The sequence below is a fragment of the Balaenoptera borealis genome (assembly GCF_965194805.1).
Source record: "Balaenoptera borealis genome assembly, chromosome: 1".
In the NCBI taxonomy this organism is placed as follows: domain Eukaryota; kingdom Metazoa; phylum Chordata; class Mammalia; order Artiodactyla; family Balaenopteridae; genus Balaenoptera; species Balaenoptera borealis.
This window is the reverse complement of record NC_138860.1, coordinates 174,988,524-175,042,023: the sequence shown is the minus strand read 5'-3', so window position 1 is coordinate 175,042,023 and position 53,500 is coordinate 174,988,524. Positions and strand designations below refer to the sequence as shown.

Below are 53,500 nucleotides of genomic sequence, written 5' to 3'. Positions count from 1 at the left end.
CAATTTTTGTGGATCAAAGCTTCAAACACTTCCCTTTCCCAGGAAGATGACATCACAAGTCAGAAGTTTATGGCAGAACCAAGATGGCGGAGTAGAAGGACGTGCTCTCACTCCCTCTTGCGAGAGCACCAGAATCACAACTGGCTGCTGGACAATCATTGACAGGAAGACCCTGGACTTCACCAAGGAGGATACCCCACGTCCAAGGACAGAGGAGAAGCCACAGTGAGACGGTAGGAGGGGCGCAATCAGAGTAAAATCAAATCCCATAACTGCTAGGTGGGTGGCTCACAGACTGGCGAACACCTATACCACAGAAGTCCACCCACTGGAGTGAAGGTTCTGAGCCCCACATCAGGCTTCCCAACCTGGGGGTCCGGCTACGGGAGGAGGAATTCCTAGAGAATCAGACTTTGAAGCCTAGTGGGAATTGATTGCAGGACTTTGACAGGACTGGGGGAAACAGAGACCCCACTCTTGGAGGGCACACACAAAGTAATGTGTGCATTGGGACCCAGGGGAAGGAGCAGTGACCCTGGGGGAGACTGAACCAGACCTACCTGCTGGTGTTGGGGGGTCCCCTGCAGAGGCGAGTGGTGGCTCTGTTTCACCGTGGGGATAAGGACACTGGCAGCAGAGGTTCTGGGAAGTTCTCCTGGGCGTGAGCCCTCCCAGAGTCTGCCATTAACCCCACCAAAGAGCACGGGTAGGCTCCAGTGTTGGGTTGCCTCAGGCAAAACAACCAACAGGGAGGGAACCCAGCCCCACCCATCAACAGTCAAGTGGATTAAGGTTTTACTGAGCTCTGACCGCCACAGCAACAGGGAGGGAACCCAGCCCCACCCATCAACAGTCAAGTGGATTAAGGTTTTACTGAGCTCTGACCTCCACAGCAACAGTCAGCTCTACCCACCACCAGAACCTCCCATCAAGCCTCTTAGATAGCCTCAACCACCAGAGGGCAGACAACAGAAGCAAGAAAAACTACAATCCTGCAGCCTGTGGACCAAAAACCACAGTTACAGAAAGATAGAGAAGATGAAAAGGCAGAGGGCTATGTACCAGATGAAGGAACAAGAAAAAATCCCAGAAAAACAACTAAATGAAGTGGAGATAGGCAACCTTCCAGAAAAAGAATTCAGAATAATGATAGTGAAGATGATCCAGGACCTCGGAATAAGAATGGAGGCAAAGATTGAGAAGATGCAAGAAATGATTAACAAAGACCTAGAAGAATTAAAGAACAAACAAACAGAGATGACCAATACAATAACTGAAATGAAAACCACACTAGAAGGAATCAATAGCAGAATAACTGAGGCAGAAGAACGGATAAGTGACCTGGAAGACAAAATGGTGGAATTCACTGCTGCGGAACAGACTAAAGAAAAAAGAATGAAAAGAAATGAAGACAGCCTAAGAGACCTCTGGGACAACATTAAACGCAACAACATTCGCATTATAGGGGTCCCAGAAGGAGAAGAGAGAGAGAAAGGACCAGAGAAAATATTGGAAGAGATTATAGTTGAAAACTTCCCTAACATGGGAAAGGAAATAGCCACCCAAGTCCAGGAAGCGCAGAGAGTCCCATACAGAATAAACCCAAGGAGAAACACGCCGAGACACATAGTAATCAAAGTGGCAAAAATTAAAGACAAAGAAAAATTATTGAAAGCAGCAAGGGAAAAATGACAAATAACATACAAGGGAACTCCCATAAGGTTAACAGCTGATTTCTCAGCAGAAACTCTGCAAGCCAGAAGGGAGTGGCATGATATACTTAAAGTGATGAAAGGGAAGAACCTACAACCAAGATTACTCTACCCGGCAAGGATCTCATTTAGATTTGATGGAGAAATCAAAAGCTTTACAGACAAGCAAAAGCTAAGAGAATTCAGCACCACCAAACCAGCTCTACAACAAATGCTAAAGGAACTTCTCTAAGTGGGAAACACAAGAGAAGAAAAGGACCTACAAAAACAAACCCAAAACAATTAAGAAAATGGTCATAGGAACATACATATCGATAATTACCTTAAACGTGAATGGATTAAATGCCCCAACCAAAAGACATAGACTGGCTGAATGGATACAACAACAAGACCCATATATATGCTGTCTACAAGAGACCCACTTTAGACCTAGGGACACATACAGACTGAAAGTGAGAGGATGGAAAAAGATATTCCATGCAAATGGAAATCAAAAGAAAGCTGGAGTAGCTATACTCATATCAGATAAAATAGACTTTAAAATAAAGAATGTTACAAGAGACAAGGAAGGACACTACATAATGATCCAGGGATCAATCCAAGAAGAAGATATAACAATTATAAATATATATGCACCCAACATAGGAGCACCTCAATACATAAGGCAACTGCTAACAGCTATAAAAGAGGAAATCGACAGTAACACAATAATAGTGGGGGACTTTAACACTTCACTTACACCAATGGACAGATCATCCAAAATGAAAATAAATAAGGGAACAGAAGCTTTAAATGACACAATAGACCAGATAGATTTAATTGATATATATAGGACATTCCATCCAAAAACAGCAGATTACACGTTCTTCTCAAGTGCGCATGGAACATTCTCCAGGATAGATCACATCTTGGGTCACAAATCAAGCCTCAGTAAATTTAAGAAAATTGAAATCATATCAAGCATCTTTTCTGACCACAACGCTATGAGATTAGAAATGAATTACAGGGAAAAAAACATAAAAAAGACAAACACATGGAGGCTAAACAATACGTTACTAAATAACCAAGAGATCACTGAAGAAATCAAACAGGAAATAAAAAAATACCTAGAGACAAATGACAATGAAAACACGACGACCCAAAACCTATGGGATGCAGCAAAAGCGGTTCTAAAAGGGAAGTTTATAGCTATACAAGCCTACCTAAAGAAACAAGAAAAAGCTCAAGTAAACAATCTAACCTTACACCTAAAGAAACTAGAGAAAGAAGAACAAACAAAACCCAAAGTTAGCAGAAGGAAAGAAATCATAAAGATGAGAGCAGAAATAAATGAAATAGAAACAAAGAAAACAATAGCAAAGATCAATAAAACTAAAAGTTGGTTCTTTGAGATGATAAACAAAATTGATAAGCCATTAGCCAGACTCATCAAGAAAAAGAGGGAGAGGACTCAAATCAATAAAATTAGAAATGAAAAAGGAGAAGTTACAACAGACACTGCAGAAATACAAAGCATCCTAAGAGACTACTACAAGCAACTTTATGCCAATAAAATGGACAACCTGGAAGAAATGGACAAATTCTTAGAAAGGTATAACCTTCCAAGACTGAACCAGGAAGAAACAGAAAATATGAACAGACCAATCACAAGTAATGAAATTGAAACTGTGATTAAAAATCTTCCAACAAACAAAAGTCCAGGACCAGATGGCTTCACAGGTGAATTCTATCAAACATTTAGAGAAGAGCTAACACCCATCCTTCTCAAACTCTTCCAAAAAATTGCAGAGGAAGGAACACTCCCAAACTCATTCTATGAGGCCACCATCACCCTGATACCAAAACCAGACAAAGACACTACAAAAAAAGAAAATTACAGACCAATATCACTGATGAATATAGATGCAAAAATCCTCAACAAAATACTAGCAAACAGAATCCAACAACACATTAAAAGGATCATACACCACCATCAAGTGGGATTTATCCCAGGGATGCAAGGATTCTTCAATATACGCAAATCAATCAATGTGATATACCATATTAACAAATTGAAGAATAAAAACCATATGATCATCTCAATAGATGCAGAAAAAGCTTTTGACAAAATTCAACACCCATTTCTGATAAAAACTCTCCAGAAAGTGGGCATAGAGGGAACCTACCTCAACATAATAAAGGCCATATATGACAAACCCACAGCAAACATCATTCTCAATGGTGAAAAACTGAAAGCATTTCCTCTAAGATCAGGAACGAGACAAGGATGCCCACTCTCACCACTATTATTCAACATAGTTCTGGAAGTCCTAGCCACGGCAATCAGAGAAGAAAAAGAAATAAAAGGAATACAAATTGGAAAAGAAGAAGTAAAACTGTCACTGTTTGCAGATGACATGATACTATACATAGAGAATCCTAAAACTGCCACCAGAAAACTGCTAGAGCTAATTAATGAATATGGTAAAGTTGCAGGATACAAAATTAATGCACAGAAATCTCTTGCATTCCTATACACTAAGGATGAAAAATCTGAAAGAGAAATTTTGGAAACACTCCCATTTACCATTGCAACAAAAAGAATAAAATACCTAGGAATAAACCTACCTAGGGAGACAAAAGACCTGTATGCAGAAAACTATAAGACACTGATGAAAGAAATTAAAGATGATACCAACAGATGGAGAGATATACCATGTTCTTGGATTGGAAGAATCAACATTGTGAAAATGAGTATACTACCCAAAGCAATCTACAGATTCAATGCAATCCCTATCAAATTACCAATGGCATTTTTTACGGAGCTAGAACAAATCATCTTAAAATTTGTATGGAGACACAAAAGACCCCGAATAGCCAAAGCAGTCTTGAGGCAAAAAAATGGAGCTGGAGGAATCAGACTCCCTGACTTCAGACTATACTACAAAGCTACAGTAATCAAGACAATATGGTACTGGCACAAAAACAGAAGCATAGATCAATGGAACAAGATAGAAAGCCCAGAGATTAACCCACGCACCTATGGTCAACTAATCTATGACAAAGGAGGCAAAGATATACGATGGAGAAAAGACAGTCTCTTCAATAAGTGGTGCTGGGAAAACTGGACAGCTACATGTAAAAGAATGAAATTAGAATACTCCCTAACACCATACACAAAAATAAACTCAAAATGGATTAGAGACCTAAATATAAGACTGGACACTATAAAACTCTTAGAGGAAAACATAGGAAGAACACTCTTTGACATAAATCACAGCAAGATCTTTTTTGATCCACCTCCTAAAGTAATGGAAATAAAAACAAAAATAAACAAGTGGGACCTAATGAAACTTCAAAGCTTTTGCACAGCAAAGGAAACCATAAACAAGACGAAAAGACAACCCTCAGAATGGGAGAAAATATTTGCAAATGAATCAACGGACAAAGGATTAATCTCCAAAATATATAAACAGCTCATTCAGCTCAATATCAAAGAAACAAACACCCCAATCCAAAAATGGGCAGAAGACCTAAATAGACATTTCTCCAAAGAAGACATACAGACGGCCACGAAGCACATGAAAAGATGCTCAACATCACTAATTATTAGAGAAATGCAAATCAAAACTACAATGAGGTATCACCTCACTCCTGTTAGAATGGGCATCATCAGAAAATCTACAAACAACAAATGCTGGAGAGGGTGTGGAGAAAAGGGAACCCTCTTGCACTGTTGGTGGGAATGTAAACTGATACAGCCACTATGGAGAACAATATGGAGGTTCCTTAAAAAACTAAAAATAGAATTACCATATGACCCAGCAATCCCACTACTGGGCATATACCCAGAGAAAACTGTAATTCAAAAAGACACATGCACCCGAATGTTCATTGCAGCACTATTTACAATAGCCAGGTCATGGAAGCAACCTAAATGCCCATCAACAGACGAATGGATAAAGAAGTTGTGGTACATATATACAATGGAATATTACTCAGCCATAAAAAGGAACGAAATTGAGTCATTTGTTGAGACGTGGATGGATCTAGAGACTATCATACAGAGTGAAGTAAGTCAGAAAGAGAGAAACAAATATCGTATATTAATGCATGTATGTGGAACCTAAAAAAATGGTACAGATGAGCCAGTTTGCAGGGCAGAAGTTGAGACACAGATGTAGAGAATGGACATATGGACACCAAGGGGGGAAAACTGCGGTGAGGTGGGGATGGTGGTGTGCTGAATTGGGCGATTGGGATTGACATGTATACACTGATGTGTATAAAATTGATGCCTAATAAGAACCTGCAGTATAAAAAAACAAACAAAACAACTAATACTAAACTTTCATTGGGTTATTTGTATGGAAATATGTTAATATAAATGTTTCAGACATTACATGAAATTTCTAAAAATCTTATATTTGTATTTGTATGGAAATATGTTAATATAAATGTTTCAGACATTACATGAAATTTCTAAAAATCTTATATTTGTATTTGTATGGAAATATGTATGGAAATATGTTAATATAAATGTTTCAGACATTACATGAAATTTCTAAAAATCTTTTATGTTCTGCTATAATGTTATAAGTACTAATCCTAGTTATTACTTTAAAATGTATATCTCAGAAATAACGAATTTTCTTGTCAACTGCATTATTATGAACTTTCATCAAATCTTTAAAAAAAAAAAAAAAAGAAGTTTATGGCAGACACAATACACATGTTTGGATGTGTATGGGGGGGTGGGGGTGGGGGGAAAAAGTGATCTGCCTTCAGTTCACACCAGAGTGAGCACAGAGGACCATCTACCAATGTGGTAGAATATTTCTAGAGGTTCAGATATCCTGGAGAAATAACCTTGGACTTCAAGGCAACCTTTGTAAGCAGATTAAGTTAGGGGGTCCCTGGAGAAAGAGAACCAGGAATGGCTTTCTCAACATAAGAGAACCCATTTTGGCCTAAGCCATTTTGTGATCTAAGCCTGGCTGCAATGCTTGCCCTTGAACAGGTCTCAGTAATTAATGATTTTGAGGGAGGGAATGCAGAAACAAGGGAGGAGCAGTCAAGAAACAATAGTACTGCCTTGGGGCAGGGTCCTGGTTCCTCAAGAGATATATATAATAATATATCTTTGAGTTCTGCAGGAAGTAAGGTCCTCACCCACATGGAGGATGGATGATGTTGATCCTCCTGACTTTAATCAACTAAAGCTTGGACTCTGTCAACCTTTGCCCCAATTCTATGCTGAGTTCTCCTCTGCTCAAGCCCCCTCATGAATATAAATATACCCTTAGCTTAAAACTTCCTCAGTTTTGATGGTAAAGGTTCTAACTTCATAAGGTTGGTGTAAGGATTAAATAAGTTCATGTAAAATACTTAGAACAGCTCTGACATATGCTAAAAACTCAATAAATGTGAGTTGTTACCACCATCATCGTTATTCTTGGTATTATTATCATTGTTACAAACTTGTCCTAGACGATCTTAAAAGATGTGCATAAGGGCTTGTGGAAAGAGTAGCTTTCACCCTAACTTGGGTTTATGTTCTGTCCGTAGTGTTAAAGAATTTCAGATGAACCCTGTAGACATTTGTTATATGGCATCTATACTATACAACTGATAACATTTTTTTACTATATGGATATTTTCTTTATGTGATTAAACATGCAAATATCTGGTTCACCTATTAAAAAACAAACAAACAAACAAAAAACTTCCCCAGTTTTGCTGTTTCGGGAGCCACTGCTTCGGGAACGATCCCCGGTGTTCTCCTTACTTGCTGCAAGTAATAATAAATCCCTCCTTCTCCCAATCTTTGGCTTGGTTGTGTCTATTGGCTTGACACCCACCAAGAGGCAAACCCAGTTTGGGGGTAATATTCCCAGAAACAAGACTGTCAAATGGAGCTCAGACTTGAGACACCAGTTCTTAGAGAGCTGATAGTGATGCCCAAAACTTTAGAAGACCAGACCCTGATAAACGAGGTCCTGAAGAATAGCAGGTAACCCCTCCTTATCAGGAAAATCCAGAGGCAGCTTGGGCTTGTGGCAGGTCAAATTGGGGACCACTTTATTCCTACTGTTCCTCATCTCTTGCATTTCCCACAGCTAGCAATGGTCCTTGTCAGGGACCAACAGCAGATTGCCCCAAAGTTTGAGGGGCTGTGGTTATGTAAGCAGATAGGGTAGGGGGCCCCTGGAGAAAGAGAATGAAGCATGGTTTTCCTGACATAAGAGAAGCCATTTTTGGCCTAAGCCATTTGTGATCTAATCCTGGCTGCAATGCTTGCCCTTGAACAGGTCTCGATAATTAATGATCTTAAGGGAACAAAAGAATGCAGAAACATTACCTGCTATCAGGCAAGAGAAGTAACATTAGCAAAGATAACATATCAGTTGTGAAGACTCCCAGTTATCTTTCAGTGGTAAAGGTTAGCCCGAAGCACTCAACCACCAGATCAACCGGAACCTAAGGGACGATGATGTTGACCTTTTCTGATCCTGGTGACCTCAATCAACTAAAGTTTGGACTCTGTCAACTGTCCAAACCCCTTCATATATATGCATGGACCCTCAGCTTAAAACTTCCCCAATTTTACTGTTCTGGGAGATGCTGCTTTAGGAAAGATCCCCAGTGTGTTCTCCTTAGTTGCTGCAAGTAATAAATCATTTCTTCCCCTGATCTTTGGCTTGGTTGTGTCTTTTGGCTCTATACTCACCAAGAGGTGGACACAGTTTTCCGGTCACAACTGAAGGGGGTATTTGGCAGTGGTCTGCAACTGTGAGGGGTCCATTATCTGGGTCAGAGGCCCCCAGTCTTCTCTGAGGTTTGAGACAGGGGGCTTTGATGGCTCCGCAGTCCCTCCAGAGCCACCCTGGAGAAATTATGTTTACTCCACAGGAAGAGAAAGCTGTGGGAGGGTGAGGTTTGGACTACATGTAGAAGGAGCCTCTGGAGGACATAATAAGCATTGGCCTTTCCTTGTGGAGCTCTGCAAAGATTTACCAGGGGAAAACTGGTAATGGGACATAAACTACCCTGAGAGTCTAAAGCAGAGGATTCTGGCTTTAAGAATCAGCTCTCAGGGTCTTCTTAGTGAAAAATCAAAACGGTGTTTCCCAAAGTAAGATTCCCTATCAGAATTTCCTGGGGATGTTTATTCAAAATGCAGATTCCTGCCTTCCACACAGATCGAAACTCTGGGGGTGAGGCCCAAGAATCTACATTTTTTAATCAGGCTGCCCAGATTCACCATCTTGAGGAGCTTGGGGTGAAGCAGGAAGAACAGTACAGGTGTGTCTCTTAAATGTTCAGGGGAAATGAAAATTAAGCCTCTAGGAAAGAAAAACTCTAGGGTGTCAAACCACAGAGTGTCTGTGCAGTGAATTGTTTTGTATTCACTCAGTTGGCTTTAATATAAGAAATAGAAACAAACCAGAGGTAGCCTTTTAAAAATTTTATATTTTTTATTATAGGATTATTTAATACAACAAAAGACTTTCCAATATAAAATGTCTAATCTACCTATTCTAGCCTAACATTTCTATTAATTCACTTTACATTTACACATACTTCTTTGGCGTGAGGTTGAAGACCATAGCATCTCAACCTATATTGGGTGCCTGTGATGGTCCATGAGTTGCCTTGCAGGTATGGAAGCTCCTCACCCTTTTTCCAGCTGCCGCCTGGACCTTAGGAGAGTGGAGGAATGCCAGCCACTCCTACTGTGGGAGTAGGTGTCTAGATATGATTAGTGCACATGCTGGCCCTACTACCCCCACTCATCTGGCTGTAGGTTCGTTTAAGTTAGACAATTCTGATTTGTTGATAAGACATGGTGACCCTCCTTGGGATGTAAGCAACGGGTCAAGTCATAATTCATACACTCTACACCTGGCCTAAATGTCTTTATCCATTGCCCATGGGTCACTGGACCACAACCCCTCAGGCATTCCCCAAGGCCGAAAGGGAAGGTGTGTGATCCAAATTTATATTTGCTGACTGGCTTCCCTGTGTCTGGTTTCTAGCTAGCTCTACATTTACAAGACAATGTGATAAGGACCTTGCCCAGCTAGGGAATTTGGGTGCGGGGGGATATGTACCCTCAGCTTAAAACTTCCCCAATTTTAAAGAGAAAAAAGAAAGACCTCTTAGAATGACAGGAGTTGTGGCTCATTTTAAATGAAGTCAAGAATGATTTGCATCACTGACCACTTACGGCCACCACTGCCAGAAGAGTTCTGAGTCCAAAGGTGAAGAAAGTTGAGCCAGGCCTCTCTGGCTTTCCCTTCCTCTCACCTGGGTGAGACTGGGAGGCATTCACTGACCAGATTGAGGAGGCTTGTTTGCTTACTGACTGACCAGTAGGATAAGGTCTGTCTACATTCCCTCCCTCAGTGTCAAGTCGTTTGTAATGTTGTGGTCTCAGCCCTCAGCAGATAAACCAAACCCTGAACTTGAGTTCTGTTATATGCTGGCTGTGTGATTTTTGGCAGCTAACTTCTCCTTCCTCGGTCCCACTTTACTCATCTCTAGAATGGGGATAATACCTCTGCATTAGCTTGTGAGGGCTGCTCCAAGAAAGTAACACAGACTGGTTGATTTAAACAACAGAAATTTATTTTCTTGAATTCTGGAGACTAGAAGTCTGAGATCAAGGTGTTGGCAGGGTTGGTTTCTTCTGAAACCTCTCTCCTTGGCTTGTAGATGCCCACAGGTTCTTCTTTCTATATGTGTCTGTGTCCTAATTTCCTCTTATAAGGGCACCAATGGTATTGGATTAAGGCCCACCTAATGACCTCATTTTAACTTAATTATCTCTTTAAAGACCCTATCTCCAAATACAATCACATTATGAGGTACCCGGGGTTAGGACTCTAACATTGAGTTTTGGGAGGACAAAATTCAGCCCATAACAACCTACTAGGTATTATTGTGAGGACTGAATCATCTAAGGTGTTTAAAGCATTAACATAAAGCCTGACATAGTATGCCCCACAAAATGGTAAATGCTATTATTTTGAGGCCCTACATAAAAGAAAGATACTGTCATCGAAACACAAGAAAACATAGATGGGAAAGAGAATTCTCCTAATTATGGCTCCTATTTCCCATCTGATGGACACTTCTGTTGTTCTTCAAGCCCTTCTTTTAAAAATGTGCCGACACAATGTCTGAACATAGCATCTGTGGGGGACCTTCTAAGGGCTAGAAAGCAAAGCAGACAGTTACAGTTTTCTTCTTTGCCTGTTGCTGTTATCTTTCTGGCTATAAGCTCTCGGAGGACTGTCTTAAACTTCCTTTGTATCTCTTACTATATCTAAGAATACCATGCTGAGCACAGAGTAACGCTCAGTAAAAAAACAACAAATCAAACCATATGTCTTTGTGATAGTTTACTTATTTCTAGAAATAAGTCCTGGCCAAAGAGGTATGTTATCCTGAAAGGGTAGATCGCCATCTAGTGAGCCTTGCTATTAGACTAGGAAAGTGTGAGGTTCAGAAAACCCCAGGTTGCTACTTCTATGTCTTATACGTTAGATATTTATATATGCAAACACAAACAGAAATCTTCTTATAGTTTGACAGCTTGATCTATTATTGATAAATCAACTAAGCTTTTATTTTCCTTTATTCCCAAAAGATTTCTTCATCAATCTCAAAATGAAACAAATTTACCAAACAAGCTATAGACTAAAATAATCTCATAACTGAGATAAAAATGACTGATAGATGAAATCTGATACATTTTACTCTGGAAAGTGTCTTTGAGCACAGCGGTGAATGTATTTTCAGTAGGAGTGAGTCTAGAGGACAGAGACAATAGGCAACAAATGAAACCCCTATACCATTAACAGCAATCAACAAGCAATGAGGAAAAGCAGTAGAGGAAATGGAGCCTATACCTAGAGGATCAGCACCAAGGTTGGATGCCTATTAGCTTTTTGAAGTTCAGTGTATTTGAGGAATTAAAGACCAGGCATAGCAAAGAGCCACCCTGGGGATGGCTTCTTGGCTTGAAGGCCCATTTTGATCTGCACAGCATCAGAGTTTACAGGAGACGGTGTCTGCAAATACTTTCACTGCCAAGTATTGTAGTTCTCCACTGCACCTCTAGGGAGGAGCCTTCTCTGCCTCAACAGATTTTTCCACGTGGACTTTTCCTTATAGAATCAATGGTTATATTTCAAAGACCAGACTCACTCATTGGTAGAAATGCTTTTGGTGACTGAGCCTTAGACTCTCACTCGTACATTCATTCAACAAATATTTATGGACTTCCAAGAATGTGCTAGATACTGTTCAGACACTAAGGCTTTAATGGTGAACAAGAGGACAAGATTTTTGCCCTCATAGAGCTTTCTTTTTTTTTTTTAAGAGGGCAAAGACAGTAAGCATGTAAACAAAATAGATAACAATGTCAGGTACTATGAAGAAAAAATAAAGCAAGGTAGGATGGGGTGGTGGTAAGGGTTCTATTTTCTGGAAGGCTGCTCAGGAAAGGCTCACCTGAGCAGGTGACATTTGAGTCACTTCTTAGTCTCTTTTGGCTTACTTACCAACGTACAGACAAAAAACTGACTTTTGAAACCTAACCTGTTCATCATTAGACTAGTGTCTGTAGTTCAGTGTGGCTGCAGTTTAGAAGTGTGACACGCTGGGGGGGTGGGGATGGTGGTGTGATGAATTGGGTGATTGGGATTGACATGTATATACTGATGTGTATAAAACTGATGACTAATAAGAACCTGCTGTATAAAAAAAAAAAGAAACTGACATCTATGTTGATAAAAGAAAACAAATGGCAAAAAAAAGAAGGGCAACCTGACTTTTCCATAAACCTATTACAAACTGTACCATGTGAGATGTACAAAACAAATTGCTCCTGATACCATGTTTCTTCTCCTTTTGGCTTCTTAGCGTTGTGACAATACCAGGGAGATAGAGACTAGTTTGACTTTCAGAATCCTATGCAATTTTATTGGCCTCATGTTATTTATATAGATGTTGCTATCACAGAAATAGGTGATATTTAATTAAACCTTAAAGCAAAAAAAAAAAGAAGTGAGACACGGGGAGAGGGAGCAGATTAACTCAGGAGATGAGTCTGGAGAAGGGAGCAGTAAACAAATCATAAAGGATTTTGTACGTCACAGTAACTAGTTTGGGCTTTATCTGGAGGATGACTGAGAAGCCACTGATGAGTTTTTTTTTGTTTTTTAAAAAATTTATTTATTTATTTATTTATGGCTGTGTTGGGTCTTCGTTTCTGTGCGAGAGCTTTCTCTAGTTGTGGCAAGCGGGGGCCACTCTTCATCGCGGTGCGCGCGCCACACCTCTCACTATCGCGGCCTCTCTTGTTGCGGAGCACAGGCCCAGACACGCAGGCTCAGTAATTGTGGCTCACGGGCCCAGTTGCTCCAAGGCACGTGGGATCTTCCCAGACCAGGGCTCGAACCCGTGTCCCCTGCATTGGCAGGCAGATTCTCAACCACTGCGCCACCAGGGAAGCCCAGCCACTGATGAGTTTTAAACAAGGGAGTGAAAGAATCAAGATATCATCTTGGAAAATCCCTCTGGATATAGGATGTAGACAACAACCCTGAAGGCAGGGAAAATGCTTAATAGGTCAGTGCAATGATCCAGACAATAATCCAAATTGCCTGAATTCAAGAGGCAATGGGGCCAGAAGGAAGTTGACTGAGGTGAAAAGGCAAGATGTGATGGTTATAGAGTGTGAAGAGAAGAACGATGACAAGGAGAAATGTGTGCTCACTCATTGAGAATGGGAAAAGAGAGGGTGAGACAGGTGACAGAAGATGAATTCAGTTTGAGGTGCCTACAGACATCCAAGCGAATGTCAGCAGGAAGTTGAAAATATAGGTCTGGGGCAGACCTGTGCCTGGTATATAGAGATTTGAGAGACAAAAAGGTAATTGAAACCAAGAGAGGACAGATAGGTCACCTTTTCTGAGGGAAATGACAAAAGTGTCAATGACAGAACCAGACAGAAAACCAGCATTTACAAGATTGGCAGCAAAAGAGCAGAAACAGTGAAGGAAGGATAAAACAGAATGACTAATCAGAATCATCGAGAATACTAATAAGATGTGCATTGTGATTTCATAGTTCCATCTGGTTAACTGGCTTGTTATGTGGAAACCAGTTACTTCCCCATCTTTGACCCTCTGACAAAGCTTTTGTTCATTCCGCAAAATTTATTTGAGCCTGTACTATGTGCCAGACACTGTTCTAGGTGCTAGGGTCATATCAGTGTACAAAAAAGACAGACGCCCTGACTTTATGGAGCTTACATTCTAGTGTGGGGAACAGATAATAAACACATTAAAAATAGGTAAATACTAGAAGGTGATAAATGCTATGGGGAAAACCAGAGTAGATTAAGCGACATCAGTGGGGGACTTCCTTGGTGGTCCAATGGTTTAGAATCCGCATTCCAATGCAGGGGACGCGGGTTCAATCCCTGGTCGGGGAACTAAGATCCCACGTGCCATGGGGCAACTAAGCCCGTGTGCGGCAACTACAGAGCACACGCGCTCTGGAGCCCGCTCAACGCAACGAGAGAGAAGCCCGCGCACCGCAAGGAAGAGCCCCCGAGCCGCAACAAAAAGATGGTGTGTGCCACAACTAAGACCCAACGCAGCCAAAAAAAAAAAAAAAAAAAAAAAAAAAAAGAGAGAGACATCAGGGATGTAGAGAGAGTATGTGAGCAATTTCCAATGGGGCAGTCAGGGTAGCCTCATTGAGTAGGTGATACTTGAGTAAAATCTTGAAATTTGCAAGTAGCTATCTGAGGGGAAGAGCAGAAGTTACCACTACGAAGGTCTTGAGGCAGGAGCTAGCTTAAGAAGTTCAAGCAGTGACCAGTGTTAGGGTACTAGATGAGATCAAAGAAGAAATAGGGGAGCATCAGGTCGGATTCCACTTTTGCTCTGAGAAAAATAAGGGACTATTAATAGGGAGGTTTTGAGCTTAAGAATGATACGCCTAAGGTTTTCTAACGGGATCACTCTGCTGCATTTAGAATAGATGCTGAGTGGCAAGGGCAGAAGCAGGGAGACCAGTTAGGAGACCAGGGCAGAAGTTCAGGCCAAAGATGACAGTGCTTTGAAGCAGGATGATAGCAGAGCGGGTTCTTGACAGTTTGGAAGCGCGATATAAGAGGAAGAGGAGTCAAGAACGAAACCAAGGCTTGTGTCTTAAAGAAAAGGAAAGATACTGCCATCAACCGAGGCAGGGAAGACTTTGGGAGGAGCGGGTCGGTTTTTCGGCGGGGTGGAGGGTGCTCGGGAGACAGGAGGAGGAACCAGGAGCCGTCTAGCCAAGTGGAAACGTCCCGGAGAACGCTGCCAATACACGTTTGAAGCTCGAGAGAGAGATCTGAGCTGGAAATCTATGACGTTGTTAGGAGGCAGTTGGTATTTAAAGCCACGAGAGTAAACACACAGTTTCAAGATGAGTGCTGTGAACAAAAAGCAGGAAAGGGAGGCTAGAGTGTTTGCGTGTGCGCGCGCGCGCGCGCGTGTGTGTGTGGTGGGGGGTATTTTACAAAAGATGGTCAGAGAATGGTCACATGCTTCCTCTCAGAGAAAAAGAGAGCGCTTAGGGCAAGTCCGGCAGAAGGCATCCGACGCCGGAGCCCTCGCAGCCGGAGCAGGGCGCTGGGGAGGCAGAGCTGGGCCGCCGAGGCGGAGGCCGAGGACTCCGAGGGCCCCGAGGCCTGGAGGCAGGCCGCTTCGCTTCTCCGTCAGGCCCTCTCCGGGGGCCACGTTTCTCCTCAGCTTCCTGCCCGCTAGCGTGGGGACGCGGCAGCCGAAACCGAAATTCATCTAAACCACAGTTCCAGCTTCTCCCCAAAGCTAAGGAGTTGTGCGGAGACGAGAGGGAAAGCCGAGGGAGCGGGGCCAGAATGCAGATTTCACTCATACTGCATAGCTCGACTACTTCAGGGCCGATCTCAGTAACTGGTAAACTCGTAAAAACAACACAGTCACAACTTTCATAACGACACGGGCGGCCCCACTAGCGTCACTCTGAGGTAACAGCTTTTCTCTTCAATCGCTCCATGGGCCCCCCAGGGCGGGAGGCCTCCGCCACTACGGGTGGAAGGATGGGTCAATTCACGCTCCGGGAACAAGGCCGGTTGAGCTCCACAAAAGGATTCGCAGGGCGGGGCGACCCGACGACACACTCTCTCTCTCTCTCTCTCTCTCTCTGTCTCTCCCCCACCCAATTTGCTGCGATCGCGAGGCTTTCCTCCCTGACTGGCCACTGGGGAGGCTCTGAGCCTGGTAGCAGCCCGCCTCCCTGAACGCGCGTGCGCACGCGTACCGGGCGCTCGCCACACTGAGCAGGCGCGGCCTCGTGTCGGCTGGTGGGGCGGGTGGAGCGGCCCGCTCTGCGTCCGGGCGCTCGGCTTTCCCTGCCGGTCCCGCCCTCCGTCGCGGCGGCGCGGTGCACCTTGGGACAGGGAGCGATCTCCGAGCGAGGCAGCAAGATGGACGCGGGATTCTTCCGCGTAAGTGGGAACGCGGGGATCTGGGGTGAGGTGAGGGGCTTATCGGTAAAGCCCGGCAGGAGGCCTGAGCTCGGGACGGGGTAGCCAGCGAGCGGAAGCTTCGAAGATCCTAAGGGTCCTCGGTGCCAGCGGACGCTCCCCTCTGCCCTGCGGCGGGGACCGGTGCGCCCCTGCGCAGTCTCCTCCTCCGGAATCGTCCCCCCCTACGCGGCGGCGACGGTCGCCGGAAAATGGCGGCGGGAATGGCCCGAAGCGGTACCTCGTCGCCCGCCCGCCTGCTTGGCGGGGGCCTGCGGGCCGAGCCGCGCGCGTCGCCGGGTCCTGGGGCCTAGCGGACCCGTGAGGAGGAAGTCCCTGGGGGGAGGCCGGAGGGAAACCCTGTGGTGACCGGCGGCTGCAGGGTCCTGGGGAGGACGGGTTTGGGGGTACCGCCCCAGGAGAGCGTGGACCGGAAGCAGCGTTAAGCCGCTTTTCTTGAGAAAGCGGGCGCCGACCCCCCCCCCCCTTCCTGGTCTAAGCCTTCGCGAAGGCTCGGGGTCAGAGTTCGCGGGAGCTCCCGCCCAATTTGATATCCCTTCAGGGAGGGGAACGCCGATAATTTGTGGTTAGAACGTTTGAATCTGAGACTCTCGGGGCAGAGGGTGCAACAAAAAGTATGCGCGTGTGTGGAGGCGGGGGAATGGGGTGGATCAACTCTTCTTCCCGCTCACCGTTCCTCACCCCTCACCCTCCCCGTTTGTTTTACTCTTTTGAAAGTCCGCTGGAGGAAAGTTGCCTCACTTGCAGACGGGGACGTTTTCTCGTCGTAGTTGGCCCTGAGGGCCCATGCTTTATCGGGCGCGTGCTGGAGCCTGTTCGTCCCCTTTTTCACTCCTGTAGGGAATGAGCACCCAGTCGAGATCTAGATGGGTGGGCAAGTGACACTAATAGGACTAGAGTCTGCAAGTTCTTTTTAATGCAGAACGGACCGTATGGAGACCAGTTGGTCTAAGTCAGAATTTATATGTCATGTAAGTTGGCTCTTTCTACTCTCTGGAGCATATAATATGCAGTTTGTATGTGTGTTTTTAAAGGAAAAGTTAAAAGAGGGGAAGACTGGGACTTTAGTAAAGATAGCTCTAGACACTCCAAAACCAGCGTTGAAATTCCTTTTCAGTTGACTTTAAATGTGCTAACTAGGTTTTCATTAAAGGTTTAAGTGTTATTACAGGCATTTGACTTAATGCAGCCAGTTATTTGACTATTCTTGGGTTATGCAAACAGTACTATGGTTATTTATGTAATGGTAGTTTCAATTGAGTTTATCAAATTTTCACACTGCAGGTGAACTCTCCATTTTGTAATTTCTATCAAAGTATTTTGTAGTAAATACTCAATATTTCTTGTAGTCTGAATGGAATATTTTGAAACACAGCCTGTTCTTTTCATTTTTTATTTCCTATGGAAAGGAATTCCAAAAGAAAAAGAGCAAGATGGCTGACAAATTTAAAAACGAGGTTTGCTTTTAGTGTTGGTAAAAATCTGGAAGAAAAGGGTGCAGTGCTTATATACTGCCTACAGTTCCTTAGAGAAGTTGATTGGATAGGATTTAAGCTCTGAGTTAAAAGGTATTAGGGCAGTTATCCTTTTAGTACACTGTCATTCAGGTAGTAAACTGAATCTTTCAGTTAAGGTAGAAATAGTAGCTTTCATTTGCTGGACTTCTGCCACATGCCAGTTACCGTATGTGTATCATTTCTGATGTACACAGCCCTGCAAGGTGGATTTTAGCAAGTAAGGAAACATTCTCGGACAGGTTAAGTAACTTTGAGGTCATATGGCTTAAGTAGTGACAGAGCTGGGATTCTAATACAGGTTCTTTACCTTCCTAAAAGAATTTTCTTGATCACTTTCCAAGGGACAGTGGCCAACTCTGTGAACCAATCAGTAGATTTCATATCACACCCAGCTATTTCCGTATTTAATTGGGCCAGTGGGAATGACAAAACTCAGACTAGTGATTACTTGATGTCCTAATGTAGTATTTGTAAGCTCTCATTTTTCCAGTTTCTTTACAGAAATTGAGTTTATTAAGGTAAACCTATATTTCTCATGCATTCCAAGTTCTGAAAGTTGTGAAAACTAACACAACATAGTCTCAGGCTGTTGTTTTTCCTTTTCCCCCTGTTTATATGCATTGCCACAATAATTTTGCAAGCATGCTACTGGCTTCCAGAAGAGGATGAAACTTAATGGTCTTGTTTAAAAGTATATGTTAGTATTTTCTGTATTTTATTGAAAACCCTTAAATGTCTATTAGCATAGAAAGAGGTGAAAAAGATACACATCAAACTTAACTTGGTTGTGGAGGAGGTGTTAGGTTTATGCTGTAGTCTGCATGTTGTTTGACTTGTTACAGTGAGCATATGTTTTGTAAATTTTAAATAGTCAAGTTTTCAAAATGTTAGCTCTGTTGGGAAAAGAGTACACATTTTGTACCTATGAATATTAGCTATGGTGTTTCTGTTTACTTGATTACTCTGTTTCACCTGTAAAGGTCATAGCCATCATTAGCTGATAAAAAGCAGGAATTTTAACTTTGAGCTCTTAATTGAAATGTGTTTCTCTTCCTGCAGGGAACAAGTGCAGAACAGGATAATCGGTTCAGCAACAAACAGAAGAAGCTACTGAAGCAGCTGAAATTCGCAGAATGCCTAGAAAAAAAGGTATTCTTTTGGATAAACTGTTCTACACCTTTATAGCACAGTTGATTCAAGCATTTTGGTGGTTTTGGAGATGGACTGTAACATGAATACTAAGGAAAACATTTATAATTAAACATTTTCCATCTTTTAGCCACAACAACACACACACAGAGACTAGCGCAAACAAATAAGGATGAGCTAAATTGTACCATGCTAAACAAAAGAATTTCATAAACCAAAAGGAACTTCATTAGACAAAATTCTTATGTGAGCTTTCCTTTAGGATTGTGAAGTTGTACTCAGTAATAACTGCCTGCATGTTTTATCAGGTGGACATGAGCAAAGTAAATTTGGAGGTTATAAAGCCTTGGATAACAAAACGAGTAACGGAAATCCTTGGGTTTGAAGATGATGTTGTGATTGAGTTTATATTCAACCAGCTGGAAGTGAAGGTAATAATATACAAGTGGCTCTTATTTCTGAATATGTGACATAATTTTGTGAATCTATGGAAACTGAATTTTTCTATGGAGTACAAATATAGGAGGGTTATTTTACAATGTTTGTTGTGAAAAGAATTCACTTTGTAAACAACTATTAAGGCTGGAAGTTTAGTGAAGGTACATAGTTTTGAAAGCTACACAGGTGAAAAATCAAACTTATTGTTTGTAATTTTGCTGTTACATGTTAAGTTACTTTGACAGCAATTTTCTAATGATAATGTGATTTATGATTTAAAAGGCCTGAACCAAAATGGAAGTTATTCCTTGCGTCTGAAGTATAGCACCATCACCTTATTAGGTCACAGCAGAGTGAGTGTCCCAATGTCGCTCTGACCCAACTCCCTTGATGATGCAGTGTGTGTTTGGAGGTGAGTTGTGTAAAGTGGCCAAACATCAACAACAACAACAACAAAAAATACAAACAGGAAAGAGCAATGGGTAAATCTATACACTGCTCTTCAAAAATACTATTATGAGATGGACTTTTATGTGAAGCATGAGGGGCAATTCTGATTTGATTGGATATTGTTTTTAAAATAATCAAGGAACTAAAGTTTTTAGTTGTAGCTGCATGTCAGCTAGTCATCAGTTACATCTTAGGCACAGAATTTTTTGTTTACATTGTAGTTAAACTTCAGACTGAAATAAATTGACAGTATTATTAGAGCCAGTTAATGTAATTGTTCCTTTCTTCATACGTGAGATAATATGAGGTGACGATAGAATTGATGTTTAAAAACAGTTTTATTATAAAATAGTTTGCTATTTTGCCACGACAACCCAAAGGACAGTAAGATGCACCGTATAACCTTTTGGCAAATATACCAATGTGAATTTACTTTTACATTAATCCTTTTCCCAAAGAGTTCGCCCTTGTGTTTTGACAGAACAGTTGGCATTTCAACTGATAAGGTATTTCTATTTTTAAGATACAATTTGGTAATTACGTTTTGTTTTGAATACTTTCAAATACTATTTAATTTTAAGAAAGTGCTTCCTTTTAAATGTATACATTTTATTTAGAAAACCAGGAATATGGGAAAAAGTTTTTTAAATGATGATTAAAGATAGATTTTATTAGAGAAATGCTTTACTGATTTGTATTTTAGTGCATTTTTAAAACCTAAGTATCTGGTAGTATTCCCCTTGTAGTGAGCATGAGATTAAAGTTTAGAACTTTTTTAAACAATCTTTTCTTTTTTTGTGGTTGTGTACTCATTATTGCTTGTTCGTCTTTTGCAATTTAGATAAATGATATAACATTAAACTCAAGGTGGTTGAGTTGCAGTAGGGAGTCGGAAGCAAGCCAAGGGAACATCTTTCTCTACAGGGGACTTGGCGATTCCAAACCCCCAAGGTTCCAAGAAGAAACTGAAGACACCTGGAATCTGTACTTGCTTTGTGCTATTGAGCTGTGCTTGTTATATGGACCTTGTTGCTTGACCAACAGATTTAGCATTTAAAAATCCAGTTATTTTTGAGAAATCTTGACCTCTTAGCTCTTTGTGGACAGTTGAGAATTCAAGGCATTGTTAAAATAGATTTTCCTTATGTAGAAGTCAGGCTTTCAGCTTAGTCTTCAAAAGTTAGAGTGCATGCATAACTTGATAGTTTTCATAACTGGACAGTAGATATTTTATAGAAAGCTATCTACAGTGTTAGAGAGAAGTGAACAGTTTATGTACTTTTCCCTTTCTCATTGAGCGAAAATTTCCAAGCAAGCAAACACTTTCCATATTAGTAAATGCAAGAATTTGTGGATGTTCCATGATGGTTTTTAAAGTTAATAAATGTAAGGCCCACTAACAGCCATAGTCTAAAAATACTTACGAAATCCACAAAGGATTAACAGGCTCTCTGATGGCTTTTGGTAGAGTGAGAGAGAATTTGGTAATCTGTGCTAGAGATTATATTGCTGAAAAACTACTAGGGAAAGCTATTTTTAAAATAGTAAAGAATATATATGTATCTAAGCCCCTATGATAGACTTAAAAAATACTAATTTAAATGAGTTTTAGGTTGGTCGGTTGGTTTGTTTTGAAGTAACCTGTTCCTCTTCCTGTCATGTCTTTTTGCAGAATCCAGACTCCAAAATGATGCAAATCAACCTGACTGGGTTTTTGAATGGAAAAAATGCTAGAGAATTTATGGGAGAGCTGTGGCCCCTGCTCTTAAGCGCACAAGAAAACATCGCTGGAATCCCTTCTGCTTTCCTAGAGCTGAAGAAAGAAGAAATAAAACAGAGACAGGTAATGGCCTTTTCTTTTTCGTGATGTTTGATTTGAGAGAGTAGTATCCAGACTGCTGAGAGACTGTAAATTTTACATGTCCCAGCTAGGATCAGTATGTTTTCCTTTGCTGTGATATATTTGAACGTTCAGTTTTGGTTCTCAACTTCTCCCACTCCCACCCCCCTACCCAAACAGAGAGTTTAGAATGTCATTGTCCCAGAGTCCAATGATTTGGTATATTTAATTAAAAAAAAAAAAGTATATATATATATATATATATATGTATGTATGTATAGTACATCTAGATTAAAAGAAAATTGAACTTTAATAACAGTGTAAAAGGTAAGCACAAGCTCTTCATATAGGCAATACATGTTAAATCACAAAAGATAAGATAAATGTGATTTTTTTTTTTTTTTTTTTTTTTTTTAGTAAGCTTGAAAACAGCCATTTTTTTTAGTTCATCTGTTGGGGATTAATTTTCAACAAGTATTCAGCACCAGTCTTAAAGTGTGTAGTATGGATGAAGAAAGAACAGTCTTGTTGAAAACCAGGGGCTGATGAAATGACAGTTATATTTAACATTGGTGTTTATCAGGTGTAGTCTTCAGTTTGCTTGTTGATCTCAAATGTTCAACTGTTTACTTTGAAAACCTGATCTTTACAGATTGAACAAGAAAAGTTGGCATCTATGAAAAAGCAAGATGAAGACAAGGATAAGAGGGATAAGGAAGAAAAAGAAAGCAGCAGAGAAAAAAGGGAGCGGTCTCGAAGCCCAAGAAGGTACAGTACAATCTGCATACCTAGTGTTTTATAAGTACGTTAGGTATTAAAGTATTTTGTGTCCAGAAAGTTACACAGTTAAAAAAGGAAGCTAACAGCACTATTCAGAGAATTTCTTCCATCATACAGTTTTCATGGTGAGCTATGGCTTGCCTCTGGACTAAAATATTTCATCTTCTTTTTGAGAGAGATCATCTTTTGACTATAATAATTATCTCTAAAATCTTGGTGAATTAGTCAACCCCCTAATTCCTAAATCAAAATCTAGACTTGTCTTTCATATTGCTTTAGTTTAAATTATTTTGAGTTATTATTTTAGTGTACTCCAATTTTTTTTTCTTTAGTTTTTTAATTAGAAATCTGTACCCACTAGCCCTTCCTATTGTACTTACCTAATTCCCTGTTCTACGTTTCTTAGATGGTTGTGCTGAACCCAAAACATATATTTGCTTTCTTTTTCCTTCCACTGAGACTATGGTTAGGTTCCCATTTTCAAATCCACAGTTCAGCTTTATATTTGTGGTGAGTGGTGAGAATTCCATTAGGCTTTTCATTTTTAGGGTTCTGCTAATTTCTTCATAAATGAGCTGGAATTAGTAAAGAGAGGAGGTAATATCTTTGTCCCCTTTATTTATATACTTGATATTAAAAGCTGCTTATCAGGGAAGCAGTATTTCTAGAGTTATGCACAAATCATAATGATAACTATTTGTTGATGAACCAGGTCTACTGTTTTACTTCAAGTTAGGGAAACTATTATTGAAATGGAAAGGGAGCTTCTTCTCTTCCAAAAAAGCTGTCTTATGCAAGTTTGATTTATTTATCCTCTTCTGAAGAACATTTTGCTTTAATTGCACTAGTCATTTTTTCTGGAATACCTAGACTACCTGATGAACTCTGGTGGGATCTGTCTGCATCTAAACTCTGTTTTTGTAAGGTTTGACTTATTATTATATATTTCCTTCCTTTTATGCATCTGCTTCCTCTGAAAAGTTGTTCTTTGGTCTTCTCATCTCTGGGAATGATTGAGAACCTAAATCTAGAGTCCTACGTCAATGTATTCCTCTGTTATAACTGGCATACTGGAGAATGTTGTTATCCTTCATTTGCTTGTTTTTCTGGTTTTCTGTTGGCCCTTTTCCTATTAAGTAAGTGTGATCGGATATCTTATTTCCATAAGGAACTTCTCAGATATAAACAATAATGGTGTAATTAAATAGATTAATCTCACTTCTCCTTTTGACCCTCTTCCCCAGTCCACGTTATTCAAAAAACCTGAAAAAAAATTGCTTTCATCCTAGACGCAAATCCAGATCTCCTTCCCCTAGAAGACGATCTTCCCCTGTCAGGAGAGAGAGAAAGCGCAGTCATTCTCGATCTCCCCGTCACAGAACCAAGAGCCGGAGTCCTTCCCCTGCTCCAGAGAAGAAGGAAAAAACTCCAGAGCTCCCAGAGCCGTCAGTGAAAGTAAAAGAACCTTCAGTACAAGAGGCCACTTCTACTAGGCAAGTACATAAAAATTCATTTATAAATATCACAGTTTTAGGCTGTTAATTAAGTGACCGTAAATATGATACCTGTGAGTTAAAAACATAAACTTACTTGTTTTACTTGTAGATTTTTTAAATTATAAAGTTAGCTTGTTGAAAAGAAATTCAAATTGTATAGGGGAGTATAAGATGACCCAAAGGTGACCACTGCTATCTGTTGGTTGTGTTGCTTCAGATATTTTATATACTATAACTTGCCTTTTTTCCCCCACTATTTTTTTTTTTTTATAAATTTATTTATTTATTTATTGGAGGCGTTGGGTTTTCGTTGAGGTGCACGGGCTTCTCATTGCAGTGGCCTCTCTTGTTGCGGAGCGTGGGCTCTAGGTGTGCAGGCCTTAGTAGTTGTGGCACACAGGCTCAGCAGTTGTGGCTCATGGGCTCTAGAGTGCAGGCTCAGCAGTTGTGGCGCATGGGCCCAGTTGCTCTGCGGTATGTGGGATCTTCCCAGACCAGGGCTGAAACCCGAGTCCCCTGCACTGGCAGGCGGACTCCCAACCACTGTGCCACAGGGAAGTCCCTCCCCCACTATTATGGACGGATTTGCACTTTAAAAAAAAATGTATGTGATTAGAATTGTTAGTTCACTGGATTTCACTGATGTGTATATATCTTTCTAGATGTCTTCATGGATTTTGAAAACTTTTTAAAGAAACAGCTTTTTTATATTACTGTGTTAAGACTTAGGACTCTGAGTAGAAAAGGCACAAAATAAGCATTTTTTTCCCCCCACACAGTGACATCCTGAAAGTTCCCAAGCCTGAACCAGTACCAGAGCCTAAAGAACCTTCTCCGGAGAAAAACTCCAAAAAGGAAAAGGAAAAGGAGAAGACCCGACCAAGATCTCGGTCGCGTTCCAAGTCAAGATCCCGGACACGTTCTCGCTCTCCTTCTCATACTCGACCGAGAAGACGCCATAGATCCCGATCAAGGTGAGTAGTGGCTTTAAGATCTGCGTAGATCTTAGGTTTTATGTGCTACTCTCCTAGGTAGAATTAGGTAAATTATATCAAAGCTGTGGAAAACATTTAGCACAAGTGTTACGCTTTGGATTTCCAGCGACAATATAGGGACACTTTCTAGGTTCCATTAAAAATCTCTATACAAATAGAAAATTGTGTCCCTTGAAATCCATTTTTTAAAATGTAGCTGTTGAGAAAACTATGTTAAGGAATTCATTCCTTGCTCATGATTTACTCAGATTCTAATTCTGTTATGGCAGATCATACTCACCTAGAAGGCGGCCAAGCCCAAGAAGACGGCCATCTCCTCGAAGAAGAACTCCACCGAGACGAATGCCTCCTCCACCAAGGCATAGAAGGAGTAGATCTCCAGTGAGACGGTGAGAGTTTTGGGGTTTTTTGGTTTTTGTTTTCTTTCAGTTTGGAATTGTGAGGTGTATGAAAGCACACCATGTTTGTTTTAGGCTAATCTTTGAATTAGTGCTCCCCTGGAAAAAACTCATGAGTAATAATAGGTAATGTCTTATAAAGAGATACCTCATTTGAGATGTAATGCTGCTATTTGTGCAGTGATAACACTAGTCTAGTGTTGGAAAATAAAAAACAAATTATTGGTGAATTTGTGTTAATCTTACCAGTTATTTGTGTTAATCTTTACCATTTCAGACCCTACCAAGAAATCCTATCAAGTAAGGGAATTAGCCACCTTCTCCCTTTGGCTTTTAATTACCACTAGTTTCTGAATATAGATGACTACAGAGCCGATAAACTGCTTTACCAGTATTAAAATAACCCATTTGCGTTATACCTTTCTTAATGTGTCTTTTTCATATTAAAGAAGAGTACTTATTGTAAACAATTCAAATAGAAATAAGATGAATTGAAAATTACCCACAATCCCATTCCATAGATTTAACCATTATTAGCAGTTTGGTATCTATTTTTGAAGAGACTGAGCATAAAAGTCACTCTCTCAATACCAGTTTTCTTTTTTAAAAATCATTTTTAAATTAGAATAAGGTAAAATGTTAGGATCTGTAACTTTTAACAAACAGACTGTTGCTACACCTGCCCGAAGTGGAGGCATGGTGCACTGGTAGCAGAGTTTTGTGCGTTCTTTATGATGCATTTCACTTGTTTTTGGAAGGAACTGATGATTGTGCTTCAGATTATACTTAGGACAGAATTTTTTGTGTTTTGAGTCTATAAGGTTTTTTTCAAGGAACCAAATCAACTTGGAAATAAAAGAGGGGAAGCGGTAAGGTCCGTAATTTTGTTTCTGCAGTCTGAGATTTTTCAGAGTCCCATATTCTTTAAAAAGATACTTTTCAGGAATTCCCTGGTGGTCTAGTGGTTAGGATTTGGCGCTTTCACTGCTGTGGCCCGGGTTCTGTCCCTGGTCGGTGAACTGAGATCCCACAAGCCACGTGGTGTGGCCAAAATAAAGCAAAAACAAACAAGATATTTTTCTTTGGGGAGGGCTTGTCAAGGTATATTGAACCATTTTTTATAACTACTACTAAAAATTACGGAATTGATGTTACTACTGATAAATGAGACTGAAGATGTAAATGGTCAGTCAATTTAGGCATCACACTTTTCTAAAATTGATTGTTTCTCCTTTGGAGAAAAAGTAATACTGGTGCTTTCTAGCATAAGATTAGTGGAAACAGCTACTTCTTATATTGGAGTTCTGCAAGCAGCCTGTTTTAATTGCTTACTGAGCCATTTAACAGTCAAGATAATTTGCAGATTGTGTAAGATTCCCTTTCAGCCAGTTTTTATCTCACACTTAAGGTAGGGTTTCTTTTTTTCAGGTTCTCAGGAATTCTTCCGCCAAAGGTGAATTCTGCAGGTACACATAATTGCAACAGAACTTACCACAGATTTTGCCGCAGAATTCGAGAGTCCCCTGCTTCTAAGTTTATGTAGCTAAATGAATTCCTAATCTTGCACGTTTTTTTTAAAAAGGCAACGTAAAGGTTGCATGACATTGTGTTATTAAATGAAAAAAATACTTTGCCACCCAAATTTTGTATGCAAACTCCAAAACACTCATATTATTCCTAAGGAGGGAAGAGACTGGTTAGTTATTCTCTTATAGCACTTGACATATTTTATAACTACTGGAAAGAACTCAGAAGCATTTATCAGAATAAGTTATTTAGTTAGTCTCAGAACTAGCTGTTTCCTGTCCTAGGTTATGGTTTTGTTTCACATTAAAAAAAAACTCATTTATGTGCTTAGCTACATAAACTCAAAAGTTGGATAAAAATAGCTGTATTGTTGTGTAAACTGTACATGCCTGTAAGGTCATTTTCTGTAAGTATGCAGTTAATGAACATGAGTACTTTATTCCACAGAAGAAGGCGTTCATCGGCATCCTTGTCTGGGAGTAGCTCGTCCTCTTCTTCATCTCGTTCCCGGTCACCGCCAAAGAAGCCTCCAAAGAGGACATCCAGCCCCCCTCGAAAAACTCGTAGGTTATCTCCTTCAGCAAGTCCTCCGAGGCGAAGGCACAGGCCATCACCTCCAGCAACTCCACCACCAAAAACTCGTCATTCCCCGACACCCCAGCAGTCAAACCGTACGAGGAAAAGTCGTGTTTCTGTCTCTCCAGGGAGAACTTCAGGTAAAGGTAAAAATCAAGCACATAAAAACAATATGTTCTTTCTTTTCTTCATTTGGCCACAAAATACCTAGTCAGTTGTTGCTATCCCCTACTCCCTTCAAAGTATGAAGTTGCTGGGTAATATTTGTATGTCATGTTTTTTGTAAATTTGCTTAGAAGCTCACCTTTTCTTTCCTGCTTTAAGTTCTTGTTGTTTGTTGAAATGGAGTTTACATGTAAAAGTGTTTTGTTTTTAGCAGTGCCCTCTGGCATTGAGTAGGTGGAGAAGTGTACTGTTACCAGCCGTGGGCTGTTTGAGTTGGGGTAGCTTACCGAAGTTTGTGTTGTCATGGTAAGGCATCTTTTTATTACTATGAGACCAGTTAACTTTTTTTTTTTACCCTGCAGATTTTTTGTTTGATATCTTATTTGAGGACTTCATATTCTGCTTTATTTCTTTCTTGGCCACATTGTACTTCCTAGGGAGGGACATGGTGTCCTCCTAAAAGCTGATTTGTTTTTTTAATTTAGACCCTAGGCAGGGTTCTTCTGAGTATTGTCCTTGCTTTATTCTGCATATTGATTTCTGAGGAATTTATGATCTGTGATCCTGCCAGGCAAGTAGAATGCCATGTTAGTCCGAGTGAGGGTTGTGGTCTGTTGGGGTTTGTTTCTTTAGCATTAAATATACATGGAGAAAAACTATGGTATCCATTTGAATTGGGCCTTTGGTGCTTAGGACTGGAATGATACACACAATGTGATAGGTGAGTAGTGGGGGAGGGGGAGATCTTAAAAGAACTGGTATAGTAATTGAATGTTAAGGAGCATTCTGTACATTAATATATACTGGGGTTGCTCTGATCACATTTAAATTTTCAGGTTATAAATGAAGAAATCGGGGATACCTCAGGCAAAATCTTGACTGTATGTTTTTATGAAGTTGGTGAGAGCAGGATTTCTAATCAGCACCCTGCTGCTTCATTTGTGTCCACCCCACCACCACCCACTGGCCCCACAACCCTGCAGTGTGGCAGTTCTAGAAAGGCAAATTTTGCTTTTTTGATCTCTGTTACTGTGAGGTATAGACAAGCTATCAGAGTGAGGGGGGTACTGGACAGATGATGGTAATTTGTAAAGAGTAATGTACAAATTATTTTCTGAACCTTAACAGGCTAATTTGCTGATAACATAAATATTATTTGGTCATTTTTGTTGCATTGGCTCTTTAGACTTAGGCAACTGGATAAAAATAGAGAAACCTTTAGGTCTTACAGGTTCAGGCATAAGTATGGGAGGGGTGTCTTAAGATCACTTATTTTCATAATATCATGTCCCATGTTACTTTTTGTTCAAAATAGTTTCCATTCACCATGTCCAAATCTGATGCCTGTTGTCCTGACCTATTTTTTCTTTTCCTGTGAAGTTTTTGCACTTCTGAATACTTCTTTCCTTTGTCTGGAGCCAGAAAGTTCTCTAGTAAAATAATAGTTTGAATGTTCCTACCTGTTCCTTTGCAAAAACACATCAGATTATGATTTTTCTGTTTACATCATACAGCCAAAGGGTAATAAAAGTACCTGAGCAGAAGGACTGAATCCTTGTTAAATAGGTTGATTGTTAAGAATTACTTGTTAACCTTTGTTAGGGTCTGCACAGATACCAACCTCTTGTGTCTTGATATGTTGTCGGGAAGAGTGGGCTGCTGCTTTTCTGGAAACAAATCACAGTGGATATGTACATAGGAGAGAAGTCAAGGTGGAAGACAAAGGGCCAGTTATGTTCCTGTGGCTTATGGGACAGGTCTTCCATGTCCAAACAAAACCCAGCCAAAGAGATTGACTGTGGGTAGTGTAGTGAGAGGCTGCCTTTTGTCCATTGAGGCTGAATATTGGTTGTAACTACTTGGAGATAAATAGCGTTTTATAGTAAAACAATCCCAACCCTCTGTGATGAAATTTCAGAGCTAGGAAAGACTTCAGAGGTTGTCATATGTTCTCAGGTTAAGTGATTTGGTCAAGGTCAACCATCCAGGACTAGAATTTGGGTTCTCATTCCCAGTTCAGAAATGTACACTTTCCCAACTTTCCTACCCCCACATGCCTGTTTTGATTGCTAAAGGAGGGAAATAGAAGGCAAGGTTAAGTTTTTCAGCTTCTGTACCTGGTAGTATGATTTCAGAAATTCCTTTCTTGCAGTCTCCATTGCTAATAAGAGCATTGATACCATTGAAATGTGATAGATTTTACTTTTGTATTTTGTGGGGTAGTCATCAATCAGGGCTTTAAGGTTCTGCTGTTAGTAGTGTGTGAATGGAGTGGGAGGGAGGCAGGAAAACTATTTTGGAGAATTTGAGGTAAATTATTTGGAGTATAATATACATTCTCATCTGAAAGGGTCCTCAGGAAGCATTTTGTAATCGATGGCATGTTGTAGTTAAATTGGCATTATCTTAGTACATAAAACAGTGCTTTGAAATCAGTGGAATATTTAATGAAGTATGTTTACAGGGGATCTATACCTATGGTGGTGGTGATAATTTTGAGTTAGATCAACATAACCATATGAGTGTGCTCTAGATACTTACGGATTATTTTACTAATTCTGGTCACAGAGTGACTTATCTTTACAAGTGATCTTTTGAGCAAGTCTGCAAGGTTAATAATTAATAGGACTATTGAAGTAAATTTAAAATTCTGTTTTTCAATTGACTTGGGAGATTTCAGACGTCATGCTAGAATGATTTTGCCCCTTAAATACTAAAAATGAAACATTAACATACAAATAAACTTTTTAATAAAAATAAGGTGTTGAAAATCTTATCTAGACAAGCAAACATTGATGAAACATTTATGAAATTAATAATGCTACAATTCAGTCAGTCTTATTAAACCAGAGTAGGGGGTATATAATGGGTACTGTTTAATGCTGATTATATCAACAATGACTTAAGACTTGTAGCCAAGCCATTATTGAGAGATTAGATCAGGATAAAACTCCAAATACAAGTTTCTGTGGGGAAAAAATGTAATGTTGTAGTTCAATTGTATTATTTACTAAATAGGTATTTGCCAACTATATAGCAAACATAACCACATTTTTAATGTTTCTTAGGGGAAAATGCATTCTGGCATCCAAACAACCAGCTCCCAAACACATTTTGGAACCCAGTTCTTTAAGGGGGTACTTTGACGTTTGGGTTTATGACTAGATGCCTATAATATTTTTTCAAGAATTGAAGATTAACTGACACTTAAAAATGAAGAGTACTGACCCAAAAAATAGCTTAGAATCCTTTAAAATTTAAAGACATTTCTATTTCATGTCTTTGAATTTCTTAAAATACAAGTTTTTTTTGTTTGTTTGGACTTTTTGGCTGCATTGGGTCTTCGTTGCTGCGCGCAGGCTTTTCTCCAGTTGCGGTGAGCGGGGGCTACTCTTTATTGCGGTGGCTTCTCGTTGCAGACCATGGGCTCTAGGCGTGCAGGCTTCAGTAGTTGTGGCTCACAGGCTCTAGAGCGCAGGCTCAGTAGTTGTGGTGCACGGGCTTAGTTGCTCTGCGGCATGTGGGATCTTCCTGGACCAGGGCTCGAACCCATGTCCCCTGCATTGGCAGGTGGATTCTTAAGCACTGCGCCACCAGGGAAGCCCTAAAATACAAGTTTTAAATGCAGTCTTGCTACTATATTTCATGATAATTAGATAATCACTAGATTATCTAGTCATTGGATTCTTTACCCAATCCAGTGATTTGTCCAAAAGGCTTATTAGGTAGAATTAATAAAATGCGGGTATTTTTAAAAGTATAGTGGTAAATTCTTCAGTTGGATTACTTCAGCAAAGATGATTAGATTGCTAAATTACTGCCCCTTAGAATAAGCCTTTACAGAATTCTGAATGAGCCTCTGTTAAATGAAATGTGTCTAAATTCTAGGTTAAACATTCCATGTTAATTGCTTTAATTGAACAAACAGGTGTAAGGGTACTGAGGGGATCATATCGTTTTCAAGTCTAGTTCTTAGAGGAATGGTCTCAAATGAAGTTTCAGGTTAATCTAGGGTAAGATTAATGATTATCTGTGTCTGTACTTCTGACATTAGTTGAAGCAATGGGATGGATAATGTAGACAGAGATAGTAATTGTTAGAAATGAAAGCCTATGCCATAGATACAGAAATGGTGTCTTGGGTTCAGATCCTAGTCCACTTCAATTACCCGCATGACTTCGGTTGAGGTTACTTTATTTTTTTTTTTTTTAATCTTTGGAAAGGATCCTCTAGCCTTAGCATTTAATATTTTCACCATTGTGAAGGTCTACGTTTCTACAGGTAGTTTAAGTCCCTCATGCTATTGTGAAGGTTATACTCTACATCAAAAGCCTTCAGCCTCTTAGGCGACTAATTTGTTCCTCTTCTCCAGACCAGATATTTTTCTCTGTGAAAATTTCATCAGATCTTATGTCATTTATCATTTATCATCTTCATTACTTTTCTTTTTTTTTTTTATAAATTTATTTATTTATTTATTTTTGGCTGTGTTGGGTCTTCGTTTCTGTGCGAGGGCTTTCTCCAGTTGCGGCGAGCAGGGGCCACTCTTCATCGCGGTGCGCGGGCCTCTCACCGTCGTGGCCTCTCCCGTTGCGGAGCACAGGCTCCAGATGCGCAGGCTCAGCAGTTGTGGCTCACGGGCCCAGTCGCTCTGCGGCATGCGGGATCCCCCCGGACCGGGGCACGAACCCGTGTCCCCCGCACTGGCAGGCGGACTCCCAACCACTGCGCCACCAGGGAAGCCCCTACTTTTTTTTTTTTTTTAATTTTTTAAAAATTTTATTTTTTTGGCTGCATTGGGTCTTCATTGCTGCGCGCGGGCTTTCTCTAGTTGCGGCGAGCCGGGACTACTCTTCATTGCGGTGGCTTCTCTTGTTGCGGAGCACAGGCTCTAGTGGCACGGGCTTCAGTAGTTGTGGCACGTGGGCTCAGTAGTTGCAGCACGCAGGCTCAGTAGTTGTGGCTCATGGGCTCTAGAGCGCAGGCTCAGTAGTTGTGGCGCACGGACTTAGTTGCTCCGCAGCGTGTGGGATCTTCCCGGACCAGGGCTCGAACCCGTGTCCCCTGCATTGGCAGGTGGATTCTTAACCACTGCGCCACCAGGGAAGTCCTTCATTACTTTTCTGAACCAACCTGTAGTGGATGCTTAAAAGCTCTTATGTTGATGAGGTCTTTGTAGTCAAGAGTGTGTGTTTTAGGTTGTAGGGTAGCACACAGAGGTTTACTTTACTCAGCTGAATGTTATGCATAGCATAGAGCTTGTTCTACTCAGAAACGGCAGCTCCCAATTTCTCTTAATGTTTCTCTTGGGAGAATCTGAAAATTTGAAAATTGGAAAATCATTGTAGAACTTTCTGAGGCTTTTCACCAAACATTTACAAATTCTTGCTTCTACTTCAGGTAATGATAACAGGGGCTTATAGGAACTTTTTAATTGTCAGTAAATTATTTATGAGAATAGTCACACTTCTTTTTGTACTAGTAAGAAGATGTGTTGCTTTTTGTTTTGTTTTTGTATGTATGTAAGTGGGGTTTTTCTTCCCCTTATTTTTAGTGACAAAACATAAAGGTACTGAGAAAAGAGAGTCCCCTTCACCAGCACCCAAGCCTAGAAAAGTAGAGTTATCTGAATCAGGTAAGTGTTTTGTGTGTTTTTTGTTTGTTTTGGTTTTTTTTTAAGCTGAATTAGATTCTGGTTAAAGATTAATTATACGATATGGCTTAATGGTTAAGAGCTAGGACTTTGAAGTCAGACCAGCCTGTTTGAATCCCCAGCTCCACCAACTACTTTTTGTTTGTTTTAATAATTTATCTGAGCCTCTACTTTTTTTTTTTCATCTCTGAAATGCAGATAACAGTACCATCCTTTAGGTCTTTTTTGGTTGTTAACTGAAATAATGTTTATAAAGTGCTTGGCACGCAGACCGAACTGTCACAGATGCCTAAATAAGTTTATTTTTATTATATTTAGTGAAGATAGTCTAAATTAGCATTTAAATTGGCATTTTAAGCTCCTCCTTTATTAAAAAAGAGTAGCTGTATTGCTTGACCCAACCAGATAAAGGTTTAGGAGACCATTTCCCAATTCAAATATGTTAACATTTTCTGTATGCATGACTAAAGAAACACTTTCTAAATGCATCCATCTTTCAGAAGAAGATAAAGGTGGCAAAATGGCTGCAGCAGATTCTGTGCAGCAGAGACGCCAATACAGACGACAGAACCAGCAGTCTTCCTCTGGTATGGACACTGGTTACATTTTTTTCTTTCTGCATATCCTAATAAAAATACTTAAGATAAAAATATCCGAAAATGTAGTGAATGTATCAATACTTAGGAGAAATATTTTTGTGCCTTTGTATAAATATGTTAGGAGGAAGTCTTAGCACAACAGTTAAAACAGGAATAGAAATTGGAAAAGTATATTTCTTTCCTCAACCCTCAGTCTTACTCCCCAGAGCTTTTATTCAGAAATTTTCTGTGCATGTGTAAGTATCTGTGGTTTAAAAAAAAAAAAACCCAGAGGCTCAAACTGTAGATTATATTGCCTGCCTTTTTAACCTACTATATCTAGACATCTTTCCCTGTTAATTCTTAAGGATCTACCTCATTTATTTACCAGCTGCAGCATTTTTCAAATTTTGATAACATGCTGTCATCTATTGAGCCACTCGCCTATTTGGACATTTAGGTTATTTCTAGTTTTTTTGTGTGTTTGTGCTTATGTGAGTATATCTGTAAAATAGTAATTAGAAGTGGAACTTCTGAATTAAAAAGTATGTACACAGAAACCTGATTTTTAAACCAGATATCCTGGTTTTATTCGCTTAGTTGGTATTTGTGACTGAGTCTAGGCACTACCTTTGCTTTGCATTTATAAAATGGAAACCAAAGCATCCCACAGTGGCATTAAGTCAGTTAAAAGCCATACAGCTTTTGCAACTCTTTAAGATGAGGTTAATCATGGAAATGTTTGAAAATGCATGTAAGTTTTGGATATTTTTTGGTATTTGGGACTTGTTAGTTATTTCAAGTTAAGGAAACCATGTACAAATGAAGTGTTTCTCTTTGCAGTCCTTGATTGTTACCAGGCCTGTAGGAAATGTCACATACATTTTTGTTTGTTAAATAATGGTATGAATAAATTATTCAAATGCTAGTTAAGACTTTCAGTAGCCTTAAAAGTACATAGAGTAGCAAGAATTAAGTAATGCTTGAGATGCTTTTTAAGCTTTACTTAGTTATCTGGAAGATCACTAGATTTTTAAGGGACAGTGTCTTGTTGGATTGTTCTGTGGAAATGATTTGTATAACGTAATTATATGATAATGTATATTTATTTATGCTTGACTTTCAAGTCATTAAGCACATATCAATATTACCTTTTTTCAGAACTGATGGCTGTATATGTGCTTGCTTATGTTAGTGGACTTGATTTGCTAATTTGGACACTCCATCTGCTTAGATTCCAAAAACGTAGACAGACTCTTAAGCATAGACCTGATGTAAATTTTTGTTTATTGTGTAATTATAGATTCTGGCTCCTCCTCTTCCTCAGAAGATGAGCGACCCAAAAGGTCCCACGTGAAGAATGGTGAGGTAGGCAGGCGGCGGAGACATTCCCCTTCCCGGAGTGCCTCTCCATCACCTCGAAAGCGCCAGAAAGAGACTTCCCCTCGGTAATGTCTTCACTGGTGTTCTGTAGTTGTGATAAAACTTCATAACTTAAGGGATGGGCTGTGGGCTTATTTAGAATTTGCTTAACTCCTTCCTTTCAAGAACTCACAGTAGGAGATGGTCAGATTTGGGGGTATTTGGGTTTTCTTTGTTCCGTGGTCATTACTATTTAATGAGAACTTAGTAAGTTTTGTACCAGCATGTCGAACGTGTGCATGACTAGAATAGACCAGTTAAATCATAGCATTAACTCCCGACCATGTTTGAATATCTAAAAAAATGTATATCCATTAGTGATACTTAACTCCATTGAAGTAATTAATTTGGTGAATGGAATTCTTGACATTTGTTTTTTTCCACTGCTCTCAGGATGCAGATGGGAAAGCGATGGCAATCGCCAGTGACTAAAAGGTTGGTTAGATGCTATTTTGTAAATTAGGATTACATGTCAAAGTTTTAGTGACTTAATTTACTGTTTAGGTAACATCCCATTCTGACGTTTACAGGGTATGACTGTGGAGAAGTTACTCAATTGTTTTGGTTTGATTATATTTTCTTACACATCAAAATAATGATAAAAACATACACAGTGTTCATTTTAGAGCATCATTTGAATTTAGAGTTTTGTGCAGTTACAGTGTATTTGCTAGTCTTCTGCTTTTTGAGGTCTTTCCAAGAGATAGGACAATAATAATAGCTCCTTAGATTTAGTGGGAACAGACTTTGTGGTGACTATAGGGAAGGCAAGAAAAACGTGGGAGAAACATTTAAAAGATTAAAAAATGACTGTAAGGCTTTGGCCCTATTCAGTGTTTCCTACAGTAGAAAGGTAAGTTGCATATCCTTTTGGAACCTGTTTGGTCATCAGGGTCTTTGTGACCCTAAGGCCATAATATTTTAGAGCCAGATGATACATAGAAATCTCTAATTCAAGCATATCTCATAAGTGAGAAAACAGGGGCTCAGAAGTAGTAAGTGAGTTTCTTAGGGTTACAGTGACAAAGCCAGATCTTAGACCTGTGCCATTGACATTATACCATTTCACCATGACATTGTACTATCTTTGCTAGTCTTCTGTTTTTTGAGGTCTTAGCTGTCACTAAATTTCTAAGTATTTATCCTTCCTGAAATGTTCACATTGTTCTCTTTATAGCTCAGTTTTTGAAGCTGTGTTGTTTTAAGTAGTCTCACTAATTAATAAGAGTGTTTTCTTGGAAAGGTTCTTTGGAACCAGTTGGCAGTGTATATGATGGAGCAAAACGGTGTGTTTGTGCTGTGGAAGTAACTTACTTGACAAGAAAAAATAGAAACCTTAAAAAAAATTTAGATACAAAGGTATTCTGTTCCCAACTGTGATTATTCCTGGTTTCTGTAAAATGGCTAGTACAGCAGCTAAAAAATTGCTTTACAAAGTCAGGTTAGTGGTAAGATTTCTTCTTTTTCCCCCACCCCCCCGTTATGGTTAATGATGTTAGAGATTGCCATCAAGTCTCTAGGATTTGGAGATGGAGAAAGAATTGTTTGGGATCACACTTCAGTATTTATTTTTAAGAAGGGAAATACAGCCTGGCTTTGAATATTTCATATATAAAGTTTAAAGATTGAAAAATGCAGCATTTTTCATGCTTCTAAACATTTGTCTTTGGGTATTGAATACTCTTTCCTTAACAGTGAGTGGTGTATTGATCATACTTAGTATAAAAAGATAGTTGTTGCATCTATAACTTCTTGTCTTCATTACCAGCCTGACCAGTGAAGTGAGGTGATTCTGAAGAGGTCACTGCAGAGATCGCAAGCTGTCTTTGTCCTTATAAGACTTGTGTATTCCTACATACTCGAGGGCTGAGGGCTACTTCATGTTTTGAGGCTTATTGAAACTGGTTCTCGCGCAATTTGGGTGGGGGGAGACCTCTCTACTCAACAATTTCTACACACAGTTGAAGGCCTGAGTTGGCACTAGTATTCAGAGTAACTAGAAAATGTTTAGCCTTCTTCTACTTCTTCCTCTTCTTTTAAACCCCTGATATGTGCGCCATATCAGCTCAGGTAAGAAACTGTAGCCTTTAGGTCATAGAGCCATTGGGTGTCAAGATTCCAGTTATAAGTGATTATCAGATTTTTCTGGTAGTTCCTTTAAGTACGCTAGTTTGGTTATGGGTTTGTTTTTTTTTTTAATCAGGTTACGGTTTTATTCTTATTCTCTTTTTGGTTATTTTCTCACATGGAAACATAGGACATTGAAGGTCATCACTGAAAGGGACCTTTTAGTTACTCCAAGCCTTTCATTTTACAAATGAAACTGAGGCACAGAATAAATATCTCAGGTCATTAGTGTATTATAATAGATTCTAATCTGAGTTAAATTTTTTTTATGAGAATATTTAAAAAGAGAAGTCACATAATCAACAGTAATAGCCTCTTTTGCTATTACACCTACTGATAACACATTGGGAGTTCTGCTTTGTATCATCTCACCCTCAAAATTTGTGAGTGTAAACCTTTGTTTTTCTTTTTTGAGTCAAAACCCAAATGTCTTTTCCCATTTGAAATCTTCATTACCTGTTGAAACAGTACTGTAGTCCACCCTGTTTCTCTAGGTCCCGTAATTCTCAGATTAGCCTTGCTAGTAAAGTGGCTTCTCCTTTACTGTTCTTTCTTGTAATTAATAATTTGGTGTCTGCGTTTCATCTGAAGCTTATCTGTATTGTAGTTTATATTTTAAATCTGTTCAGAGTGAGGTCTTAGTCCCCACAAGGCATAAGCAAATTTTTTTTTCCTTAAACTTTGGATTTATTTATGTATGTATGTATGTATGTATGGCTGTGTTGGGTCTTCGTTTCTGTGCGAGGGCTTTCTCCAGTTGCGGCAAGTGGGGACCACTCTTCATCGCGGTGCGTGGGCCTCTCATTATCACGGCCTCTCTTGTTGCGGAGCACAGGCTCCAGACGCGCAGGCTCAGTAGTTGTGGCTCACGGGCCTAGTTGCTCCGCGGCATGTGGGATCTTCCCAGACCAGGGCTCGAACCCGTGTCCCCTGCATTAGCAGGCAGATTCTCAACCACTGCGCCACCAGGGAAGCCCCAAGCAAATTTAAATTAAAAATTAAATTTACTAATGAGTGTCAGAATTTTCATTGTTCTGTTAATGAACTCTCCTTAGTTTTAATGGGGAATCAAGACTGGTAAACTTTAGAAAATACTTCCAGATTCACAGGAAGCATCAATCCTGTACTGGGCAAGAAATTAAGAACTAGTTACAGTTGACCCTTGAACAACATGCGTTTGAATTGTGCAACTCCACTTATACGTACGTGGCTTTTTTTTTTTTTTTTTTTACAATAAATACATATTATAGTACTACACCATCCTCAGTTGATTGAATCTACCAGTGCAGAAGCCCAAGCGCCCCACATTGTTTAAGGGTTAATTGAATATTATTTGACTTCTTTGTATACACAAACTTAGCCAATAGATGTCCAACTGGCTTGGTATTTATTTTAGTATATCTGCTGGGAGACTACTATGAGTTAGTCCAGTTGATTATAATTGTATTTTTCAGGTGTGCTTTTTGTGTTAATTGGCTAAGTGCCTAACAGCTCAGAATTAAGGTCTGTGATTCTTATCTATATTTTAACCACATTGCTCCCAATGGCTTTAGTGCTCAGACAACTTTGGTCCTTTGTCTTTGGGGTAGGGTTTTTAGTTAATAGTTTGCAACTGTTGAACTGTGGGAACATACTTTTTAAAAAATCAAGAACTTGGAGCAGTGGCATCCAGACTTTGGGCCTTAAATTTTAAATATCTGTATTAGAACATTGTATTTTTCTAGACTTCAGAACAGTTGTTCCTAACAAGGAATCAAAAATCACTTGAAGAACCTTTTTAAACATATACCGGCTGGACCATAGCCCAAACCTGGTGAACACAAATTTCAGATAAGCTTCCGTGCTGTTTCTGGTGTGCATTCTAGTTAAAAAGCAATGCTCTAAGGCAGTGTTTTCAGACTTTTTTCACCTTGCGTCATGTTAAGAATGTTTTACGTCATGACTCAGACTGCATATTTATATACTGAAACAAAAATTTTGCAAAACAAAATTACCCTTACCACAAGTTAAAGCACTTTGATTTTGATTTTCTTTTTCTTTTCTTTTCTTCCTTTCTTTCTTTCTTTTTTTTTTTTTAAATCCTGGTTCTCACCCAGGGTCTTGACTAACTACACTGTAGTTTGAAAAACACTGCTTTGAGGGATAGAGTGACAGTTGCTGCACTTTGGGTTGACAATGATTGAAACTAAATGATCTTGATCACTTAGTTATAAGTGTTACTGACTCTGAATCAACTATAATTCTTCTTTGGTTTAGTGGTAGACGGAGGAGAAGTCCCTCCCCACCGCCTACCAGAAGGCGACGTTCTCCTTCTCCTGCTCCTCCGCCTCGTCGACGCAGGTCTCCCACACCACCACCACGACGAAGGTACTTTATCACATAGGCTAGTGGGAGCTAAATGGAGCAACTTTGAATCTTTGTGATTGAAATATTTTATTCGAGTGGCATGCACAGCTGTTTACAAAATACCACATACAATTCCATTTACATGAAAAGTCCAGAACACACGAATTTGTAGAGATAGAGAGTTATTAGATAAGTAGTGCCTAGGGTGGGATGGGAATGGGGAGTCATGATGGTTGAACACTGTGAATATAGTTGACCCTTGAGCGAGGAGAGGACTTAGGGGCACCGACCCTCCACGCAGTTGAAAATCTGAGTATAACTTTACAGTTGGCCCTTCATATCTGTGGATTCAGCCAACAGCAGATTGTGTAGTACTGCAACATGTATGAAAAAAAAATCCACATATAAATGGACCCATGCAGTTCAAACCCATGTTCAAGGGTCAACTGTATACTAAAACAATTGAAATGTACACTTCAGATGGGTAAATTTTATGATTTGTGAACCACATATCAATAAAGATGTTAAATTAAAAGGCAGGATCACTAGTGATTACAGAGGGAAAAAATTTAACTTTACAGTGGGGAGTTAAGTTTTGCTTTTTGGAACTTTCTGAATTTTTTTTCTCTTCAAATATTTTCGATCCATGGTTGGTTGAATTTGTGGATACTGGATCTTTGGACACAGAGCGCTGACCCTATCAGACAAACCCAAATTGAAAGCCATTTTACAAAGTAACTGACGAGTACTCTTCAAAAAAAATGTCAGTCATGAGAGGGAGAGAGACTGAGGAGCAGTTACAAATTGGCAGAAACTAAGGACACATGACAACTAAACGCAGTGTAGGATCCTGATTTTTGGAACCTGGAACAGAAAAAGGACATTAGTAGAAAAAAACTAGGGTGACATAAGTATTTTAGTTAATACCAAGGTTAATTTCATAGTTTTGGTAATTTTTCTGTGGTTATATGGGATGTTAAGTGGAAAGTCTCCACTATTTTTGCAGCTCTTCTGTAAATCAAAAATGATTTCAAAATAAAAGTTAGGGGAAAAAATTTTTAAGAGCATTGCTCAAACACATTACCAAGCGGTATAGTTGCTACTACCACTCCTGGATGGCCATTATGTGGCAGGTAAAGTGTTAGATGTTTTATGTACTTCATGTCTCCTCAAGATGATCTTGCTTGGTAGGTGGTATTCCCATTTTTCAGGTGAGGAAATGGGGGTTCAGAGTTATTAAATAATAAGGGCAAAATAGAAAACTCTACGGTGTTGCCCAATGTATGGCCTATCCCAAAGCTGATTTTTAGGCAGGAAAATATTTTGAGCTCAAGGTCTGAATGTTTCAGGAGAAAATCAGGCCATTGGAACTAAATGTTATATTGAGGTTTAATTCCTTAGAGGCAAATTAGGGTTATGTAGGGATTAAGCATTAAGAGGAAGGCCAAGTTGAGACTTTGACAGGGATGCGTTCTGCCTAGCAGTAGACTTCCATTGAATACTACTCTTTTGACACACGAAAAATGTAAGTCTGTCTTGGTGGGGGCAGGGTAGAGATACCTTTTAAAGCTGTGCAAGTGAACGCTAATTATTAATTCAGAGTCCAAACACCAGTTTAGAGAGGGTACCCCACGCACAGGCGAGCTCTTTAAAGCACAGACTTCCTGAGTTCAAGTTGAACACAGTAGCGTCTTGCTAATGTAGTTATCTAGTTACTACATAGTGATAATGGATTTTCAGTTTCCTTAGAGCAATGCAAGGTTCTCTTCTCAAAAAATATTAAGTTGATTCTATATGGATTGTGCTAAATGACTTTTGACAAATTTGAATTCAGTCTGAAAACTAAATTTCTCCATTAATCACAGTGACCTATTTGTAGTCATCTAGGATAAACAGGAATTTACTAAGTGATTTTTTTGTTGTTGTTACTTTAAATGAGTTTAAAGGCATGACATTTCCACTTAGAAATAGTCTCTCTTTGTGTGGTGCTGTATAAGTGCATAGTTTTCTTTGCATTCTGTTTCTACTCTGTTGGACCTTTTATTTTTCCTAGGACTCCTTCTCCTCCCCCACGTCGTCGCTCACCTTCCCCAAGAAGATACTCTCCTCCAATACAGAGGAGATATTCTCCTTCTCCACCTCCAAAGAGAAGAACGGCTTCACCCCCTCCCCCTCCTAAACGAAGGGTATCACCGTCTCCACCACCAAAGCGTCGGGTCTCCCATTCGCCACCTCCCAAACAAAGAAGCTCCCCAGTCACCAAGAGACGTTCGCCTTCGTTGTCATCAAAGCATAGGAAAGGGTCTTCCCCGAGCCGATCTACCCGGGAGGCCCGGTCACCACAACCAAACAAACGGCATTCGCCCTCACCACGGCCTCGAGCTCCTCAGACCTCCTCAAGTCCTCCAGCTGTTCGAAGAGGAGCATCGCCATCACCCCAAAGAAGGCAGTCCCCATCTCCAGGTTCTAGGCCCATTAGGAGAGTCTCCAGGACTCCGGAGCCCAGAAAGATAAAAAAGTAAAAATACTTTATCCTTTTTGGTTAGGAACACTAACTTGCATAGCTCTTTGTGTTTGGAAGCCCCCCACCCCCCAACTGAGAAATCACAGAAGAGAATAGCTGTGAATACAAACTTTAAGGCAAATTCTAGGTCCTATTCATAGATCCTTTCTGTTTTCAGGGTAGTTCCTCATGGTATAAGCTAAATGCCATAGGGTTTTACTTGGTTCTTAGGGGTATCAGGCTTATTGAGTCTGTTTCCAAACCTAGCTCTGAAGTGATGCATAGGATATTTCTTGCATGTCTATGTAAGACTGATAAAAGCAGTCTTAAATATAGGAACTGGCATTACTAATTTCATACAGGAAGAATCATTAACAGAATGGATAGAGGATTGTGGGGCTTGAACTACTCTCCAGGAGACTTAGGTGATAAAAATTTCATAAGTTTTAGTATGATCAACCAGCAGACTAAGTGCTGTGAAATATTTAAAGTTCATGATCTGGTTGTATAATGGTAGTTGGTTGTTTTCTCTTAAGAAAGAAGGATCTCTGCTTTTGGATATTAAATGTTTTATTTTTTCCCTCTGTTTCTAGAGCTGCCTCACCAAGCCCTCAGTCGGTGAGGAGGGTCTCATCTTCCCGATCTGTCTCGGGATCTCCTGAGCCAGCAGCTAAAAAACCCCCAGCACCTCCATCCCCTGTCCAGTCTCAGTCACCCTCTACCAACTGGTCACCAGCGGTACCAGTTAAAAAGGCTAAAAGCCCAACACCAAGCCCATCACCGGCAAGGGTATGTCTACCCTGTTTTGGACATCTTTTATAATTATACGTGGTCACTTGGAAGGAGAGAATTTTTTGTCTTTTGTAGTTCAGAGGAGCGTTATTTTCTGTGGTTCAGATGGACTTGAAAAGGAGGCACAGATTAAGTGGTGGTGTTTGCGTCACAGTCCGTGCTTAGTACTCTAGATGTCTACTAATGTGTGATACGTCTAATACTATTAAATTCTCTAATCTTGGTGGTGAAGATTGGATTATATAGACAATTTAGAAAAACAGAAAGAAAAAAATTACCCTTGATTCTGTTATCTAGGAGAAAAATAGTTAATAGTTTAGCGTTTCTGCTGTTTTCTCTGGTGTTTGACAGGTTTTGGGATAGTTATGGTCACAGTCAATAAAAGTTTCAATCTTAGATCATGTCTATTAGTCTGATTACATTTTTATAAAGAAAAAATACACTTTATCACAAGAAGATACCAAAATGTCGACGGTGGTTATGTGTTAGAAGGAGAATGATGAGTGATCTTAATTTTTCATCTTTACGTCTTAATGGTCTTATTTTTTCCTACAGTGTAAATACATTATTTCTATAATAAAAAATGAACCTCACAACTTGTGAAATGTTAGATGGAGTGGAAAGTACTTTGTTGTCCCATATAGCCTTATCTTTGGCAAGCTACATAGATAAGAAGAACACTCTTGCTTTTACATTGTCAAGCTTAAATATCATTGGGATATTAAAATATCGGAGCTTAAACTGTTTTCTTTGTGATTCATTAATCTAATCATGGCAGGTTCCTGTATTGTATAAAATCAGTGGTGGATGTCCATCTTAATAGGATTGAATTATTGTGCAGACTGACTGAATGGATTGAGGAATTTTAAGTAATTGCTTAGAAATGTGAGATTTAAAAATTACAGACTAGATGCAGTTATAGCAGAGCCTACCCTTTGCTTAAATTTGGAATATATGCAGTGGAGAACAATGCACCCACATTCTAGAGATAGATCAGACAGTGATTAGAGATGTGGCATTCATACACGCTTGTATTTAGGATGATAACTATTTATTAAAAGCCTACATGTTAGGCTGGTATTGTGGGTGATTTACAGATATTCCCATTTAATTTTTGTAACAGCTTTATCAAGGATTGTTATACCCATTTTGGGTTGACAAAAAGGCCTCAGAACAAGTCAGGCAATTTGAGGTCAACTAGTTTAATAGGTTCAGGAACCAGAATTCAACTCAGGTCTAGTTGAGTTCAGAGACTTTTCTTCCTGTTGCACATGGTGCTTTTCCTTACATCTGGAGGTAGACCCTGACTCAGGCCGGTCTTGGAGACATGATTCATAGCTTGTGGTTGGGAGGCCTGGTTTAATGTGAAGTTAGTTGGGGAAATTTTTAAAAATCATTTATCTTCAAGGTCTGTTTCAACTCTTGGAAGTCTTTGCTTTCAGTGGTGGTTCCCATCTTTTAGGAGTACTTTTCTTGGTGGTGATTGGCCCTGGGTCTTGTTTCCCCCGAAGCCGTATGAAATCCTAGATTAGTCCAGTTGGTTATTCCCTTGAAGAAATAAAATGTTTAGTTGGACAGGTTGATTTTATTGCTTTTGGTTTTCTGGATTTCTAGAATTCAGACCCAGAAGGAGGTGGAAAGAAGAAGAAGAAAAAGAAGGACAAGAAACACAAAAAGGATAAGAAGCACAAGAAGCACAAAAAACACAAGAAGGAAAAGGCTGTAGCTGCAGCTGCTGCAGCCCCTGTAACCCCTGCGGCCATCGCTGCTCCCACAGCCGCGTCAGCACAGGAAGAACCAGAGGCAGAGCCAGAGCCTAAGAAGGTATTTACGCACAGTCTTACAGTTTGTACAGATAGCTGCGTCATTTGGTATTGAGAAGTAGCTAAGTAAGGTTTTTCTAATAATTGGATGCTCAGCTGTTAACTCTCTTCTGATCGGTTTCTCTATGACCACCTACCAAGAGCAGGGATTTGCTAAGGCTAACGATAAGAATATGAATGGCATCCAAAAAGCTTAATGTGTATTTTTTAAAAGAAATTCAATATAATTAAATATGCCGTATACTTCACCCATTTAAAGTATAGTGATTTTATGGTTTTTTTGTATATTCATAGAGTTGTGCACACATCACAAGAATTTTATTTTTCTCTGTACTCAACATCTCCCACCGGTGTCTCAAGATTTAATGATATGACCTTTTTGGGTTTTGGTTTTTTGGGTTTTCTTTTAGGAGACTGAAAGTGAGGCTGAAGATAACCTTGATGACTTAGAAAAGCACCTGCGTGAAAAGGCCCTGAGATCAATGCGGAAGGCTCAAGTGTCCCCACAGTCCTAGGTGGAAATGTTTGTTATGATGTAAATTTTATTTGGTTTGTACGCAATTCAGTTTCAAAATTGCTAAAAATGTGTTTGAGCTTTAGACTATAACATTTGTTGTAATAATTGCTAGGTTGAAGTTCACCATGTAAAAAAAAAGGGCATGGATTTACATTGCAAAAGGTGTCCACAGTGTATTAGTGACATTCTTTCATTGACAGCTGACATAAATTCATTTAGAGTGAAATATTTTAAGCCAAAAAAAAAAAAGAATCCCCTTTTTAAAAAAGGGGGTTTAAATATTGATGGCGTTCTTATGGTTCCTTTAAATGCCCCTGTCTATTCCCAGAGGTTTTTCTTTCTACTTTTTCTTTCTTTTTTCCTTTTTCTCATTTGAGTCTTAGCACCCATTTAAGTTATGATGCTTCCAACCTTGTATGGTTTTTGCAAGCTTTCCCAGAAATAAGACCACTGTTGAACTACCACAAAAGTATAAATGAATATTTTAATGCCACAATCTTTCCTGTTGCCTGTGGAGTCTCTGCTGAAATGAATTAGGATTCGAGCTCTAGGATGAGACAGAAAATGAAAGCATGTTGTTTGCCAGGACACTGTGGGTTTATATTGATGTGTAACAAGTTGATTTGGAACACTGGAATTTCACTCTGTTCTGTTTATTTTATTTTATTTTTTTTGTAAAGGCAGTTAACTAGTCCCAGGAAGGATCCTTCAGTTACATAAAATTTTATTTTATGAAATGTCATGGCTCCATTCATAATTTTGTCTTGTTCTTCCGATTGGTACATACAGCTTTCAGAGCTCTTGTATTTGGAAAGCTGGAAGGGCCCAGACTTTGAAATAGTGTCTTGTTTTCACTGTTTTTGTTTTGTTTTTGTTGGTTTTTTTTTTGTTTTTTTAAACTAAAGCTATATAAAGCTTGTGGATTAAACAATAAATTTCTAAATTTAAAAATGTTGGCCACTCACTTTTACTTACCACCTCAGTACTGCAGGAAACCTACCTTAGAAATCTTACAGTGCCTTTACCCCCTTGGCACCTTTGGCAGAGTGAGGATTGGACAAGGGAAATACAAGGTGATGAAATTGTCTTACCATCTTTATTTTAGTAATTAATGTGATAAGTGCCATGAAGGGGAAGCACACAGTGAGATTGGAACATATATAATGGGCTAGTTAGCCAGGCATAGGGGAAGAGTTTCAGGCAGAGCAAACAGTATCTGTACACCCCAAGACAGAAGAAGCCTGGCACATTCCAGGAAGCGAACGAAGGTTAAGAAATGACTGGAGCAACCTACCTCTACTGGGGGGGTGTGTGTGTGGTGTGGTGTGAGGAATATAATTTGAGGAAACTTGGGAGTTGATAACATTGTATAAGGTAAAACAACAACATTCATATGAAAGAAGGGGAATTTTTGGCAAGTGAATCTAAGCTTAGCAAGTTGTCACATAGGCAGTTAATTTGATTATAATTTCTGGCAGTTGAAGCAAAAAGAAGGAAAATGCCTACATGTCTTAATTTCAGGAAAACTTAGTGGGCAGTTTTTGATCTAAAGGATATGGACATAGAGGGGCTATTTTTACAGGTGGGTTTTTAGAGTGATTTGTAACAAGGCAAAAGCTGATTAATGAAGCTGCTTTTGTAGCGACTGAACTAAGGTATCTAGAGTGACTCTCCACCATTGGTAGAATCTTACATGTGTATGCGGCAACTTAGAGCTTTCAGGGATCTTCCACATGACTTCCTTTTGACTTTATAATTCTGTGATGTAGGAAATGCACAGAATATCCAGTTTGTGCTTGTTTTTTGTTTGTTTTTTGGCCGCTGGGCATGTGGGTTCTTAGTTCCCCAACCAGGGATCGAACCTGTGACCCCTGCATTGGAAACGAGGAGTCTTAACCACTGGACCGCCAGGGAAGTCCCCAGAATATCCGGTTTCTAAGATGATTGCAGCTGATTTACCCCTTTCAATATGAACAAACCAATGAACATCACTGGGGTACTTGCATCTATCTAGCCATTCACTCATTCAATCCATTTATTCACTTGTCCTATTTATTCACGCTTTCATTCCTCCACTTGACTGAACTGCTTGTTAAGGTTAGCAGTAACTTCCATTTTGCCAAAATGAGCGATCAATTCACCATCCTTTACTAGCCCTCTTGGCAGGAGTTGACTCAGTCATTCACTCCTTTGTCGAAACACTTCCTTCTCTTGGGTTCTAGGGGGCAACACTGGTTTACCTTCTAGATGCAGCACTAGTTTTCCTCCTACCCCAGTAGCTCTTTTATCTCTAGTGGATCCTTTGAAACGTGAAGTGGAGTTTGTAGGGAAAGCCACCAAGGACAAAGAATCCCTAGTCCCTTAAATGTCTTTTTTTGTGTCAAATTTCTTTCCCGTCTAGACTTCCCCCTGACCTAGACCTCTATCGAGCTACCTAGTTAATAACTTCATTTGGATGTCTAAAAGGTATACCGAATTGAACATATCCTCTGACATGAACATTGAACATGTCCTCTGATCTTGTCTCTGTCTCATTCAGTACCTGTCACTCTCATTTACTCAAAATTGAGCTGATACTGTCAGGGGCAGCATCGTGCACCCTCCAGTCCTCACGCACACAAGGCCGTTCCGTTCCCAGCAGCCTGCAGATGATAGTACCGCTCAAAACCCTCAGCTGCTTTTTTCTGCTTCAGAGTAAAATCCAGATTTCTTACTCTGGACTCTAAGACCCAGTAGCACCTACTTTGGCACCTTCATCTCTACTCCTCAATCTGCTCAAGCCATACCTACCTCCTTGCTCTTCCTTTAAACCTCTCTCGGGGCCTTTGTCTTCACTGCTGGATCTGACCTGTTCTCTTTACTTTGTTTTCTTCAGACAGGCTTCCCTAACTTCCTCTCCTCTGTTTTCATCTATACTAATTATTACCACCTGAGATGATATGTTTTTGGTCCTTAGGAACTTGATCTTGTATGTGACTGTGTCCCCAGTGTCTGGTACATCGTAGAAGCACAAATGCTCGATGAACAGATGAGTAAATAAGTTTAATTGACCGTCATTGCCTCTGTACTTGCAAGGCACTACTAGGGCTTGAGGTAAAGAAAATGAAGACATGGTGATTGCTGCTCTCTAGTATTTGCCCACTGCGGGTAAAGACATGCAAACAAGTTGGAGTGGACAAGAACATAGAGTTTGGTAGACCAGGATTTCTACCATAGCTTTCTACGGTGTGACCTTGGTCAAGTTACTTGACCTCTAAGTGCTGCCATTTCTTCTCTCTGAGTTAAATAATGGTGGAATCTACTTCAGAGTTGTTTTTGAAGAGTTAAGTGTGTTAGTTAATACATATAAAGCAATGATAGTACAAAGAGGTTCCCATTTTCTTAGCTAACGTGATATGTGGTCATTCTAGTAACTACTGTAAATTTTAGTTTGGATGTCTAAAAAGGATTTTAATTAATCATAGCCCTATTCAATGTAATTTTTTCTTTTTTTTTCTTTTTAATAAAATACACCATTTTAAAGTGTGCAGTGCAGTGGTATTTAGTATATTCACAAGGTTATGCAACCATCACGACTACCTGTTCCAGAATATTTTGATCACCCTAAAAAGAAACTGCCCATTAGCGGTCACTTTCCATTCTACTGACAGTCGCATCTGCCCCAGCTCCTGGCAACTACTTTCTGTCTATAGATCTGTCTATTCTGGACATTTCACTGGAATCATACAGTATGTGGCCTTTTGTGTCTGGCTTCTATCATTTAATATCATGTGTTTAAGGTTCATCCATGGTACTTCATTTTTTTTTTTTTTTTTTAAAGATTTATTGATTGATTGATTGATTACTATGTTGGGTCTTCGTTTCTGTGCTAGGGCTTCCTGTAGTTGTGGCAAGTGGGGGCTACTCTTCATCGCGGTGCGCGGGCCTCTCACTGTTGTGGCCTCTCTTGTTGCGGAGCACAGGCTCCAGACGCGCAGGCTCAGTAGTTGTGGCTCACGGGCCTAGTTGCTCTGCGGCATGTGGGATCTTCCCAGGCCAGGGCGCGAACCCGTGTCCCCTGCATTAGCAGGCAGACTCTCAACCACTGCGCCACCAAGGAAGCCCTTTTTTTTTTTTTTTTTTTAATTGCTGAGTGGTGTTCCCTTATATGGATATGCCATATTTTGTTTATCTATTCATCAGTTGCACATTTGAGCTGTTTCCACTTTCCAGCTCTTATGAATAAAGCTGCTATGAACATTCGGCATACAAGTTTTTATGTGGACATATGTTCTCTTGGGTGTATATACCTAGGAGTGGGATTGCTGGGTCATACTTAACTTTTTAGGAAACTGCTAGACTATTTTCCAAAGCAGCTACACTATCCGAACATTCTTACTAGCAATGTATGAGGGTTATTATTTCTCCACATCCTTGCCAACACATGTTATCTGTCATTTTGATAATAACTATCCTAGTGGGTGTGAACTAGTGTCTCATTGTGGTTTGATTTGCATTTCCCTGATGGCTAATGATGTTGAGCATCTTTTCATGTGCTGCCATTTTTTTTTTTAATTGGGTATAATTGATTTACAATGTTGTGCCAGTTCCAGGTGCACAGCAAAGCGAATCTGCCACACAAATACATATCTCCACTCTTTTCCAGATTCCCTTCCCATATAGGCCACCACGGAGCACTGAGTGGAGTTCCCTGCACTACACAGTAGGTCCCCATCAGTTATCTATTTTATACATAGTATTCAGTGCCCTATTAAACAGATTTGTATCTGTATGAGAATATTTCTGAAATTGTGGCTGTAGGGCTCTCAGAGTTTCTGCAGAGTAGAGCTGATAATGCATTTGTAAAGTGCTCTGTAGAACTTTCATACCCATTGTGGAGGTTGGGGCCGGGGGACTATGGCCAAGGAAAAATTTGTTCCCACTTTGTAAAGAGGATCAGGAGACTAAGGGAGAGTGTGACTTACTTAAGGTACATGCAGGTCTAGTTGATATTGTCCCTCCTACCATCTGATAAAGAGCGCTGTTTTTCTCAAGATACCTGTCTGGTATTGTAACAGAATCACATTAGACGACGAATGTAGAAAATCTGCCCAAATATGTGTGGTTCTTCGAAAGGCATTGGAATTAAGGATGGAGCTTATTACTCTGAAAAATTACTCTGAAAAAGTTTGGAAGTTGAAATTTGAAAGGCATTAATATCCTGAGGACCCAACTCTGCTCCTTCCTTTGAAAGACCAGCTCCAAAAGTCGCTAAGACTTTTTTGCCTTTTGAAAGCTTATTTGCTGTATTTTTCATTTGAAAGATCCATCTTAGCTCATACCAAACATTGTCTTTTGGCTCTTAGGAACTCAATTATTGCTGTACTCCTAAGTGGTCTTCCGTGCAAATCCGTTTTCAAAGGAAAGATGAATTGATAGGATCTGAAATCCATGTTTTTCCAAAGCTCTTTGCAAAACTCTTCTACATTTGTCAATATATAGTTAAGTTGGCAGGCTTTCACATCGTAAGAGGCTTTTGCCAAGATGGCCTTTTATTTCAGGTGCATCATGGGAGGAGAAGCTGATGTGCTGATTCTGAAGAGTGGTGCCATGTGTGCAGACGGCTATATGGATACCTCTCACCAGATGGGCCAGTCACAAACTCTTCATCGGAAACTTCATCAAGGAAGTGTTTTGCAGACTGCAGGTTGAGACTCGGCAGTGAATTGTAAAGTTGAATGAGTCGCAACCAGCATTAAAATAAAAAAATGAAATAGTTAATTTAAGTGTGAATCACATATAGTAGGTTAAGTATTATTTCATGAAGTGTGTGTGTGCCTGTGTGCTTGTGTGCATATGTATGCTTGTGAACTGGGCTACCGTGTAAAATGTATTCTAATGTGATTGATACAGTCAGCAAAATGGAAAGCCACTACCTTACAGATCACCTAGGCCACCAGTTTGTAAACTGCCCTGCAGAGCCCTAAGTGGGGAGAATTATGATTCAGATTTTCTCTGTCGGATGGGGCCACTAGTAGTACTGCTCTTTGTTGAGGGATTGAGCGATGATACAGGTAAGCTTCGCAAGGGCTTTGCTCTGCTTTTTTTTTTTTTTTTTTTAAAACTTTGAGCTTCCCTGTTGGATTCTTTTTGATAAAAGGTTCCGCAACCAAAAACCATGCGAAAACCACCCATCTAGCCTAGGCCTTGTCATGGGAACCGACTGCCCCAAGGTAAAGCCACAGCTCCCCCAGGTGCCTTGCCACCCCCACAGACTGCCTCAGCCCGGGGGCTATTGAGGGCACCCAGCTTTAATTCCGTTGTAGTGAAAGGAAACAGACTGAGAGTAACCAGGTGCCTCTGAAGCAGGGGTAGAAGTAGCTCTCAGGGAATATTGGAGATGTGGAAGGAAAAAACCCAAAATAGGAAACAATGTGCAGAAGTGGCCTTTGTGAACCCCAAAGTCCCACATCTGTTCTTTCCCTAGTGCATAACCGGGTAGGGACCCTTCTAGCAATTTAAGCATGGAGGCTTTGGCTTAACATAGCCAACATGAGCAGAGGGGAGTGGTAAGCCTGACCGGTCTGGGCCCCGCCTGGAGGAAGACGCTCACGCCACCGACCATCGGGACCCATCCAGACGGCCAAGATGTGCTGAGCAGCCGCCAGGAACCCTGTGATTTCCCACGTTTGTTCCTTTGCTTTTCTCTTGCTGTTCTCTGCCTGGGATATCCTTCCTGGTCTCCTAATGTCCTAATCCTTTTTGGACTTAGAGATGTACTTAAGATGATGGTTTTTAACTCTAAAAAAAAAAAAATACATATTCACTTTTAGAGAATTTGGAAAACAAAAAGAAAAAATTGGGAATTCCCTGGTGGTCCAGTGGTTAGAACTCGGCGCTTTCACTGCGGGGGCCTAGGTTCAATCCCTGGTCTGGGAACTAACATCCTGCAAGCCATGTGGCGTGGCCAAAAAAAAAAAAAGAGAGAGAGAAAAAAATTGTTGGCAATCCCATCATCCAAATATAACCAAGGACACCTACCTCAAGTCAAGTACTCTACCTGACTACACTCAACCTTCCCTGAGCTCCCCTCCTCTAATATATGGAACAAACTGGGGCTTTTTTCCCCCCCTATGTATTTAGAAGTACTGATGTAGCTACAAACATCAGGATCAAACCATGTATATATAATGTTTAATATTCTTTTTTCCATTGGGCAGATCATGAACTAAAATTGCAGAATACATTTTAAATGTCGTACAACCAGGAAATTTGGAAAATAGATAAAAGAAAGTAAATTACCCCATGCCAACCTCCAAACACTGCTACAGTTCTCCCTTTTGTATATTTCTTATTTAGTCTTTTTTTTTTTTTAATGTTAGGGCTTTCCTGGTGGTGCAGTGGATAAGAATCTGCCTGCCAAAGCAGGGGACACGGGTTCAAGCCGTGGTCTGGGAAGATCCCACATGCTGCGGAGCAACTAAGCCCATGCGGCACAACTACTGAGCCCGCATGCCACAACTACTGAAGCCTGTGTGCCTAGAGCCCGTGCTCCGCAACAAGAGAAGCCACCGCAAGAAGCCCGCGCACCGCAACGAAGAGTAGCCCCTGCTCGCTGCAATTAGAGAAAGCCCGCGCGCAGCAACGAAGACCCAACTCAGCCAAAAATAAATAAATAAATAATAATTTTTAAAATGTTAGATGCTTCTATTTATTTAAACTCTTACCTCTACAGATAAAATGGTAATAATGGCACCCACCTCACAGGGTTCTGAGGAGAATTAAATTGAGATGAATAGAATGCAGTCCCTGATCCAGTGGAGTTCATGGCACATGGCCGGGAATGGGGGGGGTAGGAGCAGAGGGGCAATCAAATAGTGATGAAACCGCATGCTCAGGGACATAAAAGAGGGGAGCAGTGCAGCGTCGCAACGGTCAGGAACAATGTTCTGCGGCAGCATCTCAGCCACAGACACACTGTGAGGCTAAGCAAGTGACTTCGCCTCCCTCAGCCTGTTTCCAGTTGGTTTGCTGTGAGAATTGTTCCACAGGTACAGTATGTTTGCTGTGGTGTGTGGGGAGGTGAGCTTCACGTCCTCTGACTCTACCATCTTGATTCACCTCCAGCCTCAGTTTCCTCTCGTGTAA

At 40.1% G+C, this 53,500-nt stretch overlaps 1 protein-coding gene across 12 annotated transcripts; it reads left to right on the top strand.

The window, feature by feature from the left end:
- Positions 1–16,081: 16,081 nt before the first annotated feature.
- On the top strand, positions 16,082–46,324 carry SRRM1 (serine and arginine repetitive matrix 1). Of its 12 annotated transcripts, none has more exons than XM_082342220.1 (18): positions 16,082–16,242; positions 18,858–18,947; positions 19,256–19,378; positions 21,508–21,678; positions 22,328–22,443; positions 23,835–23,948; positions 24,731–24,925; positions 25,216–25,335; positions 27,319–27,587; positions 33,167–33,247; positions 33,766–33,852; positions 35,147–35,291; positions 35,659–35,700; positions 39,649–39,759; positions 41,792–42,256; positions 42,835–43,030; positions 44,648–44,857; positions 45,267–46,324. In XM_082342220.1, exons 1-18 carry the CDS (start codon positions 16,222–16,224, stop codon positions 45,369–45,371), a joined length of 2,661 nt encoding a protein of 886 aa, XP_082198346.1. In that variant the 5' UTR covers positions 16,082–16,221; the 3' UTR covers positions 45,372–46,324. The 12 variants fall into 12 exon arrangements, with proteins under 12 accessions (XP_082198346.1, XP_082198356.1, XP_082198351.1 ...); XM_082342230.1 differs by having other exon boundaries at positions 27,319–27,593; positions 33,769–33,852; XM_082342229.1 differs by having other exon boundaries at positions 16,083–16,242; positions 27,319–27,593.
- The last annotated feature ends 7,176 nt before the right edge of the window (positions 46,325–53,500 follow it).

Excerpts from the sequence above, each read along its gene's own strand:
- SRRM1 (XM_082342222.1), top strand. The coding sequence starts at position 16,222 with ATGGACGCGGGATTCTTCCGC. Across the intron at positions 18,948-19,255 it reads CAGAATGCCTAGAAAAAAAG|GTGGACATGAGCAAAGTAAA; the intron begins GTATTCTTTTGG and ends ATGTTTTATCAG. Across the intron at positions 27,594-33,166 it reads AGGGAGAACTTCAGGTAAAG|TGACAAAACATAAAGGTACT; the intron begins GTAAAAATCAAG and ends CCTTATTTTTAG.